Source organism: Acomys russatus, chromosome 5, assembly GCF_903995435.1.
Source record: "Acomys russatus chromosome 5, mAcoRus1.1, whole genome shotgun sequence".
In the NCBI taxonomy this organism is placed as follows: Eukaryota; Metazoa; Chordata; class Mammalia; order Rodentia; family Muridae; genus Acomys; species Acomys russatus.
Window position 1 is genome coordinate 53,874,065 of NC_067141.1, and position 72,089 is coordinate 53,946,153.

Below are 72,089 nucleotides of genomic sequence, written 5' to 3' on the forward strand. Positions count from 1 at the left end.
TCGCATTTAAAAGATGATTTAAAGATTCCATCTCAGATATGTCGAGAACAGCTCAGGCTAAAGAGTAAATTACAGCTGAACCAACAGTTAAGCTCAGCATCAGTCCTTAACGAGGCTTGCTCTCAAAAAGAACATCCAAGCTGCTTTTTCTGCAGTAATTTTCCAAAAGATTCAGAGCCCATAAATTAGCCTTGACATGCTAATGGCTTCGATCTATCATGTTGTGTATGTCAGTACTGTCCATACTGTTGGAACTACCACTACCTCTCTGAAGCAGACATACACAGTTGTTCCTAATCAAAAAGACACACCTTGCCTGTAAAGAAAGAAAATGTCTCCACTCCAGCCCCAACTCCTCCCCCGTCAAATAGGTTGCCACAGTCATAGAAGGTTCAGGAGAAGGCTTAAAAACCCCAGAACACATAGCTTAAAGCACGAAAAGTACATTTTTATAATGTAATTGACACAAAAAGTTTCACTTGACTAGTTTGGAATTGGACTTGAAATCTGCACCTAATACAGCACTGCAAATACTGTTGAATGATAACTTACACTTTTCATCCGAATAGTTGCTTCCTTAAGTCTCCTTTCAGGCATCACAAGAAATCTGAGTGGCTTCTGGTCTTAAAATCTCTCTCTTTCTCTCTCTCTCTCTCTCTCATATATATATATATATATATATATATATATATATATATATATATATATATATATATATGAAAATAGAATAGATGATAAGGGCTAGAGAATTGGCTCAGCATATAAAAGCACTGACTGTTCCTGAAAAAGATTCCTGCTCAAACCGGGCTCAGACTCATGCACTCACATGAACACTAACAAGTGCCTGCAACTCCAGCTGTGGTGTATCTGCCCTCTCCTGGCCTCCTTGGGCAATGAACACATGCGATGGACTTACATGCAAGCAAAACACTCAGGTACAAAACAAGTACCAATCATTCTTTAAAATGACAAAACATCAATTTACCGTCCATTTAAAGTGTCTTCATTTATGAAATCAACATCTTTAGTGGTCACAAACACAAAAAAAATCTTCATTATTTGACAATGAAATAAATCAACTTTGGCACTTCTGAATAATGTGAGTCCTCTATTAAAGCCTTCTCTATTTCCTACCCACCCGCTGCCCACACCCAATTTTTATTTTAAAGTCACCCAATATTTTATTTTAAAGTATTTGGGTGGACAGCTATTCCTTGAGACCATTTTCAGATGATATGCATTATATAACAACCAATCATTATCCTGGGTAGAAATTACCACAGCCACAGCCCTACCCATTAGCAAATTTCTAAGTGGCTCATGACACTTCAGGAAAGTTCCAAAGGGAACTTCCAAAGCTTTCTTTAAAAGCTGTTGTAGGAGCTGGGTTTAGTGATGCAAGCTTTTAATCCCCGAATTCGGAAGGGAAGTCAGGAGGACTGTAAATTCCAGGTCAGCCTGGGTACAGTGAGAGTGTCAAAAACAAAAGAAAACCAAGAAGTATGGTTGGCTGGCAAGAGTCACAACAAAGTCAAGAGCGCCCTCTTGTGGAGGTGAGAACAGTTGCTTTCCCTCCTCCCCCATTCTCCATTGTGATGAAAAACGGTTTTTTGTTTGTTTGTTTGTTTGTTTGTTTGTTTGTTTTTCTCCTCTTCATTCTCCACTCTTCATTTATTTCCTCGGAGGAAGGAATACACTTTATAGAAGGACGACAAGTAGACAGATGATAAGACATTTCATCTCAGCCAAAAGGCTACAGGGCAAGAATCCCACGGAAATCGAATACTTAACTTTTCCACTCTGCGGGCTGCAGGCTTGTGGAGATCTTTCCATTCTGCTCAACATAGGACTTGGCAACTGCCTGCCACTGCAGCTGCAGCTGGCGGATATCTGACGCCCTCTCCTGGCCATTTGAAAAGACCCGGGAGTCCCCCGCCAAATTGTCAGAGGGTGAGTCCGAACTCACAGATACCAAGATTAACTAAGCCAGAGTGGAAATACGGTCAGTAGTGGAGTGCTTGCCTAAAATACACAAAGCTGCTCCTTAGGCCTGGGTCGGGGGTGGGCTGGGGAGGGGAATGTTGGCCACAAAGGTTTATGCATCCAGGACAGGAGACTACAAATGGAAGCGAACAGGCAGTGAAAGCCAGTGTGACCAGGGCAGCTGTGTGGTGTCTGCGCCTGTAGACAACCCACTTCTCTAAAGAAAAGCTCTCAGTGCAAAGACAGAGAGAAAAGTAGATGGTAGAAAACATTCTCGCAGCTACTTGGGAGGCCCTTGATCAGCAACTGCTGCTGGCCAAACCAAGTCACTCTCCAGCGTGTTCGCCACACTTCTGGGGGAAATGATAGCTAGCAATTCTAGCCCTCTGCCCCTTTCTTTCGGCTCCATACTTCATTGGCAAAGCCAGTTTGCCTTGGTCAAAGGAAAAAAAAAAAAAAAACAAAACCAGAGCTCCTTGTACGAGTGGGGAGACCTGTAGCCAGGGAGGAGGGTGACTCCCTGCTTTCTCTACTTCAGTTCTCTCTGAGGCTACCAGGAAAAGCCACACAGAGGTTATGCCAGTCTTTGGACCTATGTAGGTGTTTATGTAAATCAAAGCATGTACCTATTGTGTCCATCCTCATATGGTCACTATAATGAAGGCTTTATTGGACTCAGCACGCAAAGATGGGCGATGGTGTGTACCGAGTACCTAAGAATAGTTTGAGTCCGCTGATGTGGGTTGTTTGTTTGGTTGGTTAGTTGGTTGGTTGGTTTGTTTGTTTGTTTTAGGCACTAAGGCATGAACTGTCTCTGCTGGCTTTATTTGCCTCATCTGTTCAAGGAAGGAGGTGGCAGATAGTGCAAGCTTCTGCCTGCAACTACCCATAGCTTGGGGAAGGGCTTTAGTGTTGCCTGGTCTGCACTCAGAGCCTCCCTAGCACGGACCAGGCAACCAGCCCCAGCTCTCTTTCCCCCAAATTGTTCATGGACTGTGTAAGAGAGCTTTCCAGGGCTGGGGGTGAAAGTAGAGAAAGAAAACTCTGTGTCCTGCCAAAAGAAAAAGTATAGGCTAGCCATTAAAAATCAAATATCACCACACCATTTTTCAGGCCTGTGAGGCTGAGGTTTATTGAAACATTTACATAGAAACCTTTAAAATGTTACCAAGTTGTATCATCCTACTTACATGTATGAACTGATATCAAGTCATATCATTGCATCTAAGGAAACTAGGTCAGAAAGCTTACCAACTTTCCAGCTGACAATAGTGACATCGTTGCAAGCAAAGCAGACAGACATGGGCATCCTGCACACAGGTGCAAAGCAGAGTCATTAAAACACAGTGTCTACACCACTAGCTCCCAAAGCGAAAGCCCTGCGCTGAACTTTGTCTGAAAGTTCATTTGTGTGAAAATGAATCAGTTTTGGCTTCACGCAGGCACATTCACTTCTGGAAAATTAGTAGTTTGTCCCTCTACAGAATGCTGCTTCACAGAAAAGTGACCCAATTACACACACAACAGAACAAACGCAGTGTATTGTATCAATCTTCAAGGATTTACAACAGATTTTTTTTTTTTTTTAATCAGTGCAAACTGCTTTTCAAGATCCTGGGCTTTTGGAGGGAGTGGAGGGGTTTAGCCTGGAAGACCCAAATATTTTGCTAAATGCTTGTTACTAAAGTCTGATAAAAACTAAAGAGAGACTACTCCTGGAGAAGCTGGAACAACACTGGATTTGACTGAGTAGCTAGTGCATAAACACATGAAAAATGTTTGCATAGGTAAGCCCAGGAACACTCGGCTCGAAGCCCTCTACGGCAAAGAGATGGGAACTGAGGACTTTGGGTTTGGGTTTCGGTTTTTGGTTTGTTGTTGTTGTTTTTTTGGCTTTTGGTTTGTTGTTGTTTCGGTTTTTGGTTTGTTGTTGTTGTTTTGGTTTTTGGCTTGTTGTTGTTGTTGTTTTGGTTTTTGGCTTGTTGTTGTTGTTGTTGCTGCTGCTGCTGCTGCTGCTGATTCCCAAATGTCTTTGGTTTTCTTGAGACAAAGTCTCACTTTCTAGATGAGCCCTAAATCTCACAGCAGCCTTTCTGCCTTGGTCTCCCGAGTACCTGGCTAGCTTTTCATGTCCTGTATGTGTTCACTTGAGATGGGTGGGAATACAAATTGAGTAGCTCTCAAATTACAGAGGGTTTGAGGAGATGGTGGTCCATGGGGAGGGTTTGAGGAAATGGTGGTCCATGGGGAGGGTTTGAGGAGATGGTGGTCCATGGGGAGGGTTTGAGGAGATGGTGGTCCATGGGGAGGGTTTGAGGAAATGGTGGTCCACGGGAAGGTGCTTGCAACACAAGCAGAAGAACCTGAGTTCCAGTCCCTAGAATCAATGTAGAATGCCGGGTGGGGCACCAGGTTCCTGTGACCCGAGCATTGGTGAGGCAGCAGGTAGAGACAGGCAGATCCAGCAGGTTCACAGGCCAGCCAGTCTAGCTGAAATGGTGAGCTCCAGGTTCAGTAAGAGAGACTCTGTCCCAAAAAATAAGATGGAAAGTAACCGAGGAAGACATCCTGGATACAAGCCCTTAACTCCACACAAGCAAGTCTGGCAAGCACACAGCACACACACACACACACACACACACACACACACACACACACACACACACACACACACACATCTACAACACATGAACATCAAAAACAATCATAAAAAGTAAACAAAAATTATCACAATGGCTTTTTCACGTGTCACTCATACTTTCTAAAGGCTTAAAAGGGCTTTACGGCTTGTGACACTGGTTTGTTAGTCATTTGCAGTCACAACTAAGCAGAAGACAGCAAGCATGCTCCTCACTAACCAGAGAGCAGTAGGCATCTTCAAAGTCATCATTTCCCTGCACATAAAATACCAAAGATCTAGGCAAAGAAAACATAGGTATTTTCCAGAAATTAGGCAGACATCTTTTTTCCCTCCTGAACGGTATGTATCTCAAGCCTGGCATTCACTGGTACTTTCTCATTATACTGATCATTTCATCATATACCCTCCAGGGGGCATCCAACCCCCAGAGAAAATCCAGATGCTCCCACTCAGGGATGTGCTTGTGGTACACCAAGTGGGGGATCTCAGTCAGCAAGATATTGACGTCGCTGGTGTCTGCCAGCCAGTCCCGGCCCCCGCTCCACAAAGCAGTGGGTACAGACATGTTTTTTATGTCGTACATCGGAGGATTACTCTACAAGGGAGAAAAAAAAAAAAAAAAAAAAGAATCACGGAAAGCTTTGCAATTTTTCTTGTTATAATTTTTTAAAGGGTAGTAAATGCATTGAAAAACAAACATCTCCAAGTCTGATCTGAAACTAAAACAAACAAACAAAAAAGCCCACATTTTGACAATTGCTTTCATTATATTTTTGGGGTAGTCATTACAGGGGAAACTGGAGCTGTGGAGATGTTGCCCTCTGCTGCCCTGTAGGGACTATCTAATCTCCAGTGAGTGTCAGTTTTCCCAGATGTGGAGGCAAAGCTGTTGACTCAAATGAGCAGGGAGGGACTGTGGAGTCAGGTCCTCCTACATTCTCCCTCTGAATGAAAGAGAAGCCACACAAATCCTCCATGGTCAATTTTCTAAACTTTAAGCCACAGACATGGGCTATCTTGAGAATTAAGAAAAGGGGTCTCATACTTTAGGGAACTCAGTGCTCAAAAAAGTGGAAGTTTTATTTGCACAGGGAAGAAAGGGCTTAAGCCATGTAAAATGTCTGAGGTCTCCCCTCTAGCAAGCTGGCAACAGCCTTGGTTCTAAAGGGTATGTTTATGTTCCTACTGAAGGACAATGACCCCTTATCTACAGCCAGAAAGGATGGGGACAGGAGACCTGGGCCATCCCATCACTGGCAGATCTGGAAAGATCTGAATGGACCAAGGGAACACCCTGCCTAGGCAATCTGCCAAGAAGAATCTCCCATCAGCTGAGCCCACCTGAGCTCTGGGGAGCCAATGCTGCCTTCCCTGGTGAGCTCTCTAAGTCCATTTTAATGAAAAGTTTTACCTGGTTGTAATGAAAATAATTCTTGTCACTGCTTCCCCAGTCAAAAGCTTGAAACTTGCTGTGTTTAACAACCTAAAAATAATAACATTTGGAGGGGGAGAAAAAGTTAGCGGAAATTGAAGTTTGAGGTAATATCAGAGTTGCTCGGGTCAATCAGATCCTCAGAAATCAAGTTAGGCCCAAATCCAGGTCTGTTTCTCACCTCCAAATAATTACTTAAAATAAAATTTAAACAGTATAGTGGTTTGCTTTACCACAAGATGTAATTTCTGACCGAATGGTTGGAAAAACAGCTATGACCACAAGGGTGACCCCTATGAAATGAACTTTATCTGTGTAGAGGTTTTCCATTAAAATTTTGCTTCAAAGAGTTAGCAATCTTACTTGGAGTTGTGCATGCATACTGACATTGCAGACTGTGAGCAAGTAAGGCCATCTGACCACAGGCATCAAGGCCGCAGCAAGAGCCCAGGGGGAGAGCAGTAACAAAAAAACACCAAGAACTCCTGTAGGACAGAGGGACGTCACAGTGAGCAGAAGGCCAAAGGGCGTGCTCTCCACTAAGCTGTGGATTTGGAAATGCTGAAACCCCAAGGTCATGAGTTGGCCTTGAGCAATGCTGTGGGCCTCAGCCTGCAGTCTTTGACCCTGACCGACCAGCTGCATCAGAGGGCAGAGAGAAGCGGTTGGAGTCAGAGCAGATACTTGGAATGAAGCCAGCTCAGCTGCTCCCACTCAAATTCAGTGCTCAGTGGGGGCCAGAGACACTGACAATGAAGTAAAAGCCTTCCTTCCACAACTAAAGCCACAGTCTCAGGGCAGCCACAGCCTCAACAGGCTGAGTGGTTACTTCCGCTTTGCTTAAGTACAGGGCATACCACACTAAGCTAATGCGTAACTCACTATTGGCCTTCGAGGTACCTCAGGCAGCCTGGAGACATCCTTGATTTCTGAGGTGGTAGAAATGGGGCCAAACAGAAGGGTAAAATGTTCACACATGTTGGGGGAATTTTAGTACGAGAATAAATGAAGAAAACAAATGACCACAAACAGAAATAAACTGGAGAGTAGCAAGGACCCGAAAGAAGGGTATTTGTGAATCTTAGTGCTTTCTAAGGTCTAAAGCATCGATTAGGCGGTAGCTGTGGGCTGCAGACACAGCATGGACAACTTGCATTCTTAGAAGCCCTGTTCTAAGCCACAGCAAACTCTAGTCACCTGGAATTCTGGGGAAGCCCTGTTCTAAGCACAGCAAACTGTCACCTGGCATTCTGGGGAACCCCTGTTCTAAGCCACAGCAAACTCTGTCACCTGCATTGAGCTTTCCAGACACAACAATAACCTAAAAGGTTGTTCCTTAAAGAGATGCTTTGAGAGGGCAGCTCATACCACACCTCTTTAGACAAGGCTCCTGGGAAAGAGAGTGTGCTCTCAGGGCCATCCACCATCAGGGACTTGCACACCAGGCTAGTGGAAGAAGCTGACAGACTTTTTAAAAATACAGACCCTTGTGAATAAAAAGGATTGAACTACCGACAAACACAGCATGGAGCAACTCAAAATAATTATGTTGGGAGAAAAAGAAAACAGCCAGACAAGTACATTGTATTAGAGGCCTCTTCTCACAGGAGCCCTAGAAAAGGCAAAGTAAAATACAGTGACAGAAAGCAGGTCAGTTGTTGCTTGGGAAGGTCTTACCCAGGAAAGTGAGGTAACTCTTGGAGGTGACAGGTGTTCCCTTTCATACTTGAAGCAATGGCATTATAGATTCTGACAAAATGTATGGAGTTGTACAACTTATATCTCCCTAACAATGCAAAAATAAGAGCCCAAAGCACAGATTCCCCAGTCCAAATGAAATAGGATGTCTATGGACACAGGAGTCTGTTTTTATTTTTTTTTCTTAATTATTGTTCATTATTTTTGTGTGTACAAGATGGAGGGGTTGTATGCACTTGAGAAGGTCAAAGCACAACTCTGTGAAGTTGGAGTTCTCCTTCTACCTTTCTGTGCATTCTAGGGGTCAATTACAAGTTTCCTGGCTTACACAGCCAGCACATTAGCTGCTGAGCCATCCGCTATCCCATAGGTTTTATTTTATTTTATATTCAAATATCTTACCTATTTCAGTTTATTTATGTATGAGGGGCGTGTGTGTGTGTGTGTGTGTGTGTGTGTGTGTGTGTGTGTGTGTGTGTGTACATATAGAGGTCAGAGGATAACTTGGAGTGCATTTTGTCCTTAGTTAGACCTTGTAGGTTCTGAGGACCAAACTCGGGTCATCAGGCCTGGCAGTGTGCCTTCATCCACTGAGTCATCTCCTAGCCTCATACTCTTCATTATTAAAAGTCAGTGTTTACGGTGAGGTCTGCAATCCCACCTCTTATTTTTATTTCAAAGAGTGCTTAATTAAATATCCTTAGAGGAATGTGGTGGTTCTGAGGCAAGCGGTATCTGCCCAGTACTCAGAAACTGCTACCGAAGATGCCTTTAGAGCCTCTTGGTTTGAGCTTAAGCAGCAAAAGTATTTCATGCTTAGGATGAGTCTAGTTGGAAAAGACCATTCTCAAAAATACGTTCCAAGGTGGAAACAAGTCCCCCTTTATTGTCAAATGGGAAACGACAAGCAAGTTGTAAAGCCATAGCAAGAAAGAAAAGTAATCCTCCTCTATATCAAATATTGTCCCTGTAACTGCTTCTTTTCTTAATTGATTCAGCAATAGGTACCAAGCCAAGTCAGAGAAAACTCCCACCCGAAATATGGAGATATTCCCTACCTCAAATGTGTACTTACTATCTGTATGGAACTATTAGAGTAATTTTATTTCCATTTTAAGATACTTTTTTATCTATATTTGAACTCTAAGTGCCCTGGAACTGACATACATTGCTTACGTGATAAAGTATAAAACTTTGTGAACCCTCCCTTCCCCCCAACCCCCCCACCCCAGTTATCAGGCACGAGTGCCATGGCTGGTTTATCCACTGATGTGCCTGGCACATGGTATTTGTGGATTATTGACAAAATGATGGCTTCTGTCCCTAGGAAATCATATTTTATCAAACATGAGTGAATATAAATCTGTAAAAAAAAAAAAAAAAAAAGAGAGGGGAAAGGAAAGGGGCATAGGAAAGGGATATAAAAATCTGAGATGGGAATAAAGGAGAAAGAACAGGAGAGAAGAAGGAACAAGTCAGTCATGCCACCTGCCCCATGAGCTTTTGCTTAACACAGTGACTATCACGGAAGAAAACAAAAGTGGCACCAACTCAGTGACAAGCCCCCAGGACTGTAGGAAGAAAACAGATCCGATCTGTTGTTTTTGTTTGGGACCGGCAATGCCGAGCAATGCTCTGGGACTCCATGGCTTACTGAGCACCGACTGTACTCGGTACTAACTTCACATGAGCCTAGTTGTGCCCCTGGTGTGCTTACCTGGCCCCAGTGTAACATGTTTTGCACAGAAGTTCCTGCAGGACAGTGTGTCGTATACACATCCACTCGAGACTGAAAGATAAACATGGTGATTTAGAGAATGACCCAGAAAAATACATCTTTCTCTTCAAAGAATGAGATAATACAAATCTAAACACGGTTTTTCAAAATACTAATCTCTGAGAGATCAGAATATATCTGACTACAAATACGTCCTGTTAAAGAAACCCAGGGTGCCTATGAAGGAAAAGCAACACTAGGGTAAGTGCGATGGTGTGCAGGCTGCAACCGCACGTCATCCTCATCTTCTTCATGCTTCCCTACATTTCCAAATGTTTAAGTTTCATGTCTTGTTTTAATATTAGGAAAAAAATTAAACTATTTTAATAGATCTCTACCACCGTCGTTGCAGAGTATTTTGTGGGAGAAAGGATCTGACTCAGACTCGGACTCAAGGTCCTCCTGCCTCAGCCCTCCAAACGAATGCACCTCCATGCATGGATTTACTCCAGAATTTTAAAATCTGTTTTCACAATCCAACATTCTTAAACACATTTAGAAACACAAGCCAGAGATTTACACTCCATAACCAACGTACATAAATACATATATATAGACACTCCAGATTTAAACACACATTTTTAAAAGCAATACACTACAAGAATAAATGTTATATAAATATTATGACTTCTGACAGATCCACGCATTAGTTGTTTCTAGATAGGTTCTCTATAGGAAGCTGATAGGAATGAGGCCAATGGCAGCAGCAGACAGTACCATTTGCTAAAGTTGACTCTTATGTTTCTTAAATGAAAGAGATTTTTGTTGTTTGTTTTTTTTGTTGTTGTTGTTTTTTTCTGTGTTGCCTTGGTTGGCCTGGATTCGCTTTGTAGATTGGCTGGCCTTGAAACTCACAGAGATCTGTCTGTCTCTGCCTCTGGAGTGCTGGAATTACAGGTGTGTGTCACAGCGACTAGCTTGAAAGGGTCTTTTTGTTTGTTTGTTTTGTTTTGTTTTGTTTTGTTTGCTTTTTGGTTTATGAGTCAGGGTTTCTCTGTGTAGCCTTGGCTGTCCTAGACTCGCTTTGTGGACCAGGCTGGCCTCGAACTCACAGAGATCTGCCTGCTTTTGCTTCCCTGAGTGCTGGGTAACAGGCATGCACCACTGCAGCCAGCTTAAATGAAAGATTTAATGTCTGATGGGTCCAGGTCTATATCTCTCATACAAATAAGCACATCCATAGAAAATAACTGACAGCTAAGATCAAGCCTCAGTGTGATGTACATACATACCATATTTAAATTCCTCTCATTGAAGCCACATATAATAAAGAAGATATTTGCACAAAGCTCCTTCATGATGACGTGGGTGCAAATGTGAGTACTCAGCCACTTCATCGTCGAGCTCTGAGGTAAAAACTGCTTGTGTCCAAACACGTCCTGCAAAGGAAAAAGAAACCAGAGGACAGGTCAGCATTTCAATCCCATGTACCGGGCTCAACATGCCTTCCAAAGCACAGACATACAAATGTCCCCATGGGGGATGGGGGCCTCCAGAACAAGATGGCTTCAACCAACATTCTGAACAGGAAACCTGTGAGATACTTACCGAGTAAATCATATATGTTTAGAGGCAGGCTAAGCTTAGATTCCCAAAATGAAAAGACAGAGGCAGAAAGCGGAGTAAGTTTATAGTAGGCTAATAAAGGGAAGTGACCAGGACCATTTGTAGAAGGGTGGTTCCCAAATGGTTCTCTCTACCTCTGAGAAGATACTGTGGCTCTAAGCGAGTGTGTTCCCCTCTACCCCAATATGGGCCAAGCCCACCCCACCATCCCTTGCAGGCAGTTTATTGTTTGTTTCAAAAGAGGGTCTTGTTGCATAGCCCTGGCTGGCCTCAGAGTTGTTATATAGCCCAGGCTAGCCACAAACTCATGGGAATTCTGCTTCCTCAGTCTCCCAAAGACTGGATTATAGGTGTGAGCCACCCTGCGTGGTTATTGTTCATTATTCAGAATTACTTTGTGGTGGTAAAACACATAAGATTTATCACCTGAATTATTGTTAGCTGTTCAGTTCAGTGGCAAGAACAGTAAGGCTTTTTGCAATCACCCTTGCCGCCCACCTTCAAAATCCTTGCATCTGTACCTATGAAACAATCACTCTGAACCATTAGACAATTAATCACTCCTCACCTTCCCTGCCCCAGCACCACGTGTGGTTTTGTAAGTTTTACCGGAATACAGCCAATTTATGAATATAGTTTATGAGTTACCTCTGGGTGCTTCTACAAACAGGACTAGTCAAGAACAGAAACCACTCAGCCCACAAGGCCAAACTCAGACTCACTTGCTCTCTGGCTCTGTATTTTAAAAACAACAACAACAACAACAAAAAAAACCTTTCCAATACTCAGTCTGCACTGTCTCTAACTAATAGTCACTGAATCTGTGTTCATGTACAACCAGGGCCATCACTGCATTCTTAAGGCAGATCTTCATGTACTGTGCAACAGGAGACAGGCCTTCCTCACAGGGAACTCAGCTCTGTCCCGCTGCACTCTTGCTCACACCCACCAATTCTAGGACAAGAAAGAATGGAAAACTCCAATATCTACAAAGGAAATGTCTCAGGTTGTGTTACGATCCCTTAAAAGGCAGACATTCATGTCCTAGCTGTCCGTATCTGAGAATGTCCTTATTTGGATACTGGCTCTTTTCAAGTGACTCACATGAAATAGAGGTTAGGCCTTCAATTATCTTTTTAAAGAGGAGAAATTTGACCACAAAGACGGACACATACATGGAGGAAACAGCCACTGACAATGACAACAACCAAGGCAGGAACTAAGACAACACTTCTACAAGCCAAAAAGTCCGAAGAGAGGCCACATACGTGCCTGTAGGAGCTAGCAAGGAAGCCATAAGGGCAAATGGATGAAACTGCCCATGCAGGCTGATCCTCGCCCCTGAGTGGACGACTGGGGTATATCGACAAGCTCTGTCGAAACTGAGTGTTCTTGCTGAGCTCAATGCTACAAGTAACTACTACTTGTTCTGGCTTATCACTAATCCTCAGGATGGTGAAGCAGAACTTCCTTTTTCCTCCCTTTAAAAGAAAAAAGTCAGTCATCTGATTTGTAATGTAAATATTGCACTAGTTTAAATGTCTAGCCCTGTATTCTAGGTTCTCCCAGAAAATCTGGCTCTCCACAGACAGGCTGTGATCCCCGTGTGTCTTCATTCAGGTTTCAATTACTTTGGTAAAAATTCCATGGCCAAAAAAAAAAAAAAAAAACCCAGGGAAGAAAGCGTTCATTTCAGCTTATAATTCCCTACCACAGTCCACTATCCAAGGAAGTCAGGGCGGAAACTCACACTGGGCAGGAAGCCAATACAGAGGCCATGGAGGAGTTCTGCTTCCTGGCTTGCTCCCTCCTGGTTTGCCAGGTCTGCTTTCTTATAACAACCAGAACCACCTGGCCAGGGGTGGCCTCCCCTTAATCAATCACTAATTAGGAAAATGCCCCCAAGGCTTGCTTACATGCCAATCAGGTAGGGAAATTTTCTCACTTGGGGTTTTCTCTTTCCAAATGACTGTGGCCTGTGTCAAGTTGACATAAAACCTAGCCAACATACTTACTGTCAAATCAGTCTTCTATTGGACAGTGTATCAATACCAAAGAACAGACATCAGCTCTGAGTGATCTCCAGAACAGCCACATAAGAAGTAGCTAAAAAGGACCACAAAGTAAAGTCCAGGTGGAGAAAAGGTCATGTGACATGGAAAGTCATCCCACTCACAACTCCTGGCTTAGTGCCTACGTAATGGTCATTTGATAGGTCAGTAAGTTATACTTGAGTGTTTTTTTCCAAAGGATTTGAGGGGAACACTTTCTTCCCACAAAAGCAACAAGTATTTTTCAGAGCAACTAAGTAAAAGAGATTTTACAAATATTTATTCACTTTGTTTTGTTTTGTTTTTCTTATTTTGTGAGGGTTTTTTTTGTTTATTTGTTTGTTTGTTTGGTTGGTTGGTTGGTTTTTTGTTTTGTTTTTTTGCTTTTAACTTTGCAGGTGTGTGCCATAAAGCACTATAGTCTGAAACCTTGAGTTCCCCATGCCTGGCCCGCAGTCCTCATCAGAAATCACAGAGAATGTCTTTAGAAAAACACAGGTCCTTGATCCCCATGTCAGAATTTACAAAATGTAATTTCAAAAGTGGGGGGGGGTGTCATATTTCTAGGTCCACCAAACTAACTCATAAAGTCTAAGGGACAAGCTAGATTTATAACATGCATTCCTGCAGCAGCAACCACACCCCCAGTATCCACTCTAGAGCCACCCCCTGCCTGAATGCCCACCACAGGACTCCAGCTAATTAATAGCAAGTCTTTATAATCAAAAACTGCCTATGCAGTGGTTAATAAGAAACTCAACTAACCAGCTAGCTCTCCTAGGGGAAGCATTCAATATGCAGAACACTCTGCAGAGTTGGATACCGTCTACACTGTAACAAAAATATATTTCTCCTGATGCATTGCTCATATGTGGCTCTAGAAAAGACCTCCAATCTGAGCAATTCTAGAGAGGGTGTTAGGGAGGAGGCCTCACAGCCAGGGAGTACTTGTAGTCATGCAAATCGATACTATTAGCAAAGACAGTAAAAGAAAATTTCAGCAGCATGTTTGCTGGTACAATGAATTCCTACAAGAGTCTGACTAAGTTACTTCTCATAGCTCTTTCTAACCCAAAATGTACTGCATAACACTGGAGTATATAACATTATAGTTCTTCCTATGAAAGGGTTTTAAACAGAGAGAGAGAGAGAGAGAGATCAGAGAGCGAGCACATTTGTTACACCTCCCTTTAAGTAATGAGTTAATGAGTCACTTAACACCAGGGATTAGTTCTAAGAACCAAATTCTCAAGTAACACCACCACCCTGCAACCACCCCATAGCGCCCTGGCACAGTTCTACGTGGACAGGTCAATCACTTGACACAACTACATGACGCAGTCAAAACACGGTGAACAAGAGGCTCATAAGTCCACCGTGGGTACATCATGCCACATGCTTTGACAGTAGGCATTTTTGCAAGATGAAGGAGTACATACGGTTAGCCAGGCTGCAGGGGGTGGCTGACATGGCCTGCCCTCTACCTAGGGCAGGGCTTCCCCTCTCCCAGAGACTCTTCGGTATATAATCCAGACATTTTGGTTCTGCCTCCCCTTTTCCCCTTCCTGTCCTTCCCCCTTCTTGCGCTCTCTCTCTCTCTTTCTCTCTCTCTCTCTCTCTCTCTCTCTCTCTCTCTCTCTCTCTCTCTCCCTTCTTCCCTTCCCCGCCCCCCTCCCCAGCGCATGCCTCTCTCCTTTCCTCCCATCCCCCTCTCACATCATTCCAATAAACCTGCATTTATATAATATAGCTTTGTCACCATTAGCTCATTCCGTTTTAACCAATCATCTGGTGGTGTGACTCGGATTCAAACCGAGGTTGCTACACCCTGGGTAGAGGGCAGTGTATGCCAGCCATGCCCTGCAGCAGGACCTAATGCATACTAAAATAATGACGAAAAGGCTAGGATATAAATAAACCAGCGACAGCCATTATCAAGTGAGACATTGTTCTGGTTTGCTTTCTGTTGCTGTCAGCAAACATTCTAACTAACAGCAAATTGGGAGAGAAAAGGGTTTATTTCATCTTGCACAAGCAGGTCACATTCCACCATTGAGGGAAGTCAGGAAAGGAACTTAAGGTGAGAACCAGGGAGATTCTTGCCGGCTCATCACAGGCTAATGCTTAGGCAGCTTTATACAACCCAAGACCACCTGCATAAGGATGACACTGCCCATAGTGCCCTGGGACCCCCTGTGTCAATTAATAGTCAAGACAATCCCGCACAGACATGTCACAGGCCACTGTGATTTAGGTAATTAATTCTTCATTTACGACTCTTTTTCTCATCTGACACTAGGATGTATCAAGTTGGCAGTTAAAGCCAACTTTGACATAAATAATATGCATAACTATATGCCCTACACTTTCAGGTAACTCTTGTCATCATAAGTTTTTGTATGTTAGCATCACCACAAACATGTGAATGTCATGTTAGACTACAACATCATTAGATGATAGGATTCACTGTAATTTGTTGGGGCCATAACCCAATGCATGATTGCTCACTGGCAAAAGCCCATTACAGGACTGGAGCCATGGCTCAGTTTAAAGGTTGGGCTCACAAACAAACCATCAAAAACGTATCCACAGCATATGACTGTATATAATGCTGTACAGGATTCCACATGTGTGTCTGTGTGTGTATGATATATAATATAGGAATAATGGATTATCCAATCTTAATAAGCTAAAAACCCTTCTCATGAGTGCTGTTTCCCTTTGAATACAGCTTGCAGTTGCATAGATTAGCGCTAAGCACTAATAGCTAAGGGCCATATTATAAAATATACTATGTTAAAGTAATGTCTTTGGTCAGGTTCAGTGTGGATAGGAACAAATACAGAGGAATGGAATACTTCCGGTCTCCCACCACCTGTCCACTCCTGCACAGCCATATGCTCTAGGGATGAAAAGCAAGCCTAGGAATACTTGTTACTTTTTCAAAGACTTCCTTGTACCCTCCTTGTATGGTGGTAGGAAGCTGGACTAACATGTTAACTACAAATACATGCACCTGCATGCCTAATTGATATTATGGCTGCCTAGGTGCGTCTGCTGGAAGGGGAGTCAAAGCAAGCACACCCACTGTCTAGTAAATAGCATATACAGAGGACGCTGCCGAGTCTTCTCTAGTGACCAATTTTCCAGCTCCGAATAGGATATCTGAGGAGAAGGGATATGGATGGGATCCAAGTACCTCAAAAAGAAGGTCCGGCAAACGTCCTAACTTGACCACGGGGCTTGAAGCAAAATTGAGAAATACCACAGGAGCCAAGGCAAAATATAGTTTTATCTTCTTTGCCAGCTCAGGCATCTGTGAAAATGCTATAAAACCTGTGGAGTAAAATCAAGAATTAGATCTAGTACTTCCTCGAAAGACAAAACAAAACAAAACAAACAAACAAACACAAGACAGGTTAGCCATCATACCCTCTAGAGAAAGCCCATTAACCACACAAGTGACACTTCCCTTGTACACTTGAACAGAGCTCTTTAAACATTGTGGCTCAACATATCTGGATTTGTTGCCAGATATCCAGATTTAAGCCTACAATACTCATGGAAAGAGGTGCAGGGTAAGAGAACCAAAAAGTCTCTCCCGTTTCCATGGCAGTGTGCATCTCCACAGCACCACCCCACACTTCTACTCCTGCCTGTCTTTCCACCCCTAATTTGCAGACCATCTAGCAGAATGCCTCATTTAGACTCCCCTAGCTGTAAAGTATCCTTTATGCCCCTCTTAGATTCCCCCCATGCCACTGGTCCTTAGCACACGTTAGACACAATGCGCCCTAACAGACAAGTCGCCTAGTCAGAAAAGAAGTAACATAAATAAGGAAGAGGACGAGGCAGCTTAACATGTTCCCACTCAAACTCTTCACTTGGTGAATCTCCTTGAAGAACGCACTCTATGGAGAACACGTGCCATGAACAAGAATGGCAGAATCCAATAAATTATGGAACACGTTCCCAGCCTCTCATTAGAGAAACTTGCTTGTTAAAATTAGTGCTGACTTGCCTTTTTCAATCTTTCCAAAGCTTTGTACTTTTCTTTATAACAAAAACATATTGACTTTCACATGAACCCTGGTGCCCCATATTTGACCATGTCCCCTTGATGGGGAGGCCCGATGGCACTCCGAGGAAGGGTAACAGGCTACCAAAGAGAGACTTGATACCCTAGGATCATATTCAGGGGGAGGAGGTCCCCCTCAGTCACAGTCATAGGGGAGAAGAATAGGGTGAAAGCAGGAGGGAAGGAGGAATGGGAGGATACATGGGATGAGAAAACAATTGAGATGTAATATGAATGAATTAATAAAAAATTATAATGCAAAAAAAAAAAAAAACCATATTGAACCGAGAAGCTCACTCCATAAAGCACTTGCCTTACAAACAGAACCCAACTTCAATCCCCAAAGCCCATGTCACAAAGCCACGTGTGGTGGTCTACACTTTTAGTTTCAGCGCCGGAATGGTGGCTAGTGAGAGACTCTATCTCAAAAGAACAAGACAGACAGTGCAAGAGAAGACTAACAGCTAATGTCTGTCCTGCACACACACACACACACACACACAAACGTACACGCACATGAAAACATTACTTTCATACCACCATGAACAAAAACATGCAAATATCTTTCATAAACTACAAAGTATAAGCTGTTGTTCTTGTCGTTTGTTATGTTTCATTTAATTTTATTTAATTTCTGACTTAATTGTTTTGGATGGTGGTACAGGTTAAACCGTGGGGTTCAGACATGGTAGGCAAGCACTGGACACTCAGTTGAACCCCAGCTTGGGGGATAGTGATGCGTCAATGTGTACAGCTGAGGATGTTCATAAAACTTGAGGCTATGTGTGTACAGAAGTAGAAGGCATATGGTAAATCTCTATATATTTATGTTTGTAGTGGGTTTATTCATAACTGCCCAAATTTGAACATTTACAAGTATATTTTCTTACCAGGTCTATACGGTTTTGGACACTAGAACACTTCCCATCTGCCTACCCTCTCCCGTCCCTATGAGGCTTACGTTGGAAAGCTTAACAGGATATAGCTGACACCAATTCTGTCAGTTTTAAGACACTTAACAATTTACACAGAATTCTGGATTTCTCTAGATTATTACTGAAAATTCCTTGTCCTACTCCTGATTTCTGCTTGGCATTTAAAAAGAAACTGTATTTGAAGTAACATAATTTTTGCGTTCAAAGACATTTCGCTTTTCCCGTCTCTGTTACATACATACCTATGATGGTTCCTTGAGAATGGCCCACATAGTACACTTGTTCTTGGCCAGTTTTATTCACAATGTAGTTAATTGAAGCAGGTAGGTCATATTTTGCCATCTCATCAAAACTATAATGCAAAAAACAAAGGATTTTTTCACTGAAATGGCAAACAAAAATAGAACAGCACACAAATCCTTAGCACAAAGTATGTTGCCACGCATTGAGCATGGCTGAATAATCCTACACGAATTCAAAACACTAACCATGTCTAGAACCAAGGAAGTGCCCCCTGCGTTCCCTTCCAATTGACCCTCTTGAAGGTAACACCTCTAAGTTTTTACATTACAAATTAGCTTGGTTCACAAATTTCCTGCCAATGAGATTATATAACATATCTCCTTCATAGCTGGCTCCCTCCATGTTGGTATGTGACTATAGCTATGTATCCTATCTCACTATGCCAATCTGCCATACTTGGTTCATTGAATTTACTGCTGGCCTGCATTTAAGTATCCATTGTTATAACAAACATATTCTAATAAATTGTGATTCATGACCAGGGTGGCTTTTAACCATCTACTGAGACAACCTTCTATAATACGTGTGTGTGTGTGTTTGTGTGTGTGTGTGTGTGTGTGTGTGTGTTGAGGAAAGTGACAATTGGATTGTTAGAATTCACTTACACACTTAGAATACCCCAAGGGCTTCTTCCTTGACTCTTACTTGAGGCCCCAGTGAGTTTATAAGATAGGACTTTATTATCTCCATTTTATAGAAATAAACACACATGGTTTGTAATGTTGCATCAAGTGTCACAGAACAATTCAGTGATAGAGCCAGAAGTAAGAGAGAGGGTTATAAAATGAACATCTGGGTAATAAAATAACATGTGTGTTATGGGGATGGGGTTTTGGCGCCCGAAGCTTAACCTAGCAGCACCCCCCCCCAAGCCAGGAATGTTAAGAATAACAAGAATTCCTAACAAGAACCTAATCACTTATTAAATCATTTATTTAAATTTACCTTCAGGTTGCTTTTTACATTCCTGATAAGTTTCACAACTTTTCAAAAGACATCAGCTCCCTTTTATTAAAACTTTGAAGTTACTCCTGAACCTGCCTCCCCACTTAAATTCCAACATTTTCTGCCTTCAGAATGCTAAAGATACAGACTCAAGTCACAACCAACTGTGAAATACCTGAAGGCCCAGAATTCCTCCTGAAAAATGGAAAAAGTCTTGTGCTTCTGAGACCAGGTGTTTCCCCTGCTGTTCCCCATCCACACATCAAAGCCAGCGTCTGCCAGGATGAAACCCAGGCTGCTTTTGTCAATGTTGGTGACCCAGACACTAGAATCTGCCAGCAAGCCATGCTGAAGAAACACAGCTGGTCTGGGACCTGAAAAACATTGATGTTTAGAAGGCATTAGCTCCAACCTTGTCCACAAACATGATGCTTTGGCTAAACAGTCAACTGTTAAGAAAGACCAAAGCAATTAAAGCAACAGAAACAAATTAACATAAGGAGCTGACAACACATGCCTATAAAAAGCTGAGGGATATGGGTTTGTTTGGTTGGTTTTGGTTTTTTGTTTTAGTTTTAACAGTGTTGACAAGGATGCAGTGAAACTCCACTTTTTTTCTTTTTCATGTCTGGTAACAAAACATTGACTCAAGCATCAAAAAAAAAATGTAATAGACTTGGGGTGGGGGGGGGGGGGGGACCTGCACAATGTTTTTACAATTTGCTCACAATGACTCCAAACAAAATACACTGAGAGGAAAGGGCTGAGCGCAGCAATGAGATGGTTCGGTAGACCTGGACAACCGCCGAGCCTGAGGCAGAGATAAGGCCAACTGCTGGCCAAGATGCAGAGCAATGGGACGCCACCTCCTCCACTGGTGGCAGGAGCACACCGATGATGCTCACTTCAGCTTCGCTTATTGTGCCTAACATTTGAGCAGAACTAAGTATAGATGGTGGGCGACAGTGACGTATCAATGTGTACAGCTGAGGGTGTTCATAAAACATGAGGCCACACACGCACGCACAGGAGCAGACGGCATAAGGGAAGTCTCCACATGTTAATGTTTATAGTGGGTTAGTGCATAACTGCCAAAAGCTGGGCACCTCAGCTCCTTAACCCTGCATCTGCTCGAGTTTGATATGACCCTAAATCCTATAAAAAGCAAAGTCTAATTTTAAAAAATGTATAGTTTTAGAATAAAGTCTTATAGAAGAAGACATGAATTTGAGATGAGAATCCAAAGGGAACACAGAGGAACTGTTGGGTGGGGAAGGGTGATAAACAGACAATGTGCTCATGAATTCACTCCTCAAAAAAAAAGTTAAAGAAACTTAAATAGAAAACACACATGAATTCAAAATGTGTGTATGAATTTTTCTTCTATTCACTTCTTCCTGAGATAGTTAAACTGCAAAAAAAAAGAAAAAAGAAAAGAAAAAGAAACCTCAAAGACTTGTGTACAATGAGCAACATGCCCCCCCACCCCAACTCTGAGAAAAAACAACCTAACCTCAAGAACCCTACAGGATGGAGACCGTGCAGTCACTCAGCAATCAAATCCTTGTTCAGCAGCAACTATGACAGGTCCTTCTTGGTACCAGAGATACAGCAAGGAGCAAAAGCAAAAGAAAACACCTTGGAGAAAGGTGGGAAAGAAAGTAGGCCAACCCAGGGTCCGTTATCTGTGCTTCCTTGCTTTCTAATGGCATTTTAAGGCTATGTTAGCAAGACTAAATCTTCTGCGAGGTTCTACTTTCAAAGGCTGTGCTAGATGTGCCATCTCTGCCTTCAATGACGATTTTAGTTTATCTTGGGAAATGTGAAACACAATCATTCAAAGTTTGAAATTATAAATCCAGGCTAATAATTGCCGAACTTCCTGCCTCTGGGAGCTAATGCAAAAACAAAAATTAACCAACAAACAAAAAGACCCTGACGTATCATTTCTCTAGCCAAGAACAGACACAAAATGACTTCACCCTGGTCACCTAAACAGTTAGCGCCAGGCAAGCTAGGGGGGGACAGCACCCACATGGCTGTTCACTGTAATGCTGCCTGCCTGATGAGGTGAATTTTGGGTGGACTCAGGCCTGACAATGACTGTGGTTCAAAAGAGGAAGATGACTTGGTGTGGGGGAATTCCTCCTGCCTCTCAAGACCAGAGTCTACATGGGAGGCTACTTCACTCCAAAAAGTCACGGGGAACCAGCTGAGGTTAGGGAAGGTAATAAAACCAAGGGCGAGGACAAAGGAGGGCAAAGTTAAGCGTTGTCAGCATGACACAGAACTCAGATTTCACACAGAGTCTCAAAGGATTGATTCAACTTCATAACTGGTAGCCAGGGCCAGCGTTCTTACACTGCCAGGCTGAGGGGAGCCTTGCAATTCCTGGGATAGGTTAAGACCCTAGCATGACAGACCCACCTTGGGAACTAGCTTTAAAGGCAGATTTCTTTGCCCGACCCAGGAATTGCAAGGCCCTCCTCAACCTGAAATCTTAAGATCTTTGCTAGTTTGAGAAGAGCCTGTAGATCCCCCAAAAGTGTTTGCATGCTTCTGCAATGGCAGATTCTAAACAAAATGCTAAGAGGGACCTTGTATGTGGTACATACCCACTCCCGTGGTTCCGTACTAGGCAGTGTAAAAGGTAGAGCTGCCCCTCAGCTCACATCTCCCTGAATGGGCCACAGAACACACCAAGTTCACGGGCCCTCAGCCCCCAGCTAAGTGGGCCCTGTGCCTTGGACAAAATCAATGTCCAAAGGTTAGTACAACCCTTCCTGAGATAAGCTTTGGCCTAAGGGCTTCTTCCTAAATGAACTCTACCCACATACTAGCCCAAGCAAGCTTCTAGACTTTGGATAGTTTGGCACTATTGTTAATATTGTTCAAAACAGCTACCACTTATGTGCCAGGCAGCAAGTCATATATGGCTTACATTTTCATATCTATGGTAAAGGTGAGGTGACTGAATGGAGGGGAAAAAAAAGGAAAGAAATAAAAAGGAAAGGAAAGGACATGACTGCTCCCCATATGGTGGAAGAGAAAGTCTGTTGTAGATAAAAGACAGAGCACAGACAGAGGCAGAGACATCTGGGAGAGTCCACAGTGAGCATGACCCATGTGAGGAGAGGAGGAAGGAGAGAGAAGAAAGCCAGACCAAGAGGCCAGGAAGGTAAAAGGTAGACCAAAAGGGACCAGGTAACCAAACTGGCCAGATTATATAGTGAAGGACAGCTGGGTCAAGGGCAGCCCAGCCCCTGAGCAGGAGAAGTTTTAGGTAGGGGCAGGGTATGCCAGCAATATCCAGTAACAGATAGCAACTAAGGATGCAGGAAGAATCTGGCAGCCAGATGTGCTTTGGGATGTTAACCTGACACCTCAGCCGTTTGTCCTGGGTTTGAGATCTAACAGTGGCCCACATGTGGAAAAAGCAAGTGGTCATAGAACATTCTGCCAGCAGTGTGCCAACACTAAGATACAAGCCTATCTCACTTCAAAGGCCTCAGTTTTAGCCACTGACCTAAAGAAAAAAAAATAATTACTAAAAACTACAGTAGAGACAAGGCATGCACATAAACACTAGGTCTGTCTCCAGCTAGCTCACAGCAAGCCAAGCAGCCTATGCCAAAACTGGTTACGTACTGAAACAACAGAATGATTGTGAAACAGACACATTACTGGCTCTGGTCCTCACCCAGAGAATGAGGAATTCTATGCACAGAGCCCGGCCTGCAAGGACTTGATTTTGAAGGTCCCTCGGCTATTCCAAATCAGCCCCTTAGAGCTGTATTCAACTCTTCCAGGGAGTTTCCGCCAGCCACTTGATCCAGCAAGCTGGGCCAGGGGGGAATACGTTGCCTAAAATGCCCTAGAAGAATCCACAAGACATAGACATCCCCAGCAACCCTCCACGGGGAACCTTGGGGCCCTCCTCATCAATGATTAGTAAGAGCGGGTCGGGGAGGGGCAGGCAGGTAGCTCTCGGCACTAAAATCAATAGTACTTGAACTATTGTTTTAAGGCCAAATTTTCAAACTAGAATTAGACTATAAAACTTCACTCCGGAGCCCTTGTTTTGGATAACTGAAGCTCAACTGTTGTTTCTAATTTGTGTGGAACTGAGGGACAGACCTGGGGGCATAACACGCCTGCCCCTCCCCCTCCCTGTGTGAGGTAAGGTGCCTCACTGAGAGGGGTAAGGTGCATCCCTGTGAGGGGTAAGGTGCCTCACTGTGAGGGGTAAGGTGCATCCCTGCGAGGGGTAAGGTGCCTCACTGTGTAAGGTAGTCTCACTGTGTGAGGTAAGGTGCCTCACTGTGCAGGGTAAGGTGCCTCCCTGTGAGGGGTAAGGTGTCTCCCTGTAAAGGGTAAGGTGCCTCCCTGTATGGGGTAAGGTGCTGCCTCACTGTATGAGGTAGTCTTACTGTGTGGGGTAAGGTGCCTCATTGTGAGGGGTAAGGTGCCTCCCTGTATGAGGTAGTCTTATTGTGTGAGGTAAGGTGCCTCACTGAGAGGGGTAAGGTGCCTCACTGTGAGGAGTAAGGTGTCTCCCTGTGAGGGGTAGGGTGCCTCACTGTGAGGGGTAAGGTGCATCCCTGTGAGGGGTAAGGTGCCTCACTGTGTAAGGTAGTCTCACTGTGTGAGGTAAGGTGCCTCACTGTGAGGGGTAAGGTGCCTCACTGTGTGAGGTAAGGTTCCTCACTGTGTGAGGTAAGGTTCCTCACTGTGTGAGGTAAGGTGGCTCACGGGCCTTACAGTAATGATGGAGTAGATACTGTTCTTCTCATCTAACAGAAGAAGAAACTGAAACTCAGAGAGCTCAAACAGACTGCCACGGTCACAGGTTACCTGAGGCTGGTGCTTTTAGTGCACTCACACCAGCTGACCCAGCCTCTAGCTTTAGCCTCCACAGTAAGCCCACAGATCTTTCCAGGCTTGTCTCTGAGCCTGGAAGCTAGGGAAGCCTTGACCCAAATGTGACCTAGAAAAAGGAACATTTTGGAATCTCAATGCCTTGCTCACCCCAGTCCTAAGAGGAATTCAGAAGTACTCAGGGAAAGGCCAAAGCACTCTAACATTTTCAAAGCAAATGAGTCAGAAAAGTCTTCGGCCTCCGAACGGCTCCAGCTTCACTTGGGCCCATGGGGAAGACAGTAATTACACATGCTATCAATTGTTGACTTAACTCCTGTGATGCAAACACACAGAGAGTTGAGAAGACACCACCCCAGATGCCCGATCTTCCTAAAGGCAACAATCTTTATGGATCTAATGGAGAAGATACACACAGTCCTTAATGGTCTGTCCTAGCCACATGCATGCACTTTTCACTCCACCCAGAGCAGCAGACTTTTGTACTTGTGGCTACTGGAGACTGTGCTTGTGACTCTCCATATAAAGTACAGTTATCTTAAAAGTGTGTGCATGCAGACACGTGCCCGCATGCGCGCGTGCGTGCGTGCGTGCGTGCGTGCGTGCGTGCGTGTGTGTGTGTGTGTGTGTGTATTTCCTTGGATATGCCACATTAGGTATTCTCCCAGATGCAAGACAATAGCAACAGCCTGAAAGAAGAGGAAGAGTGTGGGGAAAGGGAAGGGAAAGGCCGAACTGCGTACGCTCCTTGGTGCTACACCTCCCCTTCACTCCCACCTCATCAGGGTTGAACCAACAGACTATACAGCTAGCATGGTTTGTGTTACCGAGTTTAAAAGATTCAAATGTAATCCCCTACCCAGTGCACCATCAGAAGCCCAGAAGGCCTGGGCATGAGCTCAGGTTCGGCATGCACGCACTCTGTGCCTCTGGCACAAGAAATCAGATGCCAGATTATGTAGGCCTAGCTGCATGAAATAAATAAGTAATAAATAAATAAATAAAAACCAGAAGCCAACAAATGGTTTCTTTCAAAAGGAGTGTTTCTCTAAAGAAAGAAAAAGCTAGAATCAGTCAGGATGCTAACATAAATAACCAAATCAAAAACAAAGGCCCCAGAGTCTTTTCTTTGGAGGACAACTCACAGGCCATGTTGTAAACTTTCACCTATGACTCAAATGGCTCACTGGGCACTCCTTGTGAAACTGTGCCGAGGCTACAGTTGAGAAGTCTATTTTTTTCATGTTGTGTGAAATTGTTTCCCATCTTCATAGCCCAGAATGCTACCTCACCCACCAGGTCATTGGATGCAGAATTTTTCAGATACAAATGAAGTTCTCTTTAAAAACTGGCTGATTTCCCAGTTAGGCAATTAGTAAGTAAATCTGCCTCATGTTTTATTTTTAATGCTGGCCCAAGTAGTATTTCCTTGTTTTAGCTAAAGAAAGTCATGGGATCAGCCTGCTCAATACTTATTATATAAGGGCATGGGTCTCCATTCAAGGAATACTGACTGCCTCTGTAGTCAAAATGCCCAAGGCCTGCCCTCTCTGACTTGGCTGTCTCAAGCAGGAAATGACTATATTGATCTGGAACACAAAGATCTAATTTCCTAGAAATCCGCCAGGAGTATGTCCGAAAGGGACAAATCTTTCTCAAATCCGTGGTCCAAGCAAGAAATGAGAGCCTTGTAGCATTAACACTTAGCATTACGACTGAGCAGATGAAAACAAAACCACTTCTCTGTAAATGTTTCATTTCTGTGTTTCAGTTCTCTTAAGAACTTAGCAAATACAGTAGTAGCTCAACATTTGATGAGAATGGTTGCTTAATAGTGGAGAAAGATGGCTCAGTGGGAAAGAATACTTTGTGTGACATTATGAAGATTTGAGTTCAAATCCCCCACCATCCACATTAAAACAAGCAAACAAACAAGCAAACCCTAACATTGTGTGAGATGGAGGCATGACTATCGCTGGGACTTGCTAGGTACCAGGCAGGCTTCAGGCTCAGCAGGAGGCCTTGTCTCAAAGGAATAGGGTGGATAATGACAGCAAAGAATATCTAATGTCCCTTCTACCACACAATCACACACACACACACACACACACACACACACACACACACACACCACTGAATGTATTTTAAACGGAAAATTTCAAGCATAGTCTCCAAAAGTCTGCTGCTCTGGATGAACTGAAAAGTGTAGATAAGCAGCTAGGACGGTCTAGGAAGGAATGTGTGCATCTTCATCCATTAGATCCATAAAGATCGTTGCCAACAAAATCACCTAATAGGTGAGCTTTAATCAACTTCCTCTGCAAAACTTACATAGGAAAGAGAAAGACAGAGGGGTTGGCAAAGGACACAGTAAGCAGCATAGTTTACAGGAGGACATAGGCAGAACAAACTCCTGGCTCAGCTCTGTGTTCACACAGAACCTCTGACACAGTGAATATATCTACACTGTCTGTAGAGCCCACTCACCATTTCTCTGTAAGCTACTGCTCCTCAAGAATATCATCCCAATAAATAAGTAATATTTTAATGTATCTTATAATTACTTGTTAAGGAAAAGGCGACAGGATATTACTTTCTATATGTTAAAAGCATTGCCGTATTTTTCAGACTATAAGACGCACCCAGTTTTTAGAGCAGTAAAACAAGAAAAACAGTAAAAACGGCAATCGGACCATAAAGTGCACCCTAATTTCCGCCCCCCCCCACAGACACACACCTACTTTTGGGGGGGGAAGTGCATTTTATCATCCGAAAAATATGGTAATTTTACAAAACATAATACTAAGTTTCCATATTCCTTGTTTGAGATTCATTTTCTGTGGTATATGGGGAGCCTCCCACCCCAAAATAATTCACTCAACTTCTATGCTGTCTTGGGTGTCAACATGCATAGTCACAAGAGCCTAAGGGGAAGTGTGGTCATAACAGGGGAGAACGGTATTAATGAGTGATATTATATGGATGGCCTAGAGACTGGGAATCAAGAAAGATTCTGCAGGGGTTATGGATGTGGCTTAGCAGCAGTGCTGGGACCTGTATTCAATCCCCAGCTCTGACAAACAAAAGGAAAATGACTTAGCAATTTCTAGTCTGGGTCACTATAAGGGTGATGTACTATTAACAGGAATTCAGAAGGGAAGTGACAGTCACAGGATTGTTGCCATTTAGGGAAGTGTATATTCTCTCTGGCTATTTTTGGCTTTTAGCAAGGTAGATTAACAGCACTGAGCACACTGCTCCTGAATAGACAGACATAGTTAAGGAGCCTCTGTCCAGTCCCTGGACTTGGGTCATAGAGAGGAGCCATAGGAAAAGCACCTATGGAGTTCTTAGAAAAATCACAACTCCTTTAGAGAACTGAGTCGCAGAATTCCTTCAAAAGCCCCCTCCGAGGCTGGCTTGTACACATACACATCATGGACCTCCCCAGGGGAGGGTGCAGGAAGACGGGGGACCGAAAGCCAACGACAGATTTGACTGAGGACACTCACAGTCTGTGTTGTGCACTCTGAAAACAAGACTTCCCCAGCCTGCAAGAGGATCACCTCCTAGGACTGCAGTCTCTTTGAGGGGCACCTTCCTTCACAGGAAGCACCTCCACCTGCCACAGCGTGATGTGTGTGCACAAGACAGGAGCCCAGAATGCCTCAGTTACAGTGTGGAGACAGAAGCCTGGGGTGAGATGTCAAACAGAGGTGGTCCATTCTCTCAGCATGGTTTTACCTGGAACCTTAGAATGGTGGCTCATGTTAGTAATTCTACTTGACTAAGAACTTTATTGGGAATAGCATGCATACTTACTTGTCTTTAAATACAGACTAAAACTTGATGTTGTTTTGTTTTGTAAGGAAAAAAAAGGAAGGAAACTAAGACCATATGCTCACTCTTGCATAACATGTGTACTTTATGTGTTTGAGAGCAGGAAAAGCGGATCAATGCGATTCATCATTCATTTTGTACAATTCACAAGGGAAAATAGCAGTATAGAGCTACAAACTCAAATGAGTTTCGAAAAGAGCACTGCCATAGCCATGTAAGCATTATTTAGTGCCTTGTGATGGGGAGGGAAAAAACAGGCATATCACATGACATAAAGAGAAACAGAAGGCAGATGCTGACGTGGAGCTCACATTTGCCCCAGATCTGTACTTCACTCTGAATAGTCGCTCAAGAAGCATGTGAGATAAGAAACACTCTTCTGCATGGCCAAACCCTGACAGAAGAGAGAACTAGCCTATTACTTTAACCCAGACCTCGTTTTTTCAAAAAAGCAATAGGCTATACCAAGAGATGACTAAAGGTCCTATTACCCTGACACCTGTTAAGACTTTTGGCTAGTTTGTCTAGAAATTCCATAACCCACATCAGGACCACAGTTCTGCTTGAATTATAAATTGACCAAAAAAGGATATAACTATATGCCCAGGTACATACTTCTAATGCAAATCTATTATATACTCCTAGTGAAAGTCGCCATCAATACATGCACACATAGAGAGCAATTTTCTAAAAGTCTGTCAAAAGCACAATTCATACATCTGCTGACCTCAAAATTCTCTGGGGGAAAATTTATCTCCTAAATAAACTTGGATAATATACAGGTATGTTTTTGTTATTGTTTTGTTTTGTTTTGTTTTGTTTGGGCAGCAATATTTGTTAGCCAAAAATTCAAACTAGCACAAATGTTCATTAAACAAATCATGATACATGTTAAACAAATCATGATACAAATATGCAATGAAATATTATGTATCTTCAGAAAAGAGCTCTCTGAACTACTGGAAAGATCTCTGTGATTTTTTAGTTAATAAATCCATTTTTGTGAGTTTGCTGATAGCCAATAAATAAATAATTCAAAGAACAAAAGGCTGCTTTTTATGGTACCTTTTGAATTTAAAAGGTGGCAACAGAGAAATAATCCATATTGGTTTTAATAGGAGTTTGGAAAGTACAAGTATTTTAAATGAAGATCTTGTACAAGAACACCTCTTAAAGAACTAGAAAATAAGATAGAAAAAGAAGTATTTACTATATATCTTCCCAGTCTCTTGGGTTTTGGTTTTGTTTTGGGTTTTTTGTTTTGTTTTGTTTTGTTTTTGTTTGTTTTTTTTGGCTTGATTATTTGTTTGTTTTGAAGTATTTGAATATATGACCTCTTCAACAAATTAAGTAAATTTTAAATTTCAAAAGCCAACTGTTTAATGCTCATAACAGTCACTTGGATAAAATCCTTCCTTGATAAACAAAATAAGGAGGCATTTTTACACTCTAACAGGAATTTGACCTTAGATCCCAGTACAGACTGTGATATTAGACAAGCCAGCCTTGTTTTAAAACAGCTACGTCAGCTTAGCTGGTACTTTGGCCTCCAGCCATCCTGTAGCCACACTGTGAAGTGAAGTCAGACAGAGCAGTGACTTCCAAAAGTTCTTCCATCCTGCCACAGAAAACACCCCGTACCTTTGTCAGAATGGTTCTTGCGCCCGTGAGGGATTCGGTGAAGAGATAGAATATATCCATCTTCTGTTTGGACCAAGTGCTCCTCACTAGCATATCCCCAGTAAGTGATTATTTCCGTCTGGGGAGAGAAGGGACAGTGGACGTTCAACGGCGGATGCGGATCCTTCAATCTCCAAAATTTAAACACAAAGCACAAAACAAACGCAATGACCTTTTTTTTTAGCTACTTAAAAGAAATCATTGCTGCTTGAGTCTGCTCCTTCTAGTAACCAAGATCTCATCTCAAGATCCAGTCTTTATACTCACAGGTATTTCACCATTCTAGCATGTTCTATACCAAGTGTATCAAACCTGGGCCCTTGTTGCATCCACCAGGCCTGCCAGGCACAAATCAAGACTCCTTTTCCAAACATGTCAGTGAACATTTTCCATGTTAGAAAGGTCCTAACCTAAGTAATAAGGCTAAAAAAAAAAACTTCATGTGAAGAAAATGAAACTGTTTGACGAAGAGAGGAAAAATGGGAAACTGCCGTCAAAATCACTTCTACACAAGGAAAGAGAGATCCGTGGAGCAAGTGTCACTGCGAGTTCAGTGGGAATGCCAAATCCAGCTAATTGGAAGCTCTAAGCGTTCACTAGCCTCTCTGCCATAACTACCTGGAAGACTTTAATTTAGTATTCCCTTAAGAAGAGGAGGAAGGGGGCTGGAGAGATGGCTCAGTGGTCAAGAGCACTACCTGCTCTTCCAAAGGACCCAGGTTCGATTCCCAGCACCCACATGGCAGTTCACAACTGTCTGTAACTCCAAGATCTGACACCCACACACCAATGTACACAAATTAAAATTAAATAAATATTTAAAAAAAAAAAAAGAAGAACAGCAGGAGGTCAAAAGAAAGCTTAACGCTGGCCTGTGCCATGCCCTATTCTTCTGCCTCCGAGGATGTTCCTGTCTCTGTAGTCAGCCATTTCTTCAGCTGGGTCAATCCATCTTCTGTTTCAATGCTGCTGTTTGCTATATTTTCTTGCCGTTGCATTCTTGCGTGCAGTTTTTCCAGATCTCACTGTTTACTTAAGATTAATAATTTTGAAATGCTATAATTAATTCGGGCATTAAAATTTTTTTTTTTTTTTTTTTTTTTGCAAACGTTTTCTAACAGTTTCTTTTAACATGTTCACAGCTGTATTGAGTTATGTTTCCGGAGCATTCTCGAGCATAGCTCAGGTTCAGCGCTCAACAAAGACGTCCTTGTGAAGGGCTCACAACAGTTTTATAGGTTTTAAAGTGTGTTTAAAATTATTTAAAAATGAAATTACACACATTACGGAGCGTAAGCGTGTGTATTTTGCTCAGCAGCCTGATGAAGCTGGTTATACGTAAGCAGTGTCTTGTGGGAACACTTTAGTAAACGTCATCTACAATCATCTACAATTCATAACTAGTGAAAATCATAATGAGCCATAAAGAGCTTATAGTTACCACTCCGTATAACTCTATGGTAAGAAACCAACACGCATCATCACTGCATTTCAAAAGCACGTGACTTTTGAACTCACCACATTCATGTTTACTTCAGGGTCCACAGCTGATACAGTCCCCATGGGCCTCCCAGAAAGCAGGATCCCAAGAAAGCCGCAGACCACCAGGCCCAGGAGCTGCATCTTCCTTCTGCTTAAAGCAGCCGTCTGAATTCTACCGCACAAACACACATCGATAGAGCAGGGCCCTCTTTAAAAGTCTTGAACCAAGTCTGGGATAAATAAAGTCCCACTGAATGACTCCAGCCGTCTCTGGGGGGGGAGGGGAGAAACACCAATTTGTTTTTACGAGGAAGCCTCCAGAACCACCACTCCCAGTTAACACACGCAGCCTTGTTCACCCACCTACCACCTCTTCACAAAATTAAGCAATTTCTAGAGAAGCAGCACACAGGGGAACTTAGGATAAGACAATGGAAGAGCTATAGAATTCCCCACCATTCCCCCTCTGCTTGAGATTTAAAGATATTTTTAAGCTCAGCCAACATTAGCTCTTGCCTGCCACTACATCCGAAATTTTTTCATTCCCAAAATTATATGCCAAGATTCAAAACTGTTAACAAAAATGAAGGGAAAGAAAAGAGAAACCCTCCAACCATCAACAAAGATCACTCCAGTGATGGCTCAAACAAAAAGCTCAAAATTACAGGGTAGCAAAGCACTGGGGATGCTAAGAATGAAGTGCACAGGTCTCTAACAATGTTCAGACTTAGGCTGGAACAATGTTGGGACGGTAATCCAGGCCCTTAAATGCATATAATCATTTTAAAGGAGGGGATCCACCTTTGGCAAGAAGAAGGGTCCCACTGCTAATTCCTAAATCCTACTGTGATCCTAGCACTCTAATAAAGCCATTTTGCCCGGGGGTGGGAGGGAGGAGGGGAGATCAAATATTCCTAAAGACTTGTACATAAATTTCAGAAGCTTTGTATTTAATGGCCAAAAGCTAAGGGAGAAAAAAGCCAAACCCAATGAGTGACTAGATTAACAAGGCATATATACACATACATATGGATATATCAGCAATGAACACACAGTATGGACCAATCTCAAAATAACTGCTACACCTAAGAAGTCAGGTAAGGAGGGTAAGAGAGGAGAGGGAAGGAATTATTCCAACATAGATAAAACTTGAAGAACATGTTAACCTAGTTTATACTGACAGAAAATAGATTAACATCTGAGTAAAAGAAAGGGTAGGAGGGAAAATTCCCGGTGGAGCATGCATAGGGACTCCTGGTCAAAACTTAGGAATTTCTACACTGTGTCCTGCTTGTCAATGTTAATATCTCAATGCTGCTGTCTAAAAATAATAAAGGCTTTTTTTTTTTTTTTTTTAAAGACCAGGTTTCTCTGTGTAACCTTGGCTGTAGTAGACTCACTTTGTAGACCAGGCTGGCCTGGAACTCACAGAGATCCGCCTGCTTCTGCCTCCCATAGTACAGGGATTAAAAGTGTGCACCACTGCCCATCTTAAAGACTCATTTACACCAAGTATTTCACATTTCTTAGGAAATTAGCTCTCAGGAGATTGCAGGAGAGAACTGACTCCCTTGGGTTGATGCAATTGCTCCTGAAGTTTTTTTTTTTTTTTTCCAAGCAATAGTGAATCTTAGCATTATCTTGAGTTTGAGCTGCCCAAGCAAGACTATTGCTTTAAGTTACCACAGGACGTGATGTAGCACAGCCTAAGGCTATCTTTTATCTTAGGGTCCCTGATCCCTAGGTTCCTCCGGACTAGAGAACAAAAAACAAACTGAAAAGGGGGAGGGTGTGAAAAAATAAGGGTTCTCAGCACAGCTTAAAATAAGCAAGTGACCCTGATACAATCTCCAAATGGCACCCCCTCCAGAAGGGGGTCGGGGGAGCCACTAGCCCGGAAGGTCACCCATATGACTTTCCTTCCAACACAGCATGGTCGATCAATAAAGTTGATAAGCAAATCTCCCGTAAGAGATGGTGTGAGAAGGCTCTGAGTTCAGCGTGCTATTCTGGACTCTTGGAACACCTTTAGCAGGCCAGCGTGGTGGCGCACACCTTTAATCCCAGCACTCGGGAGGCAGAGGCAAGCGGATCACTGTGAGTTCGAGGCCAGCTGGTCTACAAAGGGAGTCCTGGACAGGCAAGGCTACACAGAGAGACCCTGTCTCCAAAACAAAAACAAAAGAGAACACCTTCGCCACAGTGCTTATGGCTTTGCAACAATCCAAGTCATAACCTTTCTGCCTTCATTTCATCCCAGAAAGAGACAAAGAAGGGGGCAGAGCTGAAGTCGGATTCAACTTTGAACCGCCAGGACTCTGCCAAGTTCTGCACAAACTAAATGTACAAATGCTGCTATTGAAAAATGGGCTGGGGCAGCCCCGCAGTTCTGTGACAGATGAAAATAAGAGGCCAATGCCATTGGGCAATGCCCAGCCCGCAACAACGCCTCTTACTGCCTTTCACTTCTCTACCAACATTTCTACTAAGCTCATTTTTCTTTTCCTTTTTTCTTTTTTTTTTTTTTTTTTTTTTTTTTTTGTTTGTTTGTTTGTTCGTTTGTTTTGTTTTTTGGGGGATCAAAAACTGGAAGCAAAGGACTAGCTGATTATACAGCCGTATCACTGGGGTTTTACTAGGACCCACGCCCAAGTTTGCTGTTGGCCATGCATTTGGCTAACACTACCTGGGAGAGCTAACAAGAATAGACGAAGAGGGCTGAGACCCAGGCATTCAGCCTGTCCCTCAGGTCAGGAACTCTGGGCAGGGTCCCTGACCGGCGATTGCTCCTGTCCAGGAAGCGGGAAAGTACCCAGGGAAGGACAGACCACTCCTTGGAGAGACCTAGAGCATCGCCGCCCCCAAAGCACCTGCAGGTACCCGACGTATAAAGTGCCCGAGGAGCAGAGCAACTAGAGGCCAGATACCGAGGTGGGGCCTCCCCTCCCAGCCCTAGGGACCCGCAGGGCACCAGCACCCGAGCCCGCTGCACGAGGCCAGGCCCGAGGCCATCACTCACCCGGTGTGGTCTTCCAACCTCTGTCTCCAGGAGTGGTTCCCACAGCAGCCAGGCGAGCGTGGCCAGTCCCGAGACTACACCGACCTGGTGGGAGGGCCGAGCCGTCCCCCTCCCCGCCCAGGGCCTCGTTACAGCCAATCAGAGCAGTCCACCACCGGGAAGTGTTCTGGGGACTCCACCCCTCCCAGCCATCTGCTTAGCCCAGTGGAAGTGGACTCCGAGGAGCATGCGCCTTCTGTCTGCCCAACCCAGGCTGGCCCTGCTCCAAGCTGAGCCTGTCAGAGCTGCTCCAAAACTGGCAGTGCCCTGTACTCCAAGCACTTAGCAAGCCATCCTAAACTTTTCACTCTCATGACCCCTTTTCACTTCAGAAACTGTCATTCAACCTGCACTAGATAGATATATAAAATAGATATAAAATTAAGCATTCTTTGATAATAAATTATAAGAAAATTATTTTAAAACAATTATTTGGTTTATATATACATTATATATACACATACTTACATATATGCATAATTTTACCATTTCTGAAAACAAAAATAAATTTGTGTACTAGTGAAACAGATGTGCTTATTTTTTACATAAAGAAATCTTGACTGAATGCTTGATACTGCAGGACCCATTCAGCCACACCCACAGTTTTCAGGATTGGTTGATATTATGATGTTATAACTGTCGATGGTGAAACACATAGATATGTAAGACAGAATTGCAGAAGTATGTTTATAGCCATTTTCAAAAATTGAAGTCAAGCCAGACTTCAGTTTCCGACTTTTTATGAAACTCACTCAGGAACCCAAACAATAACTTTTAAATTGACACAACAGGATCCAAAGGTATGCCGATTTTATAATCTGAGGAGTGATGGCTGGAAAACATTAAAAGCCTTGGCCTTCTGTAATTTAACTGTTATCTTCCTATAAGAGCGGAGAACTTTGTATGTGCCAGTACGAAGTCATAACATAGTCACTAACATGAACAAGGCTATTTCTGGCACTCTGTCTATGCTGCATGCTAGCACACACAGAACAAACTGCACATGTTACATGTCCAGAGCCAAAAGTGCAGTGGTGTGCAAAATAACATAGGCGAGTGCTGCCAGAAACACATCACATTCTTACACGTTTGATTTTAGATTCATGTTTGGTCACCACACATTCAGGAACCTTTTAGTGTTACCAGTGTGTGTGTGTGTGTGTGTGTGTGTGTGTGTGTGTGTGTGTAGACGTGTCACACGCCCGTGTGTGGTTGTAACCTACAATTTAAAAAGTTAGGAAATAGAGCACATGAACTTTTTAAAGAAAGTCAGATTACAAGCTTCATATAACATGCTTAGTGTGGACTCTGGTATGACGTAATCTTGATTATACAGGGTACGCTTTCTAAAACCCTGTTCTGTTCATGTTCTAATGGGAAGCAGCACACTAAGAATAAATAACTATAGAATAATATGTGAGGGTTACTAAAGGGCCATGAGAGAAGGACAAGGGAAAGGGATGTATACATGCATATACACAACCAGGAAAGGACTCTGCACAAGTGGCATCTGAGCAAGACAGAAAGAGGCAATTTAGTGCTGTGCAGACACTTGAAGAAGACACTGGGATGACAATGACAAGAGCTAAGGCCCTGAGTCTGGAACAGTCACATGGTCTCTAGCTGAAGCAATGAGGTCAGTACAACTCAAACAGAACAAGTGTACCCACAGGGGAAAGCCTGGAATACTGGGAGGAGCTGGTTAGCTTGGGGCTAGGTGATCAGTCTTTCCTTTTCCTCTGACCAAGGAAATAAATTAGTGGAGGGTTTTCCCACAGAAGGCATTATAAGGCAGCTAACAAAATGGTTACTCTGATAACTGAAGCCAGCTGTGGAGACAGTGAGACCATCAGGCTACTCCAGAAAAGATTTGGATAATGGCAGTGGTAGGAGTGGACTGGGAGAGCAGTCAGCTGAGGCTGTGCTCAGGAAGACACAAGAGGACTTGCCAGTGGGCTCCAAGGAGGCATGAGAGGGAGAACAGAGCCAAGGATGGCACTGCCACAGTGAGCAAAACAGTGGTACCAGGAGCTAAAAAATGCAGAGAATATGAGGAAGAGGAGGTGAGAGGGAAATCAAGCTTGTTGTATAATGGATGTGTTGACTTTAAGGAATTTCACCAGGCAAGGTCACATCTAAAAACGGAAACCAAAAAATAAATAAATAAATAAATAAATAAAATAAAAACGGAAACCGCTGGGGGTATGCCAAACATCAGAAATGGTTGCAGAAGTAAAGATATTGCTGAAAAGCTGAGCCAGCAGTGGGCAGGTGCCTGGGAGGTTACTAGTAACAGTGGGAAGGGCTGGGGCACAGTAGGGAAAAGCAATGTCAACAGAGGTTGAAGGCTGAGCTGCAGCCTCTGTCACAGACACCTAAAACCAGTAGAAGGATCTAGAAATGTGGGGCTTTTGTTTCCCTCTGCCCAGGCATCTCAAAACCCTCCTGCTGATGAAATGCAGGCTGACTCTGGGAGCACAGTAGTTTAAGGACCACCACTCATGCAAGACCCTCCACCCTCTGCAATACAGGAGAGAGCTGGGAAGCACAAGAAATGAACTGAGACCAGTAGGGAAAAAAAACCGAGTCATTCATACGAGGGTGCTGATGAAAACTAGATATTTAGGGCTAGTATTCAAAGCCAAGTTCCAAGCTATTGTTTGAGAATAATAAGTTTCAGCATAGAATTTGAAGCCATGAGACTAAGGTGAGATCTCGCATGATGTCAACCTAAACAGCAAGTACTTAGAGATTCAGCAAACATAAAGGCTAAGAAGAAAGCTGGAGACCTGAAGATTTTGCTTTTGGCACCAAAAGAGAGGAATTAAGCAGCCCAGCAAGTGCCAGGGACGGCTGTTGTGAGCAGAGCCCTTCAACTGAGCATCCGACTCACTGAGATGCTACGTCCTTTCCACAGGATCTCCATGTTCAACAAGATTTCTGCATCTCTGCTTTATACAAAGAGAAACTGAGTTTAGAAGGTTATTTTGCTCTAAGTTGCAGAGATAGAAAGTGGTGTCAAAGCCGGTAGTGGTGGCACACGCCTTTAATCCCAGGCCAGCCTGGTCTACAAAGAGAGTTTCAGGACAGTCAGGGCTATTACACAGAGAAACTCTGTCTTGGGGGAAAAAAAAAAAAAAAAAAAAAAGGAAGAAAGAAAGAAAGAAGAAAATGAGATCACCCAAAATGCAATCCAGGAAAAATAAATTCACATCATAGTCTGTGAAGGAATGAGCAAACGACTCACCAAAGTACAGGGAAGTTTCTTCACCCAGATGAGAGAAAACTTATTCCCTTCTGGCTTTAGAACGTTATAATTCACAATGACTTGTGAATAAGCCAGATGTTATGAGAGGAAGCTGCTGCTGGTGACAGTGATAAGGGTATGTGTGAGGGTAGGTCTTTTTTTTTTTTTTTTTTTTGTCCTAGGGATAGAAACCAAGGCTTCGCATATACTAGTTATCATAGTTAGATTCAGCTGTTGATTTCACATATGTATGAAAAGGAAACCTCAAATGAGAAAAGGCCGCCATCCTTTTGGCCTGAAGAAACATCTCTAGGAGCATTTCTTGATTGCTAACTGATGTAGGAGACACCAGACCACTGTGGGCAGTGCCATTCCCTAAGTAGGTGGGCCTAGGCTGTAGGAAAAAAAAAAAAGACACTAACTGAACAAATCAGAAGAAGTAAGTTAGTGACAACCAGCATCCTGCATAGCCTCTGCTTCCATTTCTGCCTCTGGGTAGGATTGCTGCCAAAAGGCTGAGAGCAATATTAAACAACAAATATGCACCATAAATGTTGGCAGCAACATGTAGATATGGTTGATAATATCTGTGTACGATTTAAGTGCTCTTCCAAGTCAATTGGAGGTCAGTAGAGTAACATCTTCCCTGGTAAAATTCGTTCTTTTTTTTTTTTTTTTTAATTCTCATTCCCTTCTCATACTGTGGGGTTTTGTGTTGGTGCTGTTCAATAAGAGCAGAGCAAAGTCCTTCATTAAAAACAGGTGAGACAGAGAGGCAATGAGGAAAGATCAAACATGCACTAGAGAAACAACAGTCACGTCATAGACCACAGAACACAGACATGTGACGCAGGAAGAGGAGAGAATGCAAACATGGCCTCACTCTTGGTCTGAACTACCCCAAGGGGGATTCTCTTTTGTTGTTCTGCAATGTGATATTCAAACAATAGAGCTCCAACCACCACCAGAATAGGCAGTTTACATTAGAAACCATACTGGCAAACTGAAACTATAGTGCCATTCAAAATTCTGCTACCAGTCACGATGTGATAAAAATGACCAGTCTTGCTCATCCATCTAACACAACCAGGAAGAATGGCAACTTATTGGACAACACACAAGGCAGGAGAACAAGCCCCAACCAAAAGAAAACAAGACAAATGTGCCCTGCAGCGCCCCAATGATTGCCCTCAGAGAACTTCCAGGTTACAGACCAGAGCAGGAATTTACACACAACTGAGCAGTTCCTATTCTGAGACTCAAGGCAAATTCTTAACTGTAAATCATCACAAAGAAAGAAAGAAAGAAAGGAAGAAAGGAAGGAAGAAAACAAAAGAAAGAAAGAAGAGTATTTACTTCCAACATATAGCGGCATTCCAAAAGGGAAGAATGGAGTTATAGTTAATCAATACTAGACCAAATCAAGACCAAAATCCAAAAGGGGAAACAGCAAATGGGCAGTATCCACAGACATAGATGGCTCTGCCCCTCCAGCTTTGCTGCCTGCACAGTCAGACTGCTTAAATACAACATAAAAGTGTAATCCATAGAAGATAGAGCAAAACATTTTTAAAGATCTTACAAAAATTTTTGATCCCCAAAAGGCCATCTCTAATGATAATGAGGTATCACTTTAGACCTCCAAGGACAGCCGTAATTATTTTTGAGGCTGATAATAACAAACGTTGATGGGGGACCAAATGACTTTGAACTCTCACACACTGCTGGTTAGGAGGTAAAATGGTGTGGTGATTTGGAAAACAGTTTATAGCAATTTCCAAAGCACACAGAGATACACAGTGAGACCTTTTCTCATAATAGATGAAAGAACAACTGGAATTCTCATACACTCCTGGTAGGAATGGAAAATAGTGTAGCCACTACAGAAGAGAAAAGTCACAAAGACACCTTTTTTTTTTTTTTTTTTTTTTTTTTTTTTTTTTTTTTTTTTTTTACCCAAATACTCCACTCTTTAGTAGGGATTGTGAGTTTGACACCAACCTGGGCTACAGCGTGAGAACCTGTGATGGTTAGTTTTATGTCAACTTTACACTCACTAGAGTTATTTGGGAGGAGGAATCTTAGTTGAGGAAAATCACCAACAAAAATGGCCTGTGAGCGCATGTGTTGTGCATTTTCTTGATCAAAGATTGATGTATGAGGGCCCAGCTCACTGAGAGCCTTGCCACCTCTTGTTTGGTGGATCTAAGTGCTCCAAGAAAGCAGGCAGAGCAAGCCACAAGGAGCAAGTCAGGAAACAGCAGTCCTCCATGGCCTGTGCATCAGCTCCTGCCATGAGTTCTTGACCTGACTTCCCTTAGTGATGAGCTGTGATGTAGAACTGTAAGCTGAAATAAATCCTTTCTTCCCCCAGTTGCTTTTGGTCATAGGTTTTTAATCATGACAATAGAAATTGTAACTAAGACAGAAATTCTCATCTGAGGAAAAAAAAAAAAAAAGCAAAACAAGAAAATAAAAGAGAAATGAAAGCCTGTGTACACATATAACCATAGCTGCTTTATTTATAATAACTCCACATTGGAACAAGACAAATCTCCCCCAACAGATAAATGAGTGTGGTAGAGCCATAAAATAGAATATTCTTCTGTACAAAATAATAATTTGCAGATAACCCAGCAACATGAATGACTCATGATATATGTATGATTTCATTTACATAAAAGCATAAAAGATGTAAATTTACTCCAGGAAAGACCATCTTAGGCTACTGGGGGAGAGGATAAGGGAGTAAGTGGAAGTGGAGGCTGATTAGCAAGGCAGAAGAGCACCCTTACAGAAAGACAGGATCTGCTCACTGTCTTCATCATCTTAACGCCTTCACAGGTCTGTGTCGATGTCTAGGCTCCTCAGATGGGCACTTCAAATAGATGTGCCTTCACCATCATGAATCTTATCTCAGTAAGAGAATTTTTAAAAACACTAATAGGCTGATAAGATTACTCAGCAGGTAAGGAGTGCTTAGCACTGAGCCTAATGACTGAATTTGATCCCAAGAACAACTCACCCAGTGGAAGGAAAGAACTAATTGCTATAAGTTGTCCTCTGACCTCCACAAATGTGACCACGAACACAGACAGACAGACACACACACACATACACACACACACACACACACACACACACACACACACATACACACACAGACGCCCTACAGTGAGAGAGAACAAATAAGTAAATGTAAACATTAATCCCAGCACTCAGGAGGCAGAGGCAGGCAGATCATTGTGAGTTCGATGCCAGCCTGGTCTAAAAAGTGAGTCTAGGATAGCCAAGGCTACACAGAAAAACCCTGACTCCGGGGGAAAAAAATGAACAATACTAATTTTACTCCAGACTGAGCACTCCCTGTGGGCCAGAAACAAGTCTAAGTACTTTCTATATCCTGCCTTGGAGAAGCAGTAACCCCTCAACAGCCTGACTTTCCCCTCCTGCAAGAATATCTGGCTCCAGTCCACAGCACATTGTGCCGGAGGCCTAACCCTGTGTCCCAGTTTCCCACTGAAGTCCTCTCTCCTGGCCTGCACAGGAAAGTCTGGACAGTCACAGCCTGGGCAGTTTTCAGAGAACAAAACTGGCTGTTGGGTGGGGGTGTAGCTCTGCTGACAGTATTCACCCCACACGTACAGAATCCCAAGCTCCCTCCCTAGCATCCCACAAGCTAGGCTTGGTGGCACACACCTGTCATCCCATCACCCAGGAGGTAGAAGCCAGAGGATCAGAAGTTCAAGACCGTCCTCCCATGAGCCAGGATACATGAGATTGTGACTTGTCTCAGAAAAGTGGGGAGTAGAGAAAAACAAAAAACAACACAAAAGCCTACTTGAATATCGTCTGATCCTTCTCTGCCAGAAAAAGGGAGAAGGCAAGAAAGAAATGGGGGTGACTACTAATGGGGTAGGATTTGTTTGGACAGTGATGAGAATACCTTGGAATTAAATTAAATTAAATTAATTAGATAATGGGATGAAAGTAAAACCCACTGAAAAGAATGAGGTTTGTGGCATGTGGTTTATGTCACAATAAAGGCATTTAAAAAGACATGAGCTTGAGCAAACGTGTGACAATCATTGAGCTGTGATTCACATCCTGGTACAGTCTATCCTTGTAATAAATTGGAGTTTGCTGCTGCTGCGGTTTCCCTTTTAATTTACTCCTTTCTTCTTGAAAGTTAAGCTGCCAGCAGGCCATGATTCATAAAGAAGAAGAAGAAGAAAACTCAGTCAAACTGTGAAAGCAAGGAAGAAGCCAACCCCCAGCTCAGGAGATAGAGTGCAGAGCCCTCTGCGCTTGGTTTGTAAAATCACTGCCAGAGGTCGAGGGCCATGAGGAGGAAGATGTCTTTGCCTACAGCCTCCCAAAAACCTTGGGACAATTTTGTCTTTTATAGATGTGGAAATGTTTGTCTTTTTTTATTCATTCATTAATTCATTCATTCATGTGTGTGTGAAAGAGAGTTATGTTCGCACATGTATGTGTGTGTGTGCACATGTCATGTGACCATGTGTGAAGGCCAAGAGTCAATGCCAAGTGTCTTGCTCAGTCACTCTCCACTTTAGTTTTTGAGACAGATCTCCCACTGAACAGACTAGACCAACTATCCAATGAGTTCCAGGCATCTGCTCCACTGTCTTCTACACTCGAGCACAGCCTTTTAACCTGTGTACTGGAGATCCAAAATCAAGTCCTCTTCTCTGCACAGCAAGCGCTTTACCTTCCGAGCCATCTCTCTGGCTGTGTTGTTTTATCTTAATAGATGGTTATTGAGGAAATTTGCGTTTATATTATACATTTATGTGATATTTTAAAACTGAATGAAATTGCACTTACATCTTAACTATCCATTCAAGCTGCTTGCTTTTGTCAATCACAGTATAACTTAAATTTTCTGGGAGTTTTTTGTCAACCGACATTTTATCATCTGAAGAGCAAACGAAAACAGAGAAGACACAAAAGAGGGAATATATTAATTACTTTTATCTATAGTGTTCATTTTGTATTGATGGGGAATCAGAGAGAGAGACAGACAGAGACAGAGACAGAAAGAGACAGAGAGAGATGAGAGAGACAGAGGGAGACAGACAGACAGATAGACAGAGAGATAGACAGAGACAGAGAGACAGAGACAGAGAGGAGAGAGAGACAGACAGAGAGACAGACAGAGACAGAGAGGAGAGAGACAGACAGACAGACAGAGACAGAGAGGAGAGAGAGAGACAGGGAGGAGAGAGAGAGAGAAAGAGAGAGAGAGAGAGAGAGAGAGAGAGAGAGAGAGAGAGAGAGAGAGAGAGGAGAGAGACTGGGCCAAATCCCTGAGATCTTTGCAAGAAAGAGAGTGAAAGGAAACAGATTATGGCCTCGATAAGTAGATTCAGCTTTTCCCACAGGGTCCGCACTAGTGAGCCCTGGGAATGTGGAAAAGAATGTCTCTGTAACTTCCTCCCAACTGCTGCCTGTTAGGTCAGTTTCATGATAATACTTTGTAGGTCCAGTTTTCAGAGAAGTGGAGGGTTACAGAATCCATGAAAGCACACGATTGAGCAAGTTCCCAGCTTATTCCTTTCTTCCTTGTTCTAACATGTGCATCGGATGCTCATTTATACTGAGGAGGCTGGACCTGGAATGCATCCACCAGGAAACGGCCTTCTTTCCCGCCCATTCCTACCCTCTGGTGAGCTGTACCAGAGCTCCTCACCTCGCCTTTCATAGAACCTAATGGTTATTCCACACCCTGTCAGGTTATTTCACTCTCAATAGCTCCTTAAAAGTTTCTCTCCTTCTCCATCTCAAGAACACTGAACTTGGGGTGCAGTCTTGGGAATCCGGTGTGTGGCCTTTTCTTTCCCTCTTCCCACACCTTGCCCTTCCCTCAAACCCCTTACCCAATCTGTGCTTGCCTGGCTAGCAGCAGCAGATGATGCTATGATGGGAGTTCGGATGTCTGTTTTTTATGTCTGATGCTCTCGTAGTCTTTGTGGGCAAATATTATTAATAATTCTCTTATTTAGTACACACACCATTGCACCAATTTTCTAAAATAAAACCCAAGGCACACCATCTGGCAGCTGCAAACCACTTTATGAACAGTGAGGTGTGAGTCCAAGGGGACAGGGCTGCGGACAATCTTTTCCCCACTGACCTCAACATAACCTTAGACACTGTGCTCAAGCTGTGCTCACGGCCTCTCTATTTGCTGTTTGGCACCTGCTAAGGTCTTCTGCTCCTAAGACACACATTAATATGCTCACATACTATTCCAAGTCATCTTTATGATGATCATATACTTTCAAAACTTAAATTTCCTGTTTGCATCCGAGATTTTCCAAATATGCCTTGATTTTTTTCATACCTTCATTCTTTTGATGTCATGAGACTAAATAGGGAGTACAAATGTTTGACATTGAGACATGACACCATTTTCAAGTTTTTACTCAAGAAACATATAATCAAGTTACAAAAAAAAAAAAAAAAAAAAAAAAAAAACCAAAATCTTTCTCTGGTTCTCTCTGTCTCTTTGTGTTTGTCTCTGCCAACCACCAACCACCCCCCCCCCCACCAAACACACACACATGTCTTGTAACTTTTAGTAAGGCACGACTTTGGGTTTTACCCCATTTGTGGCTACCCTGGGCCTCAAGTCGTGGCAGAGTGGTCCACAGACAAGCAGATTGACATCTTTGAGGCTTATGTAAGAGTCAGGTCTCACTTAAGCCAACCTACACAGCAGCAGGTCCTCGCAGAGGACTGCCTAAGAAACGTTCTCTCAAATACAAGACCCAAAATAACTAAATCAGTCCTGTAGAATAAAGGTACTTCTGGAAATATCACCATCCCTGATTCCAATCTGTACAACAGAGCAATACTAATAAAAGCCACATGGTATTGGCATAAAAACAGACCGGTTGATCAAGGGAATTGAATGAAGATCCAGAAATATACTCACATACCTACAGACACTTGATTTTTGACAAAAAAAGCCAAAACCATAGAAAAAGAGAAAGCATCTTCAATAAATGGTGCTGACCCAACTAGCCTTCTGCATATAGAAGAATGCAAATAGATCCATATCTATCACTCTGCACAAAACTCAAGTCTAAGTGGATCAAAGACCTCACCATAAAACCAGAAACACTAAATCTATTAGAAGAGAGTGTGAAGAAAAGCCTTGAACTCATTGGCACAGTAGACAACTTCCTGAACAGAACACCAACAGCTCAGGCAATAAAAGCAATAATTAATAAATGGTATTTCTTGAAACTGAAAAGCTTCTGCAAGGCAAAGGACACCATCAATAGGATGAAACAGCAGCCTACATATTAAGGAAAAGATCTTAATGAGCGCTACATCCAACAGAGGGCTAATATCCAAACTATATAAAGAACTCAAGAAGTTAAACACCATGAAATGAAAAAAAACCAATTTAAAAATGGCATACAGAGCTAAACAGAAAATCTGCTTCTTTTTTTAAAAGATGTATTTATTATGTATACAGCGTTCTGCCTGCATGTATACCTACATGGCACAAGAGTGCACCAAATCTCATTATAGATGGTTGTGAGGCACCATGTAGTCATTGGGAATTGAATTCATGAGCTTTGGAAAAGCAGGCAGTGCTCTTAACCTCTGAGCCATCGCTCCAGCCAAACAGAGAATTCTCAAGAGAGGATTATCTAATGGCTGAGAAGCACTTAAAAAAAATATTCAGTATCCTTAGTTATCAGGGAAATGCAAATCAAAATAACTCTGATAGTCCATCTTATACCCCTCAGAATGGCTAAGACCAGAAACTCAAGTGACAGCACATGCTGGCAAGGATGTGAAGCAAGGAGAATACTCCTCCATTGCTGGTGGGAGTATAAACTTGTACAATCACTCTGGAAATGAATCTGGAAGCTTCTCAGAAAATTGGCTACCTTGAGACCCAGTTATACTACTTCTGGGAATATACACAAAAGATATTCCACCATATCACAGGAGCATGTTGGTGGTTGGTCTGGTGTATTTTGATGATAATTACTGCTTGCTATCTTTTAATGTACCACAAATATCGCTGTGTAACCTTGCCTGAAAACTTATTTGTGTTTGACCAATAAAAAGCCAATACCTCTAGGCAGACAAATTGGATAGGCGTGGCTAAGGTTCACAAGCTTTTGAAGACAGAGAGAATCTTGGGAAAGAAGAAGAGAAGGGCAGAGGAAGAAGGAGGAGCATCATCATGGGATTGGAAAAGTTTCACATGGGCCCAGAGGAGGAACTCTGAGGTTCTTCATGGAAAGAGATCCAGAACATTAGCAGGTATTTTGGGATTACGGATGGAAGGTAGCCCAAATAGAAACTATTAGAAGCACATGGAATGGGATGGAGACTGGGAGTTATTGGAGCATGGCTTAGGAGGTAATATCTGCCTTGCCCCAGGTAAAGGCTTGTTCTAAAATATATCAGGTATCTGTATTTTCATTGATTGCTAGTGGGTTAGAAAATACCACCATAATAATAATTAGCCTAATAGTAAATATTTATTAGGCCATACTTCTAAACTAACCACAGCAAGAAACACTTGCTCAAATATGTTCATAGCACCTTTTTTCCTAATAGCCAGAAACTGGAAATAGCCTAGATTTTCCTCAACCAAAGAATGAATAAAGAAAATGTGGTACATTTACACAATGGATTACTACTCAGCTATTAAATACAAAGACATCATGCAATTTTCAGACAAACGAATAGAACTAAAAAATATCATCCTGAGTGAAATAACCCAGACCCAGAAAGACACACATGGTATGTACTCATGTATAAGTAGACACTAGCCATAAAGTACCAGATAACCATGCTACAAGTCAGACTGAAAGAAGCTAAGTAACAAAGAGGGCCCAAGGGAGGATGCTTGACTCTCACTCAGAAGGGGAAATAAAATATACATAGGAAGTAGATGGAGGGAGGGAACTAGGTGGGAGAGAGGTGGGGAGGTAATGGGGGTGGGGATCAGGTGTAGGGAGAAAGTGGGGGAGGCACTAGGAGAGAGAATGGAAAAAGGTGGGTGGGATCTCTGGAATGGAGGAGGCTCCAGGGAGTATATGGAGGTGACCCTAGATGAGACTCCTAGCAGCAGGAGATATGGAGCCTGGAGTGTAGCTAAGTGGTACTTCCAGTGGAGGGAGGGGGACACCGACCCATCAATAATACCTTGACCCAAAATTAGTCCTGTCTATAAGAAGTGTAGGGATAAAGACAGAGCAGAGAGCCAGGAAATGTCCAACCAATGCCTGGCCCAACTTGAGACCCACCCCATGGAAGAGACCCAACCACTGACACTATTAATGATACTCCACTATGCTTGCAGACAGGAGCCTAGCATAACTGTTCTTTGAGAGGCTTTATCCAACAGCTGATGGAAACAGATCCAGAGACCCACAGCCAAGCAATAGGCAGAGCTCAGGGAGTCTTGTGGAAGAGTGGGAGAAAGGATAGAGGGAACTCGAGGGGTCACAGACACCACAAGAAGATCTACAGAGTTAACTAACCTGGGCCCACGGGGGCTCACAGAGAATGAGCTACCAACCAAAAAGCTTGCATGGGCTGGACCCAGACCCCTTACATGTGTTAGCAGATGTGCAGCTTGTTTATCAGGTGGGTCCCCTAACAACTGGAGTAGAGGTGGTCTCTGCCTTTGGATCTCTTTCCCCTAGCTGGACTACCTTGTCTGGCTTCAGCAGGAGAGGGTAAGCTTAGTCTTGCTGTGACTTGAAGTGCCAGGGTTGGTTGGTACCCATGGGGGGGGGGCGGTCAAGGGGAGACGAGTTTAAAGGGAAAGGGATGTGAGGGACAGACTGGTAAAAGAGGAGGGAGGGAGCTGCGATCAGGCTGTAAAGTGAACAAATTAATAAAGTAATGGAAAGAAAGAATCCAGTTTAGATATCCAGCAGCTTTAAACATATTTCCATTCCTGTTCTAGTAAATTCCATTAAAAGGAGTGTAAACTCTTCACTCATATTTCATTAGATATTCCTAGTGACTTGGGGTCTAGGATTTCTCATTTGACAATTATTTTTTAGGAAGGGAACCATGCAAAATTTCCTAGCCGCTAACTATGGAGAACAATTACAGGCACTGAGTCAACTTAAGGCACGCTCACAGGTTGCTGCTGGCAGCTTAGGTACAGCTGGGAACAGCCAGCAGGTGTTTCAGAACACTCCCCATTCTTTTCTTCCTGGAACTGTTGTTTATGAACAAAACAGACATCAGAGTGTCATGGCCAAGGGACCCTGATTTCCCCTTGGCTCCTTCCCAGTCATCCTGTTCTATCTTCACAGGGCCCTTTGTACTGTAAGTGGAAAGCAGGAACACCAAACCTGGCTGTAACTCATGACTGTTAGGTGTTTACCTGTGCCCTCGCTCTAAAGAACAGTAACTCTCAGAGCAAATAGAAAAAAAAGACAGTTTAAATGGTATATTTGGGTGGGCTGAGGCTAAGGATGCTTTCCTTATGATTTACACCTAGTAGCTAAACATTTTTGAGTTTCTCCTGGTTGTGGCTTATGGGCTTCTTGAATCTGAAATTTGATATATTTTAGCAGTTTGGGGGCCACTCGTTATCTCCTCAAATAAATATTGTTTCTAATCTCATGCTTTCTCTCTCTTTTTAAATTACTATTTTCTTATGTGTATGAGTTTTTCCTATAGCTATGTCTGTGCTGTGTGAGTGGTGCCCATGGAGGCCAGAAGAGGGCGGTAGAGTTCCCTGGGACTGACGTCACAGACAGGTGTGAGGCATCAAGTGGGCTGTTGAATCCATGGCCTCTGGAAGAGCACCCAGGGCTTTTAGCCATTGAGCTACAGAAGCCCCGCTTTATCTTTTACATCTTGACCCCCGGTTACACATCTGATTGACGTTCCAAGGCTGATCATTCTCACGCGCGTTTTTCTCTCTTGTAGTTTTCTTTTTCCCCTTTGTTCTATATATTCTTTTCTGATTTAACTTAATTTAATGAAAAAAAATTATACAGAGTTACATAAGACGGCTTTCATGAAAGTATGCACTGTACTTTGAACATATTTTCTCCACATTCCACTACCCTCAGACAGCTTCTCTTCTTACCGTCATCTCACCTGTTACTTCATCTCACTGTTACTTCTGCTCTCATTTACACCGATACACCTGCTGCCTCCCTGTGATGCTGTCTACCAGGCTACAGCTGTACTCAGCACACTGAGAGAAGTATCGGAATGTCTGAGTGAAGACTAATAGAGATCTATAAAAATCTCAATATTGTCTCCTTGAGGGTCTTCTCTCCCTCGACTTGCGATAGCCGCCCACTAGAGGGCGCGGGTTGACTCCGGGTCCAAGCCATGCAAGGGAAGACCTTCTATGCAGAACCTACCCTCAACTCAGGAAGGCTTTCACAAACTGCTGTTTTTCTTTCCTTTGCCCGTTGTTTGTGAGAGAAGGAATGCACCGGAAATCAAAGAAACTTTTTGACCGGGCGGTGGTGGCGCACACCTTTAATCCCAGCACTTGGGAGGCAGAGGCAGGAGGAGGCAGAGGCAGGAGGATCGCTGTGAGTTCGAGGCCAGGCTGGTCTACAAAGCGAGTCTAGGACAGTCAAGGCTACACAAAGAAACCCTGTCTCAAAGGAACTTTTTGTAATGCCTCACAATCTCTCAACTCTGTAATTTTATTAACTTGTTAGTGTATAATCTTATCCCTGCTGCCTCCCCCCTCCGTGTGTGTGTGTGTGTGTGTGTTCGCGTGCGCGCGTGCGTGCGTGTTGCTAGGTTGCACAGCTGATGTGGGAATTATTCTTTTTGTAAAGGTTGAGAGGACACAAGGAATTTTCTTTCTTTCTTTCTTTCTAAAAAATATTTTCTGGATTCAAAACTTTGGTAAAGAAGAAGAAGAAGAAGAAGAAGAAGAAGAAGAAGAAGAAGAAGAAGAAGAAGAAGAAGAAGAAGAAGAAGAAGAAGAAGAAGGGACTGGGAATCCAGAACTGGGAGTGTTTCAGGGACAAGGGGGCACCATGAGGCATGTATGGCCTTGTATAATCCTGTGTGAGGAGGGTATCTGAGAGTGCTGACAGGTTTCAACTTCCTGTTTAGGTCAAAGGAAGCCGTGTAAATAAAGAGCTGGGACAGCAACAGCTCAGGCCAACAGCTCCTGCCTGAATCACACACTTTGCTAAAAAACTACAAAGTCCAAGAAAACAAAAGGAATAATTACAACGCTTAACACCCTGAAAAGTGTGCTATCCAAAAGAGTAAGGCGACACCTGAACAGGCCATACAGGAGACAGGACCCCGTTCCTTTGAGATACTCTGCACATGAAGAATACATAAAGCCACAGAATAAGTGCTAACAGACTACCGCCCAGAGGCCAGATGTACTTGCCCTTTGCTTCTGTAAATAAAGTTTTCTTGGATCGGGTGCTCTTTTATGCTACAATAGCATACTGGACTAGTTGCCCACAAAGCCAGAGAAAATATTTATTATTGGGCCCTTAGCAAGGGTCAGAGCATCACAATGGCCGAGGTGCACATTCCTGGGATTCTTGAAAAGTGAGGACTAGAAACTACTGGAGACTGTGTGCTAAGGGCTCTCAGGCAAAGCACACACACACACACACACACACACACACACACACACACACACACACGTGACACTGTGTGCTAGGGACCCTCAGGCAAAGCACAGACACACAAATGACACTGTGTACTAGGGACCTTCAGGCAAAGCACACACACACACACACACACACACACACACACACATACACACACGTGAGACTGTGTGCTAGGGACCCCCAGGCAAAGCACACACACACACACACATACACGTGACACTGTGTGCTAGGCACCCTCAGGCAAAGCACACACACACACACGTGACACTGTTTGCTAGGGACCCTCAGGCAAAGCACAGACAAACACATGAGGAACTGCTGCGTGGTTTGCCTTGTTGTGTGGAATAGTTCAGTATTTTCCTTTGAGATATGATTTACCTTAAAAATAAAAAAGTTCTACAATACCGGATTGCCTCTGGTCTTATATTTTTCTATAAGAATATCTGCATACTTGTTGCTTTCAATTACTTGTGCTAGAGAACACACAGAAAATTTAATTTTTAATGCACAGAAGAAAATGAGAATGTGGATGTCATCATTGTCAGTCAGTTGGGGTTAGCTAGAGGACTTGTCTGACCTCGACAGAGAGGCCCAATGGCAGGCTTAGTGTAGGGTGCCTGAGTCCAGGGAACCTTTGTGTTGAGTGCTCCTATGAAGAGAGATACATCTCTGCCCTGCTCAGTCCTGAGAAGTAACACACCAGTTAAAGAAAGAGTCCTCTGTACCAGATGTCTGAGAAACTCAAGATGCATTCTTATAGTATCTTGATTCCAGTATAAAGGGTATTTATGTATTTGTTCTGGAAAAAAAAATGCTTTTGATCTATTTCTGTCCCTTAGCATTTTTGATCTTGATCCACGGACTCAACAAATAATCCTGTTTATTGATGCCAAAATCTGGTAGAGTGAAGAGATTCTTGAGCCCTGACCAAAATATAAAATAAAACAAAAAGACGAGAAACAGGCTCAGACGAGAGGGAGGTGGCCAGTGTCAGGGTGGAGCTTCAGGGAGTTTTCTTTTTCTTAGAGTGCTCATAGATGAAAAAGAATGCAATCTGTTAACAGCGGCTGCTATTACCACAGGGCAATCCTGGCATTGTTTCTTCTGCTCTCATTCCAGAAATAACGTACTGTATTCCTCACCTCTTGCTTTACAGTGGAAACATGGTCTATCTCGGAAGAACTGCCAAAGGCTCACATGGCAGTATCTGGGTTAGGACATATGTGTCAATGGGGTAGTCTGAATGGTTCTTCCTCATAACGTCCTTCTCAGTGAGAGTAATCAGCAGACACTCTGGCCTCTGGTTTGGAGAGTGAAAAAGAAGCAGCCATTTTTTAATCTCTATGCTTGAAAGCATGGAGCAGGCGTTTCGGCAGTTTCTAACACACTGTGCTTGTCTCCCGGCTCAGCCCCCTGATGCAGCAGACCCATAACTGCCTCTCACTCCTCTGGTTCCTTTAACTTTTTCATACTCTGGTCCAGGTGTGTGCTTAGCACCATGGGGGAGGGTCAGCTTTGCAGATGTTGGAGGCAGTAGGAGCTGACCTGGGTTGTGGTCTAGAGAGACACCAGCCTGTCCTTTCTCTCTCCAAGTCATCACCCTTACTGCCTGCTTTGTGGACTTCAATGTATCTGCTGACATAGGAGATGAAGCAAGAGCCTCACCCAAAAAAAAAAAAAAAAAAAAAAAAGCAAAAAACAAAAAACAAAATCAGCTTAGGCAGCTCTTACAAGCCTATGAAACAAAATCCCTTTAAGTTCTGGTTCTTGTCCCAAACTCTGACTAATACGAGAGGTACTGAAAAAAGGCTGGGAAATTAGAAAGCTAGCAATCTAGTTTTACTTCTGCTGAGCTGGCTGTCACTTTGTGGGAATTATTTCTGTAACTCTTGAGGGCTTTAAGGTATAGAAGTTTTACCAAATGTTCCTCTTACTTCCTATTTTAGCTCCAGGCATGCCAATTGATTTGTGTTTGTGCCTAGGTATAGTGGATGCTTCATACATAGGCTCTCTGCAACATGTAGAGATAACATTATGACTATGGGAGACAGTGATGCTACTACAGATCAGATACAAAATCTCACTCCATTCTGATATGTTGTAGAGTAAGGAGCTGGAGTGGAGTAAGCTACAAAGAATTTTTTAAACATCTAAGTCCTGGACAGTTTGAAATTACCCCATAGGTGTAAGGTCAGAAAGGCACTTCTGACACATTTTTATTATTTTTATTTTGTGTGTAGGAGTGCTTTATCTTAATGTATGTCTGTGCATCATGCACATGCCTAGTACCCTCAAGGGCCAGAAAAAGGTGTCAGATGCTCTGGGACCAGAGTGGCAGACAGTTGTGAGCTGCCATGTGGGTGCTAGGAATTGAACCTGGAACCTCTGGAAGAGCAGCGGGAGCTCTTGGCTGTGATGCCATCTCTCCAGCCCCTTCACATACATTAAAAGGGATTTGTCATGTCAAAGGTTAGATATACCTGTAGACCCTCGCTTAGCTTACTTAGTCCTAGTTCTAGAGTCAGACTACCAGGGGTAAAGCAAATGATACAGTCCTATACGAGCCCTCTACTCCTTTGGAGTCGATTCCTGGGCATCTATTATTTTCTTTTTCTTTTTTTAAAGATTTATTTATTTATTACGTATACAGTATTCTGCCTGCTTGTACCCCTGCAGGCCAGAAGAGGGCACCAGATCACATTATAGATGGTTGCTAGGAATTGAACTCAGAACCTCTGGAACAGCGGTCAGTGGTCAGTGCTCTTAACCTCTAAGCCATCTCTCCAGCCCTCCTGGGCATCTAAAGAAGAGGTAATGGGGGGCTGGAGAGATGGCTCCGAGACTAAGAACACTGGCTGTTGTTCTTCTGAAGGTCGTGAGTTCAATTCCCAGCAACCACATGGTGGCTCACAACCATCTATAATGAAATCCTTTGCCCTCTTCCGGCCAGCTGGTGCAAGGCAGGCAGAACACTACATAATAAATAAATAAATAAATAAATAAATAAATAAATAAATCTTTTTTAAAAAGAGAGATAATGACTACATACATCGTAGATTAAACGCAATAAATGTAAGACACAAAACAGTTCTTGGCTCATAGTTAGAAAGTAACTTTTAAAAGGTCGCAAAGAAGCTCAAAAGAGGTAAGGGAACTGCAGCTCAGGGACACTGAGCCAGACAGCCCTAAATACATCCCACTAGGCAAGTGCATGGGGGCCTTTTTTTGTTTGTTTACAGGGCATTTGGTTTTGAGGATAATTTATTGTCTGGGAGGAAGTTCTGAAATTGCCCAACCTGATCTCACTGGTTACTATTTTCAAACAAAAAGGGGGGAGGGAGGCGGCACACAGCTGAATAGAGAAAGGATTTATTTTGGCTTATGGCTGCATAGATTCCAATCCACTGTTGCCTGGTACCATTGTATTTAAGCCTGTGGCAAGGCAGACATGTCACAGCGGAAGGGCGTGACAAGAGAAAACTGCTCACCTTGTGGCAGTCAGGAAATAGAGAAAAGGAAGAAAAGGGGCCAAGAACACGGATCGGTCCCCAGTGGCCCATTTCCTTTAAGAACGGCCCTCGTTTCCACCAATTTGCGATCATTCTATCAAGTTATGAGCCCTTCGCTGGATTGATCTATTACTTAGATCAGAGCCTTCCTGACCCAATGACCTTTTTGCTAGGCTTGAAGAAAAATCTCAAGCACCCCAAAAGGGCAGGCCCATGAGGGTATCTTGGACTCAGCTTAGGCTAGATGCTGATGGGGAGGTTGGGGGAGGCGCAGGGAAACAGAGGGCTTGCTGGTGGATCAAGAGTACTCCCAGAGAGCTGTGAAAAGTGTTCCTGCAAAGAAGATCCACTCCCCACCCCCATCTCCCCTTGCCTCCTGCTGATGAGGCAACTGGTTCCCCATTGGCACTCCTATGGTGGACACCAAAACCACCTCAGGGCTCATCTAGTCCTTTCGGAAGCTACCCTAAATTCCCAGGCTGCTCCAGCTCACAGGCTTCCACACCACAGCTGCCATCCCAGTTGCCTGTTTCTCTTTATAACCAATGTGGTCTTTTCTTGCATTCGATTCTCTCTGCTACCCGTCTGCCCCACCCCTAGATAGATAGCCTTAGCAGATTGAATAAATTGTTCTTTTTTTTTTTTTTTTTTTTCACCTGAGCAAATTCGGCGTTCTCACTGCACCCTAACTTACACTTCTAAGGTTTGGCATCACAGCTGGCAAGCCAGCTGGACTTGAATATGCCAGCCTTCAAAGGGCAGTTCTTGTATAAGTGACATCAATTTGTTATGATGGATGGTTTTCCTGGCTGGAAGATGTAGAAAGCCTGAGGGCACTGACTGCTGGGAACACTCTGTGGTTTGACCTTTAGCTGTATCAGTTCATCCCAGCCTCATCTCCTATCTGCACTCTAGAAATATTTAACCTTAATTGCAGAGTTTTCTTTCACAAGATTAATAGGTGTCCCTGTTTTTATTTGTACTTCAAGTATTCCCAGAACTTTGAGGATACAGAAAACTTTCTAAACTGCAGTTGAAATTCAACAAATATTGGTTTGATGAGTGGATCCTCAAAGATAGGGGGATGGACAGAGAGACGAATGTGGGTGCCTGGATCTCTCCTCAATCTTTCAGAAAAACAGGAAAAATGATCCAATTATCTCTATATAGAGGAAACAATTTTAAACAGCTTCTTTTGGTCATGGCTGGGTTTAGAGGCAGTAAGGTACCTTGTTTAGGTTTTGGTTTGTTTTTGTTTGTTTGTTTGTTTCATTGGTTGTTTGGGGGGTTGTTTATTTGTTTGTTTGTTTGTTTTGCATAAAGTCAGAGTTTCACCAAGTACCCTGGCTGATCTCAAACTCACAAGCCTCCTTCCTCAGCTTCCCCAGAACTGGGAACACATGTGTAGGTAATCCCATACCCAGCCTAAGAAGCACAGTCTACAGTTTTAAATTTTGTTGTTGTTGTTCAGTTTATGGTTATTTTACAGAAATAATATTCCCCTTCTCTGATCCTAATGGGGGCATGTTTGCCTCATGTCTGTTTTAGAGAGTGTCTCGGTCTCCTCCTCAGCGGGGAGGTCACTTGAAAGCAGAGTGCTTCACAAACATGAGGCACAAGGGATGCTGTGCAGCAACACTGAGAACCCTTCCCACAATGCTGCCTCTTTTTCAGACTACATCCCGATTGGTATCCCCTCCTTTGTATCTTTCCATTCCTTAAGCTTTCCTTTGTGCGTGGGAATGAAACTTAAAGAGGAGCAAGGGCCCTGAGTGAGAGCAGCGAGGGGTCACAGGAGTCACAGGGATCACAGTTCTTACCACAATAACTTATTTTATTTCAGGAAGTGGGTACAAGGTTAGTTTCAGTTTCTCCATTCTGAGGTCCATTGCTAAACTAAAAAGGAAAACAAAAGACTTGTCTTTTGCATAGCTGGCCTGATTCAAGAAGTAATTGACAGAGACTACCTGAGACTGCAGCCACTGAGCCTGGAGATGAGCCTCTCTACTTCAGAAAGCCAGAGGGAAGTCCTGCTAACACTCAATTTTCCAGGCACTTTCCAGCTTTTCTCAGTTGAATCGCTTTATAAGAGTGACAAGAAGCAGTGGTTGAGAGGCCAGGGGCACACAAAGAGGAACTAAGTGTATTTACTTCACAGCTGAGAGACATAACAATAGCCCTAATTATACAATCACAAAAAGAGGCATCAAGTGACCTTTTATGCTTTGGGAAAACAAGAAATCTCATAAAATATAATGAACTTTTGAAAAATGCATCCTTAAGCTAGGAGTAAAACAATAATAACAGAAGCATATGAAATACATACTAAATACACGCATTTTATTTGTAACCTCTAGTATATTATTTGACATATGTCAATTGTATTGTCTCACATATAAAATACTTACATAACTGCTATATACTAATATGATTACTTGTAATTTTAAATGATGTTTAACTGAGTCACAGTAATCCTACATTTCTGTAAATATTTACAAACAAAGTAATTATGTTTGCATAGTATATGAAGTTAAAATACAAATATGTTCTAAATATAAATATTATAAAAATATAAAACTGAAGTTTTTGACAACAAATGCTTGTGCTTTATGTGAGAATGGATAAAGTGCATGATAAAATAGCTTGTTAGAAGTATCATAAAGATAAATTTGTTTCCAGAAAATGGCCACCAGGTGAAAAAAAAAAAAGAGGTCAGAAATATGCTAAACTTTACCGGTCATGAGTTTTGCCTGGAGTCCACTTGAAGCTGTACTGATCTTGAACGGCACTGTGTCCATTGGAAGCCCCTGCACTTTAAGGATAACTGAGACCAGGCTCTAGCATAAGCTCTCCTGCTCTTCCTATGGCACATCATCCTTTTCTTTCTTCTTACTGAGCATTTCATCTGGAGCTGGGTTAACTCGAAAGAACTCACCTAGCCCAGGAGGGAGAAGAAACTAACACACACACACACACACACACACACACACACACACACACACACGGGAGAAGAGCAAGAGAAGGGGCTGGGGTTGAGGCAGAGTTTCAGAGATGTCATCAGCAGTCGATGAACTTTCTAAACTTAGAGGCAGGTGGCAAAAGGCAGGACACAATAGCAGGGCGAAGACTTTCATTGCTAAAAGGATTCCAGATTTCCCAAAACTAAGGGCTGGTTGTAAGCTTTGACTATATACCAAGCCAAAATGAGGCTAATAACAAATCTATCCATACCCTGTGAAATAAATGGGAAAATATACACTTATAACTCACAAATTCCACTCCCTGTTACCCACACTTCCCCAACCACACACACACACACACACACACACACACACACACACACACGGAGGCACGCATGTGTATCTCCAGGTAAAAAAATAAGATTGACAGAGTAATTTTGGTTAAAATTAGGAACAAGATGGTGGGTAAGGAAGTGATAAGGGTTCCTCGTAGTGACAAGACAACACTACATTCTGGGCAATAAAACAAGCCAAGAGTCATTAAGAAACCAATGAAAGCTTCATTTGTCCAAGGATTCAATTATCTGAAGTCAATTGCAATCTAAAATAGTAAGTAAAGAAAAAAAAATCTAAACATCAACAATTTCACTTAACAATGCACCATTTTAAGTAAAGTGAAAAGCAAACAAATAAACAACCACCATCCAACTGTGTCCCACCCAGGACATAAGTCTCCCTGTACCCAGCACATCCATGCTGTGCATGCCACCTTCTGGTTATTCACTTAGTCAGTCTCCTCAGATGGACCATCACAGTATCATAGCTTATGTTCAAATAACCCTTATTCTACTTAAGAATGGCTATGTGGTGCAACAGTGACAAAAATAACCTATAAAGTACTTTTTTAAAGTGAAAGGAAAAAAATCATCACCTGTTTGTGTGTATAGAAAAACAATGTATTTAGAGTTGGGTACTATCCAAAGTCTTAGACATCCACAGAAACCCAGGGGGACCTTAAAAATATATCCCCCACAGATAAAAACACTATAAACTGCTTTCAAACGTTTCATTTCAGGTGGAGCTGTTGTTTCTGAACAAGAACTCCTACTCCCTACTTTGAGTCCAGCCACTTCTTTTTTTAAAATATATTTTATTAATTTATTCATATTACATCTCAATGGTTATCCCATCCCTTGTATACTTCCATTCCTCCCTCCCATTCCTCCCTATGACTGTGACTGAGGGGGACCTCCTCCCCCTGTACATGCTCACAGGGTATCAAGTCTCTTCTTGGTAGCCTGCTATCCTCTGAGTGCCACCAGGGCTTCCCATCCAGGGGACATGGTCAAATATGGGGCACCAGAGTTTGTGTGAAAGTCAGTCCCCACTCTTCACTCAACTGTGAAGAATGTCCTGTCCATTGGCTAGATCTGTGTAGGGCTTCGAAGTTTACTGCACGTATTGTCCTTGGCTGAGACCAGCCACTTCTTATCTCCATTGGTCCAAGCTGCAAACAGTAATCAACAGACAAAGAAGAAATCATCTCAAATGGATCTACAGGTTTCTGCTGCTTAGAGCTCTGGTTCACATTCTTGCAGAAATTAGGATTTGGAATTTTCTTCAACATCTAGTTTTCTTGTGAGATGAATCTAAAACATATTTTTTAAAATTAGAAAGGAAAAGATAATTTTTTTCTGATATGTTTTTCTTCTTTCTATTCCAGGATAAATGGAAGTTTCTGAGGTAAGATGCCCCAAAATTCCTTTAATGATATCCTCACTGAAGGGAGGTACAATATTGTATTTGGTAAATGACAGCCAAACAGTGGCTATCTTTCTCTTTGTACATACAATCATCTTTTTTTTTAAACTTTATTTAATATTCTGTAGTTAAAGTTTAATACATTCTCAAGTGGTCTTATGGGGCTTGGTTTTTATCAATTCCAAAGGAAAGATCAGAAAAGCAAAATATGGCCAGCATTTTCCCTTTGCTTTTGGGGTTTCTGCATAAATAACATTTCCGTAAGGATCTGATCTCAGGTTTTGTCTTGTTTTGTTTTTTATATTGTGGACATTGAGACTTCAACTGGTAGACATCCTAGAACTCTAAGACTAGCACTCATTAGTAGCCGGCTTGCCTGCCTGGGCAGGGTACTCATCACTGATGGCTACCAAAGTGTATCTGGAGGATAGATGTTCGTGAAGGAGCTTAGAGCTGCTCGCCTCATCGCCGGGGAAAATCAGAGGGGAAGTGGCCCTCAGGTACACTTTTCCTTGAAAAGTTATAACATTAACTCTTACACATTTAACATTTGTTTATTGAAAGCAACCCATAATATTAAATACAATTAAACATGCTTTACTTTTTTTACTCACAGAAACACAAAATTTACAATGAGAATCTTAAGCTAGAAAAATATAAAAGATGACACAATTTTTCCTCTTAGTACTTTTTGGGCAGTTTATATAGAAAGTCTGAGCTTTAAAAAAAAAAAAAAAAGCTTCTGAAATATGTAATATTCATCCTTTGCAGGGAAGAACTGAGGCATGTTCACACAGCGGTGAATGGTGGAGCTGAAATAATGTAGTTTAGCTCATCTTCCCTCCTTGGGCGTGTTGCATAAGCTCTCTGAACCTGTGATGGGTTCCCTGTAAGTGTCAGACAGGGAAGCAAACCACATGAAGAGATGAGAATGAAAACCTGGTTCAGATTGGCTTCATCAACCTGGATCAGACTTCAGGGAGTCTGATGTCAGGTGGTTCATTGTCAGCATATTTACTTCTGGGGGCTGGAGAGATGGCTCAGTGGTTTAAGAGCCCTGTCTGCTCTTCCAAAGGTCCCGAGTTCAATTCCCAGCAACCACATGGTGGCTCACAACCACCTACACTGAGATCTGGTACCCTCTTCTGGCCTGCAAACTCACATGCAGGCAGGACATTGTATAAATGATAAATAAGTAAATCTTAAAAAACACAAACAAACAAACAAAAAACACCGCTAGATTGAAAGGGGGAAAAAAAAAAAAAAAGAAAGAAATACAAAAGGAAAGGCCATCTCTGGTTCTGGGTTTAATCACCAAATGAATGAAAAAGAGAAATAAAATGCTTTCTGCTTCTCCTAGGAATGGTGAAGGAGAAGAAAGTTTATTATAGATATATGAGAGAGCATAGCCAGAGGCAGAGATGTCTGGGACAGGACCAAGTGGACATGACCTTGAGCCATGTGAAGAGATGGGGGAATGGAGGTAAAGGGGGATGCAGGACAGATGCAGCAGCCAGGAAGCTCATAGGTACAAAGAGAGCAGGTAACTGAAATGCTGAGATCAAGCTGAAGGTGTGACTACTTAGAAACTCCTTTACAAAGTACATGTGACCATGAGGGTGGGTTCTGTAACTAAAAGGTCTAGTATCTAGTGTGGTTTCTGACACACAGCATAGAGGTCAGCAGGCTATAAAAATGCATATGACATCCCTCCTAAGGATCAGCAATGGCCTAGGGGGTGAGGGGTCTGGGATCATTTGAGTGATATCTGCTTCTATAGAAAAAGGTGGGTGAAGAAAGTGGGTCAGAGGAGAGGACATCCTATTGAGACTTTAGGCGAGAGTAGCATGGAAGAATGGGGAAATAGTAGGACCTACAGGGTCCTGGAAACCTACAAGAAGAGCTTTATGACAGGCAGATCTGGATCCTGGGGTCCTCCTCAAACTAAGGCACCAGCCAAGGAGAATATAGGCAGTAAGCTTCGAACCCCTACCAAGACCTAGCGGACGAACAGGATATTCTCCACTGTTGAGTGGAGAGTGAGATCTGACTCTCACATGAACTCTGGTGCCCCTTTTCTGACCACGTCCCCTGGATGGGGAGACCTGGTGGCACTCAGAGGAAGGATAGCAAGTTTACCAAGAAGAGACTTGATATTCTGAGAGCATATATAGGGGGAGGAGGTCTCCCTCAATCACAGACATAGGGGAGAGGATAAGGGGGGAAGTGGGAGGGAGGGAAGAATGGGAGAAAACAGGGGAAGGGCTAACAATCGAGATGTAATATGAATAAATTAATAAAAAAATGAAAAAGAAAAAGATGGATGAGGTCTGCCTCAAGGGATGGCACAGAGGTCACTAGGTTCTTTTTTTTTTTTTTTTTTTTTTTTTCCAGTCACCAGCTATTCTCTTCTCTCTCTCTCTCTCCTCTCTCTCTCTCCTCTCCCTCTCTCTCTCTCTCTCCTCTCACTCTCTCTCTGCGTCCTCCTCTCGTCTCCTCTGTGTGTGTGTTGTGGTGTGGTGTGTGTGGAGAGAGAGATAGAAGAGAGAGAGAGAGAGAGAGAGAGAGAGAGAGAGAGAGATTTTTCGAGATAGGGTTTCTCTGTGTAGACTTGGCTGTCCTAGACTAACTTTGAAGACCAGGCTGGCCTCGAACTCACAGCGATCCGCCTGCCTCTGCCTCCATACTGCCACCAATGCCTGGCTAGTCACCAGATTCTTAACAAAATCTACTCCCAGCCTTCTGGGTCAGAAAACAGGTGTTTTATCTCCTCCAGTGAGAAGAGGGCCCTAGCTTAACATTCCCTGTTTCCCTAGTGACCTGTGGACACGGTACCTTTGTACCCTGTCCCACCCAAAACATCTTTTCTTTTTGACAAATGGTCATATCTCATGTAGTTGATTCTTCCAAAGACCTGAACAAAACTTCTCTTTCATAACAGCTAGTTGTGATATTAATATTAATACTAATTACTGTTGACAACAGTTCTCCTGGTGTCTTCTGTGTCAGCAGCCATTTTTAAATTTCTAGTTCTCCGGTGTTACATTCTGATCCTCCCTCTAGTTACATTTTTCTCTTCTTAAACTTTCTTATCCACACTTCCTCCAAACTATTCAGTCGCCGTTGAGTTCACAAACAGGAAGGTCAAGGCTCCTGAAACATCCTTTTCCTTCAACAGGAAGCCAATAAAGCTGAATGTTGATTTTTTTATTTTTATTTATTTATTTATTTATTTATTGCCAAGATACTTTTCTAATGAGGACAACTCGTAGAGGCTTTGCTTGACAAAGTTACAGAGATCTTCGACTGTCCAGCATAATCTCTAGACTTCTAAAACAGCTGTTGAGGCTTTGCTTTACAAAGTTCCAAAGATCTGTGGCTGATCACCACTGCCCTTAAATATTATGTATGGTCCAGGTGTAATTTTGCTTAAAATTCTGCCTTTTCTCCTAAAACTGTCTTTCTCCCTATTTCTCACTTTGACTTAGCCCTAATGAAATTCACACAGAGAAAACTTTTTCCCACAGAGAATGTTGAAGGAAGGCATCTGGCCAAAGGCTTAAGAAATTTTTATATATATATCTGACTGTGAGCAAACTGTATATATTTATTTTTTTAATTTATTTTTTTCTTTTTTGCTCTGACTATGAGCACCCAAACAGAAACTGCATGAAAGAAAGGACTTTGACATACCAGCACCTGACTAGATACTTTTAGCTGTAAAAAAGTTTCATTAGAATCTGCTTTGAGAGCAATAGAAGGTGGACTTGGAACATCATGCTTTACAGATATTTTACAATTGAAGACCTCTAGAATACCTGTTGGTTTGAAACTGGGAGTAAGTCAAGCTTTTTCTTTATTAGAGAACATGTAGCTCAAAGTATGTTGCTATGACAATCATGTAAACACAGTAGCTTAAGCTTAGGGAAATTTATGATTAAACTTTCCTAAGTATTGTTTAAGGAATAATAATCAGGTTATGCTGACCATTGCTTGGAAATTGATTGATTTTTTGCTATATGATTTATTATAGGTTATACAGAACTTTTTGTATTGCCTTGTTAGACTGTTTTCTTGCTTTGTTGATTTTTAAATGTCCTATTGATTGTAAAAGATGAAAAAAAATCATGATATAATCTGTAATGAAAAAATTGAACTTAACTTAAAAAAAAAAATACTAGGGGTTGGCCCAAGGAGAACAGCAAGCAAGTGACAGACAGAAAAGTAAGGGTAAGAGAAAAAAGGAACAGACACAGAAAAGTAAGTGAGAGCAAGCAAGACAAAGACAGATAGAACAGTAACCATGTGAGGGAGACAGAGAAATAAAGTTCTCCTGGGCTTTAAAACCTTCCGTTTGTACCACATATGCCTGGGTCTCCAGTATTTCCCTCTCCTCTGTTCCTCACTCTCTTCTCAACAGCTGGTTCCTATTATAGCCAGCTGGTTCCTGTCCAATTGCTTTCCCTTAACCATCTGTTCACCACCTGCTTAATTCTCCCTACTGTGGCTCTACCAAGACTTTCTCTTCTCTCCTTGTAACTGTTCCCAGAGCTGGTCTGCGGAAGTAGCAGTTACTCTTTATCAACAGCCCTGTGCTTCCTTCTCTCAAGAATCTATAGTCAGCTAAGATGTCTGAGCAGCAAAGCTGCCTAACCTAAAGCACAAATGGACAGCAGGGCAGCTTTCAGCCTATGCTGTTGTTTTTTCTTGAATTGATTCTTTGAAACTGGGTCTAGTATCTTTGAAAACCTCACAATTTTTCCAGAGTGCTGGCTTTGGATATCTGCTTAAATACTTGGCATGCTTAAACAGAGAATAGGAAGTTTTTTGCTGCCCATTCATATGTGTTTTAGTCCCATGGCATTTCCAGAATCACACAGCTCTTCTGCAAGGAACACTAGCAGAATCTCACCCATGAAGTGGCCTCAATGGAGTGAGAGGAGTGTGTCTGGTGTGGTCCCAGAAAGGGTGTGGGGCTGTCTCACTCTGTTGTCTGGCCACATTTTCATCAGGGAAGGAAGTGACCTCTGCATGCAGACTCTTCTAAGCTCTTGTTTTTGTGCTTTGCATTTCAAAGCGTCAGTTCATTACATTGTTGGAACTGCAGTCAATTCTGTGAGGATTCACAGTGTGTGGATAAGCCAGAGTCTATATCTCTGAAATCCCCAAAGCCTCCAGAGAAGCCAAGCTTGATCAGACGGTGCCCAACCTGTCCACTCCCATCCACTCCTTGCTGTTTTTGGGGCGGGTGGGGGAGGGAGGGTTCAAGACAGAGTTTCTCTGTCTAGCCTTGGCTGTCCTGGACTTGCTTTGTAGACCAGGCTGGCCTCAAACTCACAGCGATCTGCCTGCCAAGTGTTGGGATCAAAGGTGTGCATCACCACACCCCACTTGCTGATTTGTTTTTAATCCTCAGTGGTCTTTAAAAAGGAAAAGAAAGCAGATTCAAGGAAGACTTTCTTTAGGGTAAAAACACTATTAGTACACTAAAGATATCTTTAAAAACTAAACATGAGCATAAGGAAAAAGTTCGTATTGTCCTTGTATCTCATAGTTGAAGATGGACATGATACTTACCTTCTTTTTATCTTTTCATTTAATGATGCATTAAATTTTCCTTTGTTGCTACTTTTTGTTTGTTGTTTTGTTTTGTTTTTTTGAGACAGGGTCTCTCTATGTTATCTTGGCTGTCCTGGACTCCCTTTTGTAGACTAGGCTGGCCTGGAATTCACAATGATCTGCCTGCCTCTGCCTGCCTCTGCCTGCCAAGTGCTGGGATTAAAAGCGTGCTCCACCATGCCTGGCTGTTGCTAATGACATGAATATCATAATGATGCTGCTGATAAGTCCAAACGGGAGAAGCTTGCCTTTGTAGGAGAGCAGAACCAGTGCACCAGGGAGTGAGCTGTACCCAGGGAAAGCCTGGGAGCCAGCATGGTGGAGGAAGTGAGAAGGGCCAGGGCCCTCAGCGGCTTTGATATCTATGACAGGAATATGTTACTAGGGACTAGAGAAGCCTGGGGACTACAGTGGGTTTTGATACATGACCATGGGTACATGTCAGCCAGGAGGCAGGTGTGGCCTTTAGGACAGGCAAGGGAAGATAAGGAAAGTGACTTTTTTTTTTTTTTTTTTTTTTTAGCAGACAGAAAACTGGAGTCACATGTTCCTATGGAATGCTACCTGTGAGCGTTTATCTCTCCAGCAGTAACAGTCCAGCTTGCGCTGAGTCGAGACCAGGTCCAAAGGCCGGCCCTTCTGGGGTCGTTGGGGCTTTTCCCTTTGGACCTAAGAGATGCTGTGTATGAGAGTGCCACAGTTGATCTCTCTCCACTCATTTTGTCTTTCTTTCCATTTCTTCCATCTACCTCCTCCTTCCTTTTCTTCTCCTCCATTCTCTTGACTTCTTTTTTCCTTTATTACTTAGTTCTTTTCTCCTCTTCTAGTCCAGATTCATTTCCTAACTAAATCAAATGTTTGTATTGAGCTGCTAAAAACAGTAAGTTTCAGGGTGGAGCAGCAGAATCCCAGCTCCCTTTGATCCTATTTCTGAATCTCCAAAGGCAGACAGTCACTGAAAACCTCACTCAGCGCCTCTTTTGTTACTTATGCCTTTAAATGATGTGAGTATGTTGGTGGTTCCCGTTCTTTTACATTTTAGCCATTATATATTGATTTCCTAATGCATAGCTTTTTTCCAACATACATGTATAGATGCACTCACACATGCACACACACACGTATACACATGAATATATACATGATTAAATACACAATTTTTGAGCCTTTTTTTTTGGGGAATTATGCATTATAAATCACATTGTTCTTTTGCTTTGTCCAAATGTAAACAGGTTAGGCTTTCTGGACTTCAGAAAATACTGCCTGTCTAGCTCTTCTAGTATTTCCAAAATTTTGATGTATTTCATGGGATTTTCCATGTTGAGTCAAGGTCTTCACAAACGTATCCCTGGTAGAAGGGACATATGGCCCCTATCAGCCTTGAAGCTCTACCAGTATCATAGGTAGTTGTTACATATTTCAAAGTCCATGCCAGCATCCAAACCATTCTCACCTCCTCTTCTACCTAAAGTCCTTCCACCTGACCTCATGTCAGCTACTACTGTCTGCTGCTGCTGTTCTCCCTGTACTCATCCATCCATCCATCCATCTATCTACTCTTACTACCCACTTTCTCTCTCTGAGTCCCTTACTCTCTCTTGCCTCTCTTACTGTGTTGTATCTCACTATCTCCCACTTTTCCATTTCCCTCATGCTGGCCATGGGCAATCTTTTTTTCTCTCTCTCCTCTGGATTCTTCCAGGTGTCTCTGGTCTCTCCCCCTCCCCCCCCCCTCATATCTAGAGTAAAAACCTTAACCATTTCATGGAGCAGCCATGTCACCAGTTTCTTTATTGCACACCTTTGCATACAACCAGGGGCTAAACAATCAACATGTGAATTTTCTGGAGAAAAGGGGGACGTAATTCAGTCCGTAGCAGTTCTGTGTACTACCCTGTTCACCTGGCATACAGTGCCTAGAGCACAGCTGCAAAGTGCATTGTGCTCAGTAAGCATTTATTGACTATGTGAATGAATGGTGAATAAATAAAACAAATATTCTTAATGTTCTATCAGGAACAGAGGCCAGTTTCTCCAACATACATTTATTTCAAAGTTTCTCTTCTGATTAGGGATATAGAGAAGCTATTTAGTTGTACAAAGTTCCCAGTCAAAGACGGTTCAAATGCAATCTCAAAATTTACTATTAACGAATCACCACACATCCTCCTCTGGATCCTCCTTAGCTTCTTCTGTGGACTGTAGTGTGGTTATCCTGTACTATGTAGCTAATATACACTTATGAGTACATACTGTATTTGTCTTTCTGGATCTGGGCTACCTCACTCAGGATGATCGTTTCTAATTCTACCCATTTGCCTGCAAATTGAATATCTTTGTTTTTAATAGTTGAGTAGTATTCCATTGTGTAAATGTATCACAGTTTTGTTATCCATTCTTCAGATGAGGGACATCTGGGCCGTTTCCAGTTTCTGTCTATTAAGAATAAAGCTTCTATGAACATAGTTGAACAAGTGTCCTTCTGGTACGGTGAAACAGTTTTTGGGTATATGCCCAGGAATGGCATAACTAGGTCTCCAGGTAGAATTATTCCAAATTTTCTGAGAAAATGCCAGACTGATTTCCAGAGTGGTTGTACAAGCAATGGAAGAGTGTTTCCCTTTCTCCACATCCTTTCCAGCATGTGCTGTCACTTGAGTTTTTGGTCTTAGCCATTCTGAGGGGTGTAAGATGGAATCTCAGAGTCATTGTGATTTGCATTTCCCTGATGACTAAGGACTTTATTTCTTTGAGTGCTTCTCAGCCACTAGAAATTCCTCCACTGAGAATTTTCTGTTTAGCTCTATACCTCATTTCTTAATTAGTGTCTTTTTCATTTCTTGGTGTTTAACTTCTTGAGTTATTTATAAATTTTTGATATTATCATTATGTTGAATCCCACTCAGAAAGGGAAATAGAATAGATATAGGAAGTGGATGAAGAGAGGGAATTGGGTGGGAGAGGGTATGAGGAGGAGAACAAGGATGGGGATCAGATGTGGACAGAGTAGGGGTGGTAGGAGAGCTGGGAGAGAGAAGGGAAACCAAGGGGGGAGGAGGACATCTCTGAGACAAGCAGGAGATTGCCACAGGGTAGCCTCCTAGGAGGACCTAGAGGACTCTAGCTGAGACTCTTAGCTGTAGGGCACATGAAGACCAAAGAGGCCACCTCCTAGCCAGGCAGGACTTCCGGTGGAAGGAGGGATACACCAACCCACCCACAAAACCATCATCACAAAATTTACCCTGCCTACAAGACAAGAAGGGATAAAGATGAAACAGAGATTGAGGGAATGGCCAACAAATGACAGGCCATACCTGAGGCCTACCCTATAGGAGAGAGCCAACCCCTGACACTATTAGTGACACTCTACTATGCTTGCAGACAGGAGCCTAGTGTAACTGTCCTCTGAGAGTCCCCACTGAGCAGCAGATCAAAATAGATGCTGAGAATCACAGCCAAACATTAGGCAGAGCTTGGGTAGTCTTATGGAAAAATTGGGGGTGGGGGAGGGGATAGAAGGTTCCAGAGAGGATGAAATCCTCAAGAAGCCCAATAGAGCCAACTAACCCAGGCCCATGAGGTTCATAGAAACTGAAGCACCAACCAAAGAACAGGCATGAACTAAGCCCACAACACATGTAACTGATGGGCAGCTTGGTCTTCATGTGGATCCCCTAGCAAGTGGAGCACGGCTCATATCTGACATGGACTCTGTTGCCTGCTTTTGGATCACTTTCCCCTAACTGTGCTGCCTTGTCTGGCCTCAGTAGAAGGCGATGCACTTAGTCCTTATGTGACATGATGTGCCAGGGTTTGTAAGGGCAGCAGGAGAAAATCCCTTTTTCTGAGCAGAAGGGGAGGGGAGAAAGGGGGAAGAATGTGAGAGGGTGGGACCAGGTGGAAATGAGGGAGCAGGCTGGGATCAGCATGTAAAATGAATGAATAAATAAATTTGATTAAAAAATGAAAGAAAGAAAGAAAAGAAAAAGAAAATGTACAATTAAGGAGTTCCTGAATGGGCTTGAGGAATAGCTCAGTGATTAAGAATCCCTCCTGTTATTACAGAGGACCAGCGTTCTGTTCCTACCAGACATCAGGTGGCTTACAACCAATTGTAATGCCAGCTCCAAGGTAACCAATGGCATTTTCTGGCCTTCACTGGCACCCACACATACATACACATACTCAGAAATACACAATATTTTTTTTTTAATTTCTAAAAAAGAAGTTTCATACTCCTCATGTCTTTTTATATCAGAATGCCGTAGACTGGGTAGCACATAATGACTAGACATGTATTGTCTCATAGTTCCGAGGGCTGTGATATAGAAGATGGAGGAAGACCGTTCCGGGTGAGGCTCAAGGTGAAAAGCAAAGAGGTTGAAAGAAAGAGAAAGAGGGAACTGCTTTTCTAGGGAGACCTACTCTCCCATAATAATAGTATTGATCCATTAATTTTGAGTCATTTGTTCCTCTGTCTCAACCTCCCACTACCCACCAGGCACCCCTCTATTATACTGGCACAGGTGAATCAAGTTTTCTAACGTGAACTTCAAGTGACACATTTGAGCCAGGGCAAAAAGAAATGATGGTGAGGCTATTTGCTGTGTTAGTTAAATTTCTATAACTATAACAAAATACTCAAGTCAACCAATTTAGAAGGAGAAAGGATGTATCTTGACTCCTGGTGTTAGAGGTTTCAGTACGTGGTAACCTGGGTTTGTAGCAAACACATAGTAGAGAGAAGAGGCCAGAGGAGGTTCTTGTCACATGGTGACCAGGAAGTAAAGAATAAGACAAAAGAATCTATTTTCCAAAAATCCCTTTCAAAGACGTGCCATCAATCCCAGTTTCCTTGCACCGGTCCCATTAGCACTATCAGCTGGTAACCAAGTCTTTGGGGCATGGTCCTTTGGGGGAGACATGTAATCAAACTATAGTAAGTTTTGAGGAAGAAAATAGAAATGCAAAGCTGGCTTAGTGGCTACATTAATTGTTGAAGTTCATTTGGAAGATCACTTTAAACATATCAGCTTGTAGGTGGTACAGAAAGAAACTGAGACTCCACTTTCACAAGCTGGCCATAGTGTGATCCAGAGAACACACCTAGAAATGTGATAATTTTCCAGCCAGTGTGACTAGTACTCGATTATCTATTCTTTAGCCCATTTAGGTGAATGAAAGATCAGTGGAATATTTTTTACATAGGAAAAAAAAAAAGAGGATCAATTTGTTTAGAAGTCTTAAGAAAAAGGATAAACCAACATTCTAAATGAGTAAAGAGTTATTTTCACCCACATTCAATATATCTTATGGCTCCCAGACTTGTGCATACATTAGAAAGATCTGGAAGGATAATGAACAAGTAACTTTTGGTCTCATTCACTGAGGGCCAGCCTGAGATCTTTTCTTTCCCATGCGCTGATGATGCTACTGGCTGCCAGCCACAGTGGGGAAAGCCTTGCTTTGCACCACCTTCAGCAGGGATAACTCTTCAAGGTGGCTTTCCTCATTGAGAGAACAGCAACCAGTCTCCCCTTTTAAGCCAGCCCATGGCCTACATACTCAGGAAAAGACACACAGATTTGTAGCAGCGAGAACAATCAGCCTTTCATTGTGGATGGTGTTTTTTTTTCTAAAAGGAGGGGTCAGTTTCCATTTACCATCAAGCCTGTATACTCACCCTTTCCCTGCCACTAGATCAGCTGCTGCACCCTCTGCTGCTGTAGTCTCATACTTACAGAACACAGAGGCCACTGTGATTTCTAAAGTGTAAATTAGGGCTTTGAGCTCTCCAGAACACGCTAACCATGAATACAGCTTCTCCATAGTCATCTCCCCATCCAGTGCTTTTTGTGTGTGTGTGATGTTAACATTTTTATCCAACAGTTTTTATGCAAATTCAAAACCTAAAACCAATTTCACAGTATTCCTAATTCTGTATTTGATCATTTCCTGCAAGGGGGGGGGGGTCTCAAGGAAGACAAGAATATGTAGAATACTCTAAGAGTTCTTTGCTTCAGGACATCAGTGGCTATGACTGGTCATGGTCACAGAATGTGAGAGCGTTTCCGGCTCTGGAAAAAAAACCAAACATCCAAAGTTTAGCCTTCTGGTCTGTAGTTAGTGATTTTGGTTAATAATTATATTAGCTACTAGGAGCCAGGCATAATTCCAGAGCATTTCATTCAGTAACTCAACTCAAATCCCCCTATCACCATGATGATCAGGTTTTTGTATTGTGCCCAATTCAAAACAGGGGAAACCAAAGCAGAGGCAGACAGTGCCCTGCCAGAGAGCCACAGCATAGACATGCAGATAGATGGAAGCAGAGCTCAAGCTTGGAGTGTGTCCCCCCCCTCAGCATCTGCATTTGGAGTTCCTGCTGTGTCGTGCAGCTTGCACTGATCTGTTTCCTCCAGCTCAGTGGAGGAAACAGACCAAAAACCCCTGCCCCAGGCAATAAAAAAATGTTCCTTTTAGTGGTCCGTGGATCATAAGGGTGATGTGGGTGAGGATGGCTATCATGGTAATGATGAAGCAGGCTGCTGGGGTGAGGATTTCCTTCTCCAGGTTAAGTAGTTTCTGTGATACAGATCCAAGGACATCAGTGGGTGATGACTCATAGCACAAAATTGGATCCCGAGAGGCTTGGCTCTTTTTCAACGGTTTGGCATAAAAAGTGACATCAGTTTTGCTTTCTGGTTTCCATTTCTCTTTTGTGGGGTCAGCTGCAGAGAAACAGGAAAAGAAACCAGCAGCTGCTGTTATATATGGGCCTGTTAGTGCCTCATTAGAAGTCAGAGGAAGAGGGTGCCTGGAGAGTGCCTGCAGCCCTACACCCAGCCCTTTGACACAGCTGAGAGTTACAGGGCTATCATGAGGTGAGTCTTTCCTTTCTCTGATGCTGTGGGAGGTAGTCAGTCTTGATGACAGCTGCAAATCCTAAGCAGCCATGGTCCGAGAGAGGCCAGTCCTGTTTTTGTGTTGGTTTTTGCCTTTTTAGACCTCTGTCCCTAGAGTTATAAGTATGTCAGAATGATGCTCAGTTGTTTCCTCCAGCATGTCCTGATCTGTTCACCTGGCAGCTGAGAGCTGAGGTCAGAGTTGTTTGATCTAGCAAGGGCTTCTTGTAAAGATGAGCCTGGGGGAAATGCTCTTCCGCTCTCTTCTCTCTCTCTCTCTCTCTCTCTCTCTCTCTCTCTCTCTCTCTCTCTCTCTCTCTCTCTCCTCTTTCTCTCCCCCTCTCCAAGATTAAATTGGGAGTACATAATAAGAGTATTATTTAACAGAAGCATTCCCTTTAGATTTCTTTACTGTTAAAGGTGTAGCTAGACTACTAACCCTGCTTCCTGGTAATGGGAATTTTGTTTGTAATTGCCAAATTGATCTCAGAATTGCATTAGGGTTAACAGAACACAGAAACTAACGCCTCCCACTGCCTCTTAGATTTATTTTCTGTCTGGTCATCCTAACTCTGACCCAACCCAAACCTTGATGGTTGCAGGGCGTAATATAAAAAGTAAAGTACAGGCGTTGAATGTGTAGTCAGTACAGTTCAGATGTAGTCCTTGCCACTTATGCAGCTTTCTAACTATCAACTGCACAAGTCAGAAACTGTTGTATTAGAATACACAGATGATCTATAGACAATATGGAAAAAAATAAGTGAGAATATACAATATTCCAGAGGCTTCTGTGCTGGGTTAGTTTGTTTCCTGTTTATTTTTTATCTATTTATGGATAATACTGAAGGGAATCTTACAGGAAGGAAAAATCTTTAAGAGTCACAAGGGTACCTGAAAAAGTTCTCCCTGCCCAAAGAAAAGGATCTAAGATGTCTATAACCATCCCCTCCAGCCATACTTCTGATCCCTGGTATACAATATAAACCTAAGAGAGAAAAAATAAAATTTAAAGGGAAATTAAAACATATATGTAAAAGTATTAGTACATAACCTATGTGAGAAATCATCCATCTAAGAAGTAGAAATGGAAGAGGGGTATG

The 72,089-nt window shown here is 42.7% G+C and overlaps 2 protein-coding genes across 2 annotated transcripts in view; one reads left to right on the forward strand and one right to left on the reverse strand.

The window, feature by feature from the left end:
- Positions 1-4,946: 4,946 nt before the first annotated feature.
- Positions 4,947-34,417, reverse strand: Lipa (lipase A, lysosomal acid type). The gene is made up of 10 exons (XM_051146356.1): positions 34,309-34,417; positions 31,326-31,559; positions 29,769-29,886; positions 19,585-19,783; positions 18,404-18,513; positions 16,348-16,484; positions 10,764-10,910; positions 9,472-9,543; positions 6,036-6,107; positions 4,947-5,219 (listed from the first exon to the last, which is right to left on the reverse strand). The coding sequence occupies exons 2-10, from the start codon at positions 31,428-31,430 to the stop codon at positions 4,986-4,988; spliced, it is 1,194 nt and encodes a 397-aa protein (XP_051002313.1). The 5' UTR covers positions 31,431-31,559; positions 34,309-34,417; the 3' UTR covers positions 4,947-4,985.
- Positions 34,418-70,714: 36,297 nt separating this feature from the next.
- Positions 70,715-72,089, forward strand: part of Ifit2 (interferon induced protein with tetratricopeptide repeats 2) — a 6,230-nt gene continuing 4,855 nt past the window's right edge. The window contains exon 1 of the mRNA XM_051146357.1: positions 70,715-70,965. Within this exon, the coding sequence (XP_051002314.1) occupies positions 70,961-70,965 (5 nt within the window). The 5' untranslated portion in view covers positions 70,715-70,960. The remainder of the gene's footprint in view (positions 70,966-72,089) is intronic.

Bases quoted from the DNA above. Each gene is read 5' to 3' on its own strand.
- Lipa (XM_051146356.1), bottom strand. From the start codon at position 31,430: ATGCAGCTCCTGGGCCTGGTGGTCTGCGGCTTTCTTGGGATCCTGCTT. The intron at 16,485-18,403 runs GTATGTATGTAA...TTTACTCCACAG, and splicing joins TTCTCAAGGAACCATCATAG to GTTTTATAGCATTTTCACAG. The intron at 5,220-6,035 runs GTAAAACTTTTC...TCTCCCTTGTAG, and splicing joins ATTATTTTCATTACAACCAG to AGTAATCCTCCGATGTACGA.